General features: G+C 36.6%; 6 protein-coding genes and 1 pseudogene across 7 annotated transcripts; 3 read left to right on the top strand and 4 right to left on the bottom strand.

The window, feature by feature from the left end:
• The first annotated feature begins 18,658 nt into the window (after positions 1 to 18,658).
• On the top strand, positions 18,659 to 19,565 carry LOC149390826 (pentatricopeptide repeat-containing protein At3g26782, mitochondrial pseudogene; annotated as a pseudogene).
• Positions 19,566 to 21,462: 1,897 nt separating this feature from the next.
• On the top strand, positions 21,463 to 24,089 carry PEX4 (peroxin4). The gene is made up of 6 exons (XM_089621241.1): positions 21,463 to 21,555; positions 22,020 to 22,098; positions 22,207 to 22,326; positions 22,450 to 22,578; positions 23,117 to 23,246; positions 23,769 to 24,089. The coding sequence occupies exons 2-6, from the start codon at positions 22,093 to 22,095 to the stop codon at positions 23,855 to 23,857; spliced, it is 474 nt and encodes a 157-aa protein (XP_089477367.1). The 5' UTR covers positions 21,463 to 21,555; positions 22,020 to 22,092; the 3' UTR covers positions 23,858 to 24,089.
• Positions 24,090 to 24,541: 452 nt separating this feature from the next.
• On the bottom strand, positions 24,542 to 26,963 carry LOC149390824 (uncharacterized). The gene is made up of 13 exons (XM_089621362.1): positions 26,760 to 26,963; positions 26,563 to 26,639; positions 26,419 to 26,487; positions 26,214 to 26,342; positions 26,052 to 26,138; positions 25,908 to 25,961; positions 25,732 to 25,822; positions 25,584 to 25,654; positions 25,422 to 25,491; positions 25,275 to 25,327; positions 25,111 to 25,204; positions 24,941 to 25,038; positions 24,542 to 24,835 (listed from the first exon to the last, which is right to left on the bottom strand). Exons 1-13 carry the CDS (start codon positions 26,875 to 26,877, stop codon positions 24,746 to 24,748), a joined length of 1,101 nt encoding a protein of 366 aa, XP_089477488.1. The 5' UTR covers positions 26,878 to 26,963; the 3' UTR covers positions 24,542 to 24,745.
• Positions 26,964 to 31,154: 4,191 nt separating this feature from the next.
• On the bottom strand, positions 31,155 to 34,402 carry LOC149390823 (uncharacterized). Its single transcript, XM_089619862.1, has 8 exons — positions 33,865 to 34,402; positions 33,426 to 33,786; positions 32,794 to 33,353; positions 32,581 to 32,708; positions 32,399 to 32,474; positions 31,912 to 32,324; positions 31,811 to 31,868; positions 31,155 to 31,702 (listed from the first exon to the last, which is right to left on the bottom strand). The coding sequence occupies exons 1-8, from the start codon at positions 34,400 to 34,402 to the stop codon at positions 31,155 to 31,157; spliced, it is 2,682 nt and encodes an 893-aa protein (XP_089475988.1).
• A 5,749-nt stretch (positions 34,403 to 40,151) lies between these two features.
• LOC149390822 (alpha/beta-Hydrolases superfamily protein) lies at positions 40,152 to 43,152 on the bottom strand. Its single transcript, XM_089621079.1, has 13 exons — positions 42,829 to 43,152; positions 42,584 to 42,660; positions 42,395 to 42,475; positions 42,169 to 42,297; positions 42,008 to 42,094; positions 41,802 to 41,855; positions 41,588 to 41,678; positions 41,439 to 41,509; positions 41,237 to 41,306; positions 41,094 to 41,146; positions 40,909 to 41,002; positions 40,689 to 40,786; positions 40,152 to 40,513 (listed from the first exon to the last, which is right to left on the bottom strand). Exons 1-13 carry the CDS (start codon positions 42,905 to 42,907, stop codon positions 40,421 to 40,423), a joined length of 1,077 nt encoding a protein of 358 aa, XP_089477205.1. The 5' UTR covers positions 42,908 to 43,152; the 3' UTR covers positions 40,152 to 40,420.
• A 6,203-nt stretch (positions 43,153 to 49,355) lies between these two features.
• LOC149390821 (protein tesmin/TSO1-like CXC 5) lies at positions 49,356 to 53,177 on the bottom strand. 2 transcript variants are annotated; one of them, XM_089621383.1, is made up of 8 exons: positions 52,653 to 53,177; positions 52,379 to 52,483; positions 52,028 to 52,205; positions 51,479 to 51,814; positions 51,203 to 51,306; positions 51,025 to 51,119; positions 50,398 to 50,823; positions 49,356 to 49,731 (listed from the first exon to the last, which is right to left on the bottom strand). In XM_089621383.1, exons 1-8 carry the CDS (start codon positions 52,925 to 52,927, stop codon positions 49,472 to 49,474), a joined length of 1,779 nt encoding a protein of 592 aa, XP_089477509.1. In that variant the 5' UTR covers positions 52,928 to 53,177; the 3' UTR covers positions 49,356 to 49,471. The 2 variants fall into 2 exon arrangements, with proteins under 2 accessions (XP_089477509.1, XP_089477510.1); XM_089621384.1 differs by having other exon boundaries at positions 52,379 to 52,480.
• Positions 53,178 to 56,379: 3,202 nt separating this feature from the next.
• On the top strand, positions 56,380 to 58,128 carry LOC149390820 (uncharacterized). Its single transcript, XM_089619861.1, has 4 exons — positions 56,380 to 56,600; positions 56,931 to 56,956; positions 57,131 to 57,286; positions 57,959 to 58,128. Exons 1-4 carry the CDS (start codon positions 56,380 to 56,382, stop codon positions 58,126 to 58,128), a joined length of 573 nt encoding a protein of 190 aa, XP_089475987.1.
• The last annotated feature ends 12,941 nt before the right edge of the window (positions 58,129 to 71,069 follow it).

Genomic DNA, 71,069 nt, shown 5'->3' with positions numbered 1-71,069 from the left:
GAAAAGATGATAGGTCGTCTCAAGACCCACGAAGAGAGAATTCGTGGCTGATGAGCGCGTATTATACGTGCAAATCCACCCTCATTTGACTTGAATCGAGCTAGTCCTTAAGTGTTTTTAACGGTTATTGGGAGTTTCTGCAACATATTTCAGAAAAATGATGTTATTTGAGAGTCTCGGAGTATTTGATGACAAACGAAAGTGTTTATGACGAAAAACGAGTCAAAATGAAGTATAGAAGAATTAGAAGATGAATTCTAGAGCTCCTCGCGCCGCGACCCTCTTTCCTCGCGCCGCGACGTTCTTTCGGCTTTGGCGGAACTCCTCTAGCAGCATTCCTCGCGCCGTGACCCCCAATTCTCGCGCCGCGACGTCCTCCAAAAAAAACCTCGCGCCGCGACCTTTGTTTTGCGCGGCGCGAGAGTCTTCAGTTTTGGCGTGACTTGTTTCAATTTTTTAAAGATTTTGGGCCGAGTCAATTCAATTAAAAGCCCATTTGAGCTCCGAAAATTACCATAGTTCCTATATAAACCACTCTTGTAACCTAGAAACATACTTTGGCTTTTATTTTAATTTCCCTATTGCTTTTAGGTTGGTTTTTAGAGCATTGCTTAGAGAGAGATAGCGTTCTTCGTTAGAATTGACAACTCCGGCGACTCACTTGAACTCACAACCATTGTTTCTCTTTCTTCCTTTACTTTTATTTTATTGTTATCTTTTAAATATTGTTGTACATCGTTTAAATTTCAATATGAATTTGTTTTTGCTTTCCATGCTCATTCTATTGCTTTTAATTATTTTGCTTTGCTTTTTGATTATCATGGGTTCCTTTAGCGGCTAGATTCTTATGGGGTTACGATGTAGCTAGGGTTGACAATGGGAATTGGGTTTTGTTAGGTTAGATTATGCTTGTTTGCTCCATCTATTAAATTGCTTGTCATAAATCATGTTTAATGCTTTCTAGTGTTTGATCACCGTTAGAACTGTTATCTAGGATTGTTTATTACTCGAGAGAGAATTGATAATCGTGCGTCTATTCATGGCTTCATAGTTGATCCTATAGGTTATAAAATCTTGGCAATTTATGTAATCGTTTGAACTCTTGTTTCATTGCGTGTGATTGTTTTAATAGGATTAGAAACCGAGAGGACAATAATCCGTCAATTGCATAGGTTTGCTAGATCACTCGAGAGAGGCTAGTAAACATTTTCGACAGAGTGAGATTAGCGTTTATAGGAGTAGATTTGTTGTTCGAACCCGAAACCCCCGATCTATTTAGCTCCGGTGAAGTCGTGATCCTTACCTTCTCTCTTTGCAAATTCGTATTTAATTCTCTGCTTTAGTTTTATTACTACTCTTGCTACAAACATCTTCTTAATTTTATTTGGAGTTAATTAGCATCAAGTTTTAGGAAATCGTTGTTTCACTAGTCTCTATGGGTACGATACTCACATTTACATTCTATATTACTTGAGCGACACACGTATGCTTGCGTGCGCGAGTTATTTCGCAACAAGTTTTTGGCGCCGTTGTCGGGGACTAGTCTACAATAGCGATTGAATTTACTTGCTCTTGCTATTTAATTTCTTAATTTTGTTTTCTAACTTTTTGTGTCACTTTCTTGCTTTTGAAGGTGTATGCGAAAAAACGGGTCATCAGCTCTCGTTCCAATCAACTCCGAGATCAAAAAATTTTGCAGGAAAAATAAAAAAGAATCATTGGAACGAGCAATGGAAGAAAACAGGAACAACACCGAGGAGCCCAAGACCCTTTTCCAATACGGGCTACCTCCGACCGATGCCACACAATCGGCCATTGTTCTTCCGATTCTTGCGGGTAATCAGAATTTCGAAATCAAGATCGGTGTGATCCATATGGTGCAACAATCCCAATTTTCGGGATCACCGACCGAAGACTCGTAAGACCATTTCACCAACTTCATCGAGATCAGTAACCCGTTCAAGCTCCACAACATCCCTGACGAAGCAATCCGCCTTCGCCCTTTCCCGTTCTCTCAACGGGATTGAGCCAAAACTTGGCTCAACTCACTCCATCCTGGCTCCATCACTTCGTGGGAGGACTTGCGTGTGAAGTTCATCTTGAAGTTCTTCCCATTCGAGAAGATGCATAAGAGGCTAACAAAATCCATTCGTTCTCCCAATTCGATGGTGAGTCTTTATTTGAAGCTTGGGGACGCTTCAAAGAGCTGCAACGGAAGTGTCCTAACCATGGCATCCAAGGGTGGATGATGGTGAAAATCTTCTACGGCGGCCTCTCTCCTTCATCGCGCACCCTCGTCAACACCGCCGCTGGAGGATCCTTCTTCCAAAAGAGCGAGGAAGAAGCTCATGCCATCCTCGAGGAGCTCGCGTACAACAACGACCAATGCCCTTCCGAGCGAAGGATTCAGAAGTGCGAGCCAGTCACGTCCGAGAGGGAACTGATAAAAGCTCTCGCGGCATAGGTGGTCGACTTCACTAAAACGCTCCACGAGCAGAAAGCTATAGTTCAGGCTGTCCAATCCCCTACTACCGAGCCGTGCTTCTGGTGTGCCTGCCCTCATTCTAGCGACGAGTGCGCGCAAAAGGACAATGGCCAACAAGCAAATTTCGTCAAAAATCGGCCGCCCAACCAGAATTATAACAACTACAATCAAGGCCCAAGGAGTAACTATCAGAATGGGGATGACGTGGTCCCCAGAATAACATGCCGATGTAACCCGCACCATAGGCACAGCCTTGACCGCCTCAGCATCAGCCCTGACCACCGCCATATAAAGCCCCACCTTTGCGAGCTTAGAAGAACGAGACCAATCTGGAGTAGCTCATAGCTAATCTAGCCACGTCGACGACTGTCTTCGTGAATTCCACCACCGACTTCATGAACGACACGAAGACGGCACTCTCGAATCAATCGGCTCAGATCTGAAATCTCGAGACGCAAATGGGGCAACTATCGACTGTCGTGAACTCGCGACCTCAAGGAACTCTACCAAGCAATACAGATGTAAACCCGAGATCACAAGTTAATGCCATCACCCTCCGAAGCAGGAACGTGATCGACAACATGGACAAGAAGAAATGGAAGGTTGGCGAGGAAAAGTCTTCTACATCGACCGCACGACCTCTACGTCTACCACCGGTCATGCATCCGAAGCTGCCATGTCCTCAATGACTCAAGGACGAGAAGCTCGATAGGCAGTTCGACAAATTCCTCGATGTGTTCAAGCAACTCCTGATCAATATCTCGTTCGCCGACGCCCTTGAGCAAACGCCGGCTTATGCAAAATTTCTGAAGGATATCCTCTCCAAGCAAAAGATCGAGGATCCTAGCACAATCATCATCACCGAAGAGTGTAGTGCCATCATTCAATAGAAACTTCCACAAAAGTTGAAGGATCCGGGGAGCTTCACTGTGCCGTGTGTGATTGGCGACAATTTCTTTGATAGGGCGTTATGCGACTTAAGGGCAAGCATCAACTTGATGCCATACTCTATCTTCCGGAAACTTGGCATTGGAGAAGTGAAGCCGACGAGGATCACGCTTCAGATGGCAGACCGTTCCATCAAGTATCCATGAGGAGTGATAGAGGATCCTCTCGTCAAAGTCGACAAATTCATTTCCCTGCCGACTTCGTGGTGCTTGATATGAAGGAGGACCGAGACATCCCAATCATCCTTGGGCGGCCATTCCTTGCAACAAGAGGAGCTCTTATAGATGTCCTAAAGGGAGAGTTAAAGCTAAGAGTACAAGATGATGATGTCATCTTCAACGTATTCAACACCATGAAGTACTCGAGAGCTAGCAATGACGTGTTCCGGATCGACATGTGCAATTCCATCATCTCCGACTTTTCTAACCGATCCGAGAACCCACTCGAGGTATGTCTCTTGAACTCATTCGATTTTACTAATGAGTTTGTTGAATATGAAGCAATAGCTCACGCAAAATACATGAATGCATCCGAGCCATTCCGAAGAAAATTCTTTGAAAGTTTGGGGGAGAGCCAAGTTCGAATTCCACCATCCATCCAAAAGCCACCCACTCTCCCGGTGATCATCTCAAATCACTTCAACAATAGGGGAGAGGAGAAGGTTCTACAAGTTCTACGTGTGAAACTCCGAAGTCTAGCCACTACGGAATGATAAATTTTATGATGTGAGTTTTAAGACGAAATTGTTTGTTATGTGCTGTGAAGGGTTTATTCTTTCTTTTGGTGTTTTGAATATATTTTTTTTATTATTATTTCAAGACAAAGTTGTGAGAATTATCACCCAATATATTACAAACAAAAAAAAAAAATCTTAATATAGATTTATATCATATGAATATTAAGATGGTTTATGGTGTAGCATATAAATATATATATATATATATATATATATATATATATATATATATATGCGTATGATCATTTAACTTAATACCAGGGATAGGGATACGTTTAATATCTTATGAAAATTATATATATATATATATATATATAAGAGCTTGACATTGGCATCAAAAAGTTAATAATTCATAAAGTCCTATATATTGTTTAAAGCATATCTTTTTACGATACCAAAATAGGCAATAAATATTTATATATTATGTAGTTCTTTAAGGAAAACCAAATCTTCCTAATTCTTTTGGTGACTAAAATATTTTGATAAGATAAAAGTTGACGTTTGGTTTTATAGCACGGTAATATTTTTTATTAAGGAATAATAAAAAGTCTCGTGCATTCATGGAATTCTTTTGTTTGTATGCGTTTACTACAAACATGTATTAGAGAATAAATATATACATATATAGCTTTTACTTTAAAATAAAAAAAAAATTAAGATACGTTTAAGAATGGGGGGGGGGGGGGGGGGGGGGGGGGGTAGTTTTTAATAAAAGGAAAGTCAATAGATCAGAATAAGTTAGAGTGATTTAATTTTTATACGTGATTGATTAGGAGATATTTTCAAAGCTGTCTAAGAATGTTAATTTCAATACGGATGAATTCAGAAAAGAAAGAAAAAGAAAAAAAATTAGTAATAAAGAGAACTTTTTCACATAACTTTCATCATCCTTTTTCTCTCTATCTTTTCCCCCACACTCATATAACTACCAAAGCTTTCTACTCCCTAATTTTTCGGTGTTCTAAGTAGCATGCGAGTTTTCTTTTCCAACCATTTCAAATGTATTCTTTTCGTTAGTAATTCATGGTCTGCAATTGCAATATGTTCATGACCATAATGTTATTTATATATGTTTTTATGGAAACCAAAAATCTAATATTTTATTTTGATTTTCCTTAATGTATGAATGACGAGTAAAACAATATTATTTTGAGATCAACAACCTTCGTGTTTTAAGTTTTTCAAATTTTTGTTATTATTTTTTTTTTAGGTTGTCAATTGTTCATTTAGAATGATACAAGTTTCTGTTTATGAAAAAAAAAATTATTTTGTTTCTTCTTCTATTTGTAAAACCGTTTGTAACCTAATTATCGAGCATTTAAAATTAAATAGAGTTGATTTTAACCTTTTTGTAGGTTTTTGAAATGTATAAGTTTAAATGGACTGTTTTTTTAATATGAGTTTTAAGAAATAGTAAAACGCTGTTTTTGAGAGCGTCACTTTAGGAAAAAAAATGTTCAAAAGCTTATTTTATATTTTCTAGAATTTTTCTAGAATTTATCGCAATGGTTTTATTTCATCGAGATTTCATGTCTAAGAGCATTTTAGTAATTTCTCCTAGCTACGAATTCTGATTTTTTTTTTCACAAACTTTTCATGTCCAAAATAGTATTTTTAATGGGTATTAAGTGATATTCTAATTATTAATTATTCCTTCTAGGCTTTGAACCGAGTAGAGCGTTTAAGCTGTTCACGATCAAAGATCGTAATTTTCAACTTCAAGTGAGAACAGTCTAACTACAGCACATATTAGTTTTAAATAAAATTATGATGAGTTTTGTGATTTATGACATGGTTTGTTTGATATTATTATGTGGTTTTGTTTATAGTCATAAACCACGTGATGCATGATATGATATGTTTAAGTATGATAATATGATTTATGACTTGTTATATATTATGCCATGATTATATGTATACGTTTATGAATTTTAGCCCATGCTATCTTATGATATGATAAGTGATGATGATTGAGTATTAACGACATGTTTTTGAATTTATATGACGTGATGTATGCTGATGTTTACGCATGTCTTTATGCTAAGTAAATTTGTGTATGACGTATGAGATGCTAGTTAATGTTTTCTATTGACCTTTTCATATGCATTGGTAAGCTATGTCATGTTTTGTTTAGTTTATAATCATTTCATGTATGATGTTATGTATGATGTGTATCTATATTACATGTCATATTTGCATGTCACCTAAATAATAAAGTGAAAAGATAAGTAAGAGAGTCGTACCGCCTCGAGCTACAGAGGTCTTAAGGAAAATTTCTCGAGCCGACTTACGGGCCCAAATGGGGAAATATCTCATATGTTATAAGTTTATAAGATGGAGCAAAGTATGGGACCTTGCAACCCCATATCTTCGTCTCCAAACTGCGCACTAAAAATTGGTACGACTACTCTAGGGGAGCCCCGAATAAAATATGATATGATTTATATTAAGAAAGACCATGTCACCTTTAGAATAAAAAACACTAATAATCGGTTCATGCATTGCATTACTCATCTTGTTTTGTGAGTTTTATATTGTTCTCTGTGACGACCCGACTTTTCGGACCGTCTTACTTATCTTACTTTTTAAACTTTAGAAAATTCTTTAGAATACTTGGAGTAATTTTTTTTTTTTTTTTAAAACACATCGAATCAAGGTGAACTAAAATTTTGAAGATCTTAAAAAGATACAAAAGCATTTAAGAAAAATATGAAGATTGCATATTGAACACTTCATAAGAAATACTTAAGCAAAATTGAAAATACGAATTTAAAACAAAACATAACAGCAAATATACTAAAACATAATCCATAATCTAAATCTCAACCAAAATATAAAACTCTTTGAAACTTCGAAGTAAATGAAAATAAAAACCTTTAAAAATTATTTCTTAAAACTCGTAGCGGAAGACTTATCTCTTAATAACGAAGACAAAACTTTAAACTTTAATTTTTAATAACTTGTAGCGGAAGACTTATTTCGTGAATGGAAACCATGACCCAACCCTCTCGCTATCGACGCCGCTAGTCCACCCTACTCAGTTCTTCGCGAGTTGTTTACCTACAACACAGACGTATATTTTTTTTCCGAAAAGATGAGCTTACGCTCAGCGAGAATAATATAAAGCTCACAAAATAAAAACGTAATGCAATGCATGAACATGTTATTAGTATTTTAAACTAATTGATGACTTGATCTTTCTTTTCTTGCTTCTATCAACTTTTAGTTCGGGGTGCCCCTAGGGTAGTCATACATATTTCAGTGATCACTTTAGAGACGAAGATATGGGGTTGCAAAGCCCACACTTCGCTCAATCTAGCTAATAAACTTATTAGGGCCTCGGCCAGAGAAATTTCCCCATTTGAGCCTCGGCCCGAGAAATTCTCCATAATACCTCCGTAGCTCGATGCGGTATGACTCCCTTTCTTAACTTTATCTTTTCACTTTGAATCTTACGTTACATACTGATATGACATGAGCATAATTTTTTTTTCTATATCTATCCTCATACAAGAACGTGACTAGAATAAAACATGTATCTCAAATCTACTTTAACATAACACCACATGGCATACAACACATAAATCACATACTACTTCAACTAGTCACGCAATCAAATAACAAATCGCATACTCAAACATATAAATCTATAAACAATTCATATCATGAATAAACACTCATCAAATTTATTTTGAACTAATCTGTGTTGTAGTGAGATTATTCTCACCTGGATATCGAAGGTTACGATCGTAGATCGTCGAAGGAAAATGACGCTCAAAACGACTCAGAACCTAATTGGGATAAAAAGCTACCGGGGATCAGCTAAGGAAAAAAGTTCAAGACATACTGTAGGTTCTGGAAATTTTCAGAAACGACATTCAACGTGAAATTACGAAAATACCATTGGCTATTAGGGTTTCGGTGAAAAATTAAAACTCTGAGAAAACTTCTGTAAAAAATCCAGTACGTATAAAACATAATTTGGATTACTTTTTGTAAAGTCATCACGGCCAAAATAATGTTTTAACTATTTATTAAAAATAGAAGAATTGTTAAAAGTAACTTTAAATTTTTTGTCAAAAACTGTCTGCGTACTGTTTTGAAAATAATAAGAAAATATTCTGTATTTGATAAAAATATTTTTCGATTAAAGGGTTAGATAGAAGACATTTAAAACTAACTTTTAAAAAAAGAATCAACGCAAAACTAAATGTTTTGAATACACGGTAAGCGTTTAAAGTCTGAAAATCGGGAATAGATTTCAGGTCTGTGCACTGATTTGAAAATAATCATAAAATATTCTGTATTTCATAAAAATATTTTTCGATTAGAGATTTAGACAGAAGAGACATAAACCTAAATTTTCCAAAAAGAATCAACGCAAAAACAATTTTTTTGAAACCAGCACAAGCGTTTTAAGAAATCGTTTTCAAGAAATCCGAACCAGATAGAAAATGAAGCATACCGAAAAAGAGCTGCGAATTTCTAAACCAAGAGAGGGATAAGAGAGATAGAGCAGAGAGGAAGCGTTAAAAGAAAAGGTTGGGATGCTTATATATGATTTAATTAAACCTTAAAAGTCCAAACCCTAAAAGCCCAAACCCTAATCCTACTTATTTTCTTAATAATAATAATACTAATAATAATTATTATTATTATTATTATAAAGCATACAAATTGTTCACGTGTATACATATATTATATAAGACCACGTTATCTTATATTATTATACATATATTATTGACACGTTATCTTATAATATATAAGACCACGTGTATACATATTACTTACTATATACCATTATAATATATATATATATATATTACGTAAATATGTATATATATATATATATTATGTATTATGTTATGTAATATATATACATATATATATATATATATATTACTTACGTACATATATAACCTTTAATTTATAATTATGATATACATATATATATATATATAACAATATATGTAAAGTATGTATATTTATACAAACATGATTTATTTATTATATATATATTTTATATATATAATATCCATATTTTGTAATCTAAAGAGTATATTAAATAAAAATAAAAAAACCCTAAAATATACATAAAAAAAACTTCAAAAACTACCACATAAAAAAAATCATTCAATACTACTTTACTAAAAAAAAAAGAAACATCACTCGAACACAAATATTTTAGCCTTTTAATTAAGCTTGCAAATTTGGGATTTCACATTCTCGATGAGCGTTAGCTCATTTCCACGAAAATGTTACGTATGTGCTGTAGGTAAACAAGTGGCAAAAAAAGTTGAGCAAGGTGGACTAGCGGCGTCGATAGCGAGAGGGTTGAGTTATGGTTTTTATTCGCCAAATAAGTCTTCCGCCACGAGTCACTAAAAAAAATAAGCTTTAAAGTTTTTCTTTTATGATTATAAGTTATGAAGTTTTAAAAGCGTTATCTATATATGTTGAGTATAATATTTTTATTTATATCTTGATATTTCACAATCGCATTTTGATTTCAAATTTCTATTTCGTATTTTATAAAATATGATTAAATGATTTATTAATTTTTAAAATGGTCTTTTTATATATTCAACTTTGTATTCGAGATATTTGAAGATATTTCTTTATACTTAGATTTAATTTGCCATGAATTACGATGCTAAAAAAAAAATCTCCATTTTTTTCCTAAAGCTTAAAAGTAAGATAAGTAAGATGGTTCGAAAAATCGGGTTGTCACACTACGAGATCACAAGGCGGCGATTGGGTGGACACTCTCCGACATCAAGGGAATCAGCCCCTCTTTTTGCGTCCACCGCTCTTTTGGAGGACGATCACCGCCCCTCGGTCGAGCATCAATGACGACTCAATCTGGCCATGAAGGAGGTGGTGAGGAAGAAGATTCTCAAGTGGCTAGATGCCGGCGTGATTTACCCCATCTCTGATAGCAAGTGGGTGAGTCTGGTGCAATGTGTCCCAAAGAAGGGCGGAATGACGGTGGTCAAGAACGGCAACAACGAGCTTATCCCCACCCGCACGGTGACCGGGTTCCGAATTTGCATGGACTATCGGAAGCTCAACAACACCACCCAGAAAGACCATTTTCCTCTTCCCTTCATCGACCAAATGCTTGATCGTCTCACTGGACACAAGTATTATTGCTTCCTCGACGGCTATTCCGGGTACAATCAAATCACCATCGCGCCCGAGGATCAAGAGAAAACCACATTCACATACCTTTATGGTACATTCGCCTTCAAGCGAATGTCATTCGGGCTTTGCAACGCACCGGCTACATTTCAACGGTGCATGATGGCCATTTTCTCCGATATGGTAGAAAGAACAATTGAGATATTTATGGATGATTTTTCTGTTTTTGGCCCCTCATTTGATCTTTGTCTCGAGAATTTTTCCAGAATACTTGCCCGGTGTGAAGAGACGAACCTTGTGCTCAATTGGGAGAAGTGCCAGTTCCTGGTGAAAGAAGGAATCGTCCTTGGCCATCGAATTTCCGAAGAAGGGTTGGAGGTGGATCGTGCTAAAATTTCTACTATCGAGAAATTATCGCCTTCAATCTCTATTAAAGGGGTCTGAAGCTTCCTCAGTCATGCGGGCTTCTACCGACGCTTCATCAAGGACTTATCCAATTAAATCACGAACCCATTGTGCGGGCTGCTCGAGAAAGATGTCAAATTCGCCTTCACCGACGAGTGCCTAGAATCCTTCACCACCCTCAAGCACAAGTTGAGCACCGCTCCGATCATCACCGGGCCGGATTGGAGTCTTTCATTCGATATCACGAGTGACACAAGCGATCATGTGGTGGGTGCGGATCTTGGGAAACGTAAAGATAAGGCTTTCCGAGCAATCTATTATGCGAGCCGAACTCTTAACGATGCCCAACTGAACTACACCACAACGGAAAAGGAGTTATTGGCCGTGGTCTTCGCCTTCGACAAATTCCGACCATATGTCATCGGCAATAAAGTGATCGTCTACACCGACCACGTCGCGATTCGATATCTCATGGACAAGAAGGACGCCAAACCATGTCTCATCCGATGGGTCCTTCTTCTCTAAGAGTACGACATCAAAGTGAAAGACAAGAAAGGCACGGAGAATTTGGTGGCCGACTACCTTTCAAGACTCGAGACATTCGTTAATGTTCCGGACCGAACCAAAAGCATCAACGATGACTTTCCCAACGAGAAGCTCCTCGCAATCCAAGAGGCAACTTTACCTTGGTATGCTGACATTGTGAATTATCTTGTAGGAAAAGTCATTCCCAAGGACCTCAAGACATACCAAAAGAAGAAATTCCTTTCGGAGGTCCGGCGATACTATTGGGAGGAGCCGATTCTTTATCGGCAATGCACGGACTTGATCGTGCGGCGATGCGTGGCCAAAGTCGAGATGGACTCTGTCATCCGACATTGTCATAAAACCTAGAGAGAGGCGGACACTTTGACCCGAATTGCACGACGGCGAAAATCCTACAATGCGGCTTCTATTGGCTGACGATCTTCAAAGATTTCCGCACATTCGTCCTCTCATGCGAACGATGCCAACGTACCAGAAATATCTCCAAACACAACGAGATGCCTCTCACCAACATTCTCGAGATAGAGCCGCTTGATGTTTGGGGGATCAATTTCATGAGCCCATTTCCGTCTTCCTACAACAACAAATACATTCTCCTAGCAGTGGATTATGTCTCGAAGCGGGTCGAAGCTAAAGCCACACCAACAAGCGATGGAAATGTGGTTCTCAAGTTCCTAAAGAGTATCTTCACGAGGTACGGTACTCCCCGAGCCATCATTAGCTATGGAGGCTCTCCCTTCTGTAACAGGCAATTCGACGCCCTCCTCACCAAATATAGCGTCACTCACCGAAAAGCTTTGGCCTATCATCCTCAAGCTAATGGTCAAGCGGAAGTCTCTAACCGAGAAATCAAGCAAATCTTGGAGAAGACGGTGAGCTCCTCATTGAAAGATTGGGCAAGTAAGCTCAACGACGCACTTTGGGCTTATCGCACGGCGTTCAAAACGCTCATTGGCATGTCTCCCTACCACCTCGTCTATGGGAAAGCATGTCATTTGCCGGTCGAGCTCAAACAAAAGGCATTGTATGCTACGAAGAGGCTCAATTTTGACTACAAAGCTTCAGGGCAACAACGACTTCTTCAACTCAACGCCCTTGACGAGCTCAGAAGCGACGCCTACGAGAATGCCAAAATATAGAAGGAAAAAAATGAAAGCTTGGAACGACAAGCACATAATTCGGAAGGAGCTCATTCCGGGCCAACAAGTCCTCCTCTACAACTCACGACTGAAGCTCTTCCCCAGAAAGTAGAAGTCGAGGTGGTCCGGACCATTCGAGATCGACCAAGTCTATCCTCATGGTTGGTTGAAATGGAAAAACCAAAGAGGCGAGAAATTCAAGGTCACTGGGCAACGGGTTAAGCCCTATTTCGGAGGTGTATTCGAAAGCGAAAAGGCGGTCACTCTCATCACCGCAATTCCATGTAAAAAAAGGTAACCCGTCAAGCTATTGACGTTAACTAAAGCGCTGCGAGGAAGGCAACCCACGGGATTTCTTTCGTTGTATTTATTTTTCTCTGTTTTGGTTTTAAAATTAAATAAAAAAATTAAAATAAATAAAAATAAATAAATAAATAAAAATTCTAAACAGTGCGCGGTGCGCGACTCATCGCGCGCGCCGCGAGGTCAAATGTCCGTCTCGGCTTTTGAACCTCGCGCCACGAGGACTGCACCTAGCGGCACGCACTGTTACGAAAAAAAAGGGTTCTCGTGGTGCGAGAAACATGGGTCACGCCGTGAGGATCCGGATTTGACTCGAGTATTGGTCATTTAAAAGCATTTTGAGCGAATTTTTTTTATAAAAAAAAAACATCATTATTCCCGAATTCTCTCAAACCCCAACTCCTCTTCTCTCATTCTCCAAGAATTTTTCACCAAACTCACCATTTTTCTTCACCAAAATCGTCCCTAACTTGTTATACTCTTGAGTTTGTGTGAAAATCTCTCTCAATTTGATGTTTTTGTTCTACGTCATTCTTTCAAGATTCTCAAGGTAATGTTTCTTTGCTCCGATTTTTATGAATTTCTTGAGTTCTATGTGGATAATTTGTATGTTTAGGAGTTGAATAAACACATTAGGTTGAATTGGTGTAGTTTATTGTGCTTGATTTCATGGTTTTCTTTACAAATTTGCACGCTCACCACGTGTTCGATAAAATGCCCGAGAGAGATAATTGGTTTTAATTGAAATTTGAGAGATGAATTAGAGAATAGTTGCTGATTTTTGGTTGTTTGTGCTATTTTGTGTCCATTTGTGGGTTTTGTAGATGAATTCCCGAGCTCATCACCCGGCATTCATCGAAGCGTGCCCGAGAGGTCCCGCCGGCTCTCCCACGTCCGCCCGACCTTGTCGATGGCGCCGAGAGAGTATGAGACGCGATCACAAACAAGGGGTTCATCTCCAAGCGCAAAATCCAAGTCGATGAGCGATGCGGCAACATGCTCCGGCAAATCGGAAATGGGAAGCGTTGGTCGACATCAAAGAGCGAGTAGCTCCGCAAGTCGTTCGGGAGTTTTACGCCAATCTTTCGGTGACGTTGGGGCATGTCGTGAAGGTTTGAGGCGTCTCGGTGAACATCTCGCCGGCGGCTATAAATAAATTTCTCAAGGTGCAAGTGCCTCAAGAAGATGAGCTTTTCCCGATGCTCGTCAATCCCGTGTACGACGAATGGCTTCGCACTCTCGCTCACCCGGGTGTGACGTACGTAATGAAGCAGGGAAACCGAGCCTAGGAACCGGACTACCTCGGCATCAAGGGGCTAAACCGATTTGCCAAAGCATGGGAGTATTTCATTTGCACCAACATATCCCCGAATGTCCGACCACACCAAGTCAACCACGAGCGTCTAGTTTTGCTAGATTGCATCACTCATGGCCGGTCGTTCGACGTGGGAAGAATTATCCACGACCGAATGGTGTTTTTCCCGAGCCGTTCGACAAGTGTTCTCCTTGGTCATGGTGGGCTTATCACCGCCATATGCATCAAAGCGGGCCTCCGTATCTCCGCCGCCAAACCACGTTTGCCACTTGGCAACTCACTTACGGCCGACTACATCGTTGGCCTCGAGCAATGGCCGCACGGAGAAGCTTACCCTAACAAATGCGGCTTCATCAACGTACCCGACCGTTTCTTGAACCCGGAAGATCCAAACACAATGGAGTTTGAAGATGAAGAAGATGAAGAGGACTCGGACTACAATTCGGCCACGGCGGATAGAGGTAACGGGGGCGACGAGGCAACGCAATCACAAGATCGAAAGGGTCGAGGCGAGCCTTCACGCGCCTACGACCACTCGTATGACGACATGCTCAACATGATGACATGCCTCGAATCGAACTATACAGACCTCCGCCGCGACTACCAAAGCCTCGATCAAAATTATGAGAGCATCCGTCACGACTACCAAGGTCTCCGCAATGACATCCACTCCATCGGCGAAGGACAAAACGCGATCGGCAGTTTTCTCAATGTCTTTGGTCAACGCCAAGTCCAACACGCCGAATGTCACCATGATGTCTACAACAACTTGGACTACTCGCCAAGCATACACACCGCCGCCCGAAGTGTCCACCGGCCCATTCCCCGACATGCTGATGTATCCGGCGTATCCAGCGGAGCTCATGACACCTTATGATCAAATTCCACCGTGGTATCCATATAACCACCCACCTCCGCCACCGGAGGATGACGACAACGAGTAGGGGAGTTCGACCACCCCCGCAAGGTAAGTATTCTTCCATATTTTTCTTGTTCTACGTTGAGGGCAACGTAGATTCTAAGTTTGGGGGGGGTAATTACCTTTGCGGGGATTCACTTGTATATATTTTGTGTTTATTTTTTCCTTTTTACTTTTCTTAATTTTGATTAATGATCACATGTTAGTAGAATGTCTAGAGTGTTTTTGTTCGCGGTGTGCCAATGAGACCATAGGGTGCTAGTATTTTTCCGGATTTGAGTCAATTTTGAAACCGAAGCATGCGTTTTATTGTGATTTGACTGTGGTTTGCGTGACACAATCCTAGTACTTGTCTTCTTATATGCACACACGTTGTCCCGGGGTTTGAGTAGTCCTTAGAGGTTCGATCATGTTTTTAAAGAACATTAGCTCACGAACACTAAGAACTGCTCTAGCCCTCTTCGAGGCAAAATGACATGATATGAACTCAGGAAAAGTGATTTAGGCCTTCATTTTGTTAGCCACTCTAAGCCAAAAAGCCGTCCCGTAACATCCCTTTGAGCACCCTTTTCAGAAAAAGCCAAACGCTAACCCTTCTCGTTACTTAGTCAGAAAGAGCCAAGCCAATATTTGTTGAAATCCCACAAAGAACCCCATTAACTTAGCGACTCCTAAAAGACTTGGAGTGAATTTTTAGTTTGGGTTTTATACATTATATAACTAGCCTCGACGTGTTTTTGTGTTTACACCACACCGGTGATTGTTGTCTTTTGATTATTTATATGGTCTATCGAAAAAAAAAGAAAAAAAAATTTAAAAAAAAGAGAAAAAGAACGTGTTTATTTACTGCAATGATTTATTTTTACTTTTTGTTTGGCGTGGTAATAAGTATTTAGAGGTTAGTGTGTTAGAAACAAACCCGAGTTGAGATGAAATTTGGAGGGTTTTGGGTTCGAACACGACGAGAGATAGGAAGTGTTTCAAAAAAGCGATAATTCATGCCAAGAATGTGGGATGGGATGAGTGAATGAAAACATTGAGAGAATGAAAGTCTTTAGTGAAATTGGAGTCGCGAAAGTTAACATTTAAGCCTATTCTCTTCTTTATCCTACCATTGACTCTAGCCTAACGTTACAAGCCGACAAAGCCCTATTGATTTCTTCGGTAAGTATTCGGTATTAGTGGAGAGTGAGTGGCGAAAAGCATTATGGTGTTCGATTCATAATTTTCGTTTTAATTGAGCATTTGACATTAGAGAGCATGAACGAATTTTTTTGAGTTGACCGCGATCTCTTCGGCACAAAAACTTTCAAACGAGGGCATCAATTGGGAGAGTGTTGCATAAAGACTATCTAGTCACTCTATTTTTGTTTTGTTTCATTCATAAGTTGAATCGGTTTCGGAAATTGTTGATAGGTTGAAGCACATAACATACACTCGAGACTTTTGCTAAATGTTGTGATCATTAGTAGTTTTTAGTATAGCTTCTTTGGATGAGTTTATTTTTATTTTTAGGTTTTGTATTGCTTGAGGACAAGAAAAGTTCAAGCTAGTCCTTATTTGACTATAATCGAGCTAGTCCTTAAGTGTTTTTAACGGTTATTGTCAGTTTTTGCAACATATTTCAGGAAAATGGTGTTATTTGAGAGTCTCGGAGTATTTGATGCAAATGGAAGTGTTTATGACGAAAAACAAGTCAAAATGGAGCATAGAAGAATTAGAAGACGAATTCTTGAGCTCTTCGTGCTGTGACCCTCCTTCCTCTCGCCGCGGCGCTCTTTCGGCTTTGGCGGAACTCCTCCAGCAGCATTCCTCGCACCACGACCCCAAATTCTCGCGCCGCGACGTCCTCTTGAAAACATCCTCGCGCCACGACCTTTGTTTTGCGCGGTGCTATAGGCTTCAGTTTTGGCGTGACTTGTTTCAATTTTTTAAAGATTTTGGGCCGAGTCAATTCAATTAAAAGCCCATTTGAGCTCCGAAAATTACCATAGTTCCTATATAAACCACTCTTGTAACCTAGAAACATACTTTGGCTTTTATTTTAATTTCCCTATTGCTTTTAAGTTGTTTTTTAGAGCATTGCTTAGAGAGAGAGAGCGTTCTTCGTTGGAATTGACAACTCCGGCGACTCACTTGAACTCACAACCATTGTTTCTCCTTCTTCCTTTACTTTTATTTTATTGTTATCTTTTAAATATTGTTGTATATCGTTTAAATTTCAATATGAATTTGTTTTTGCTTTCCATGCTCATTTTATTGCTTTTAATTATTTTGCTTTGCGTTTTGATTATCATGGGTTCCTTTAGCGGCTAGATTCTTATGGGGTTACGATGTAGCTAGGGTTGACAATGGGAAGGGGGTTTTGTTAGGTCAGATTATGCTTGTTTGCTCCATCTATTAAATTTTTTGTCATAAACCATGTTTAATGCTTTTTAGTGCTTGATCACCATTAGAATTGTTATCTAGGATTGTTTATTACTCGAGAGAGAATCGATAATCGTGCATCTATTCATGGCTTCATAGTTGATCCTAGGTTAGAAAATCTAGGCAATTTATGTAATCGTTTGAACTCTTGTTTCATTGCGTGTGATTGTTTTAATAGGATTAGAAGCGGAGAGGATAATAATCCGTCAATTGCATAGGTTTGCTAGATCACTCGAGAGAGGCTAGTAAATATTTTTGACAGAGTGAGATTAACGTTTATAGGATTAGATTTGTTGTTCGAACCCGAAACTCTACGACCTAGTTAGCTCCGGTGAAGCCGTGACCCCTACCTTCTCTTCTTGCAAACTCGTATTTAATTCTCTGCTTTAGTTTTATTATTACTCTTGCTACAAACATCTTCTTAATTTTATTTGGAGTCAATTAGCATCAAGTTAGGAAATTGTTGTTTCACTAGTCTCCACGATACTCGAATTTACATTCTATATTACTTGAGTGACACATGTACGCTTACGTGCGCGAGTTATTTCGCAACAGTGACTACGGAGAGAAGGAAGAAACATTGTTTCTTCTCACATACTCTCAGTAGGTGTTACAGATGAAAAAGGAACGGTGAAAACAATGGTGATAACCGTGATCGAGATAAAAGTAAGATCAAGTGCTTATATTGCGACATGTACATACGCCACGTATTAGAGTGCCAAATATCTCACCACGATCGAGAAGAGGAGGTCAACCTCATTTGGGGTGCAGAAGAGGAGCCAATGTTCATGTTCACCAAGAAATTGAAGAACATGCACCTATGTAGTCTAAGTGTGAGATCTGCTCGGAATGAAGAATCTCATATTAAGTCAAGTCTAAGTGCAGGGAGAATGTAAGCTGTAATCTTGACTTGGTCAAGGTGCATTTTTATTGTTATTTTTATTTGCTTTTTTTTTTAATAAAAGCCACATAGAGTAATCGTATTTGATCGTGCAAATGAATACGTAGGAAGTGGTCTGTTGGAATAGTGGATCAGATGTTACTAGTTAGTATTGTAGTTTAAATCTGAGGAAATGGCGGCAAAAAGACCCAATGTTTTCGGGTTGTTACACTTAAGTACTCAATCTTTAAAATTGGTGGGCAAAGTACCCAAACTCGCCACGTTGTTACACCGTTGGTACATGACAGTAATACACTGTAACAGAGTTATAACGTATTTGAACGGAGTTAAAGTTAAGGGTTAAAGTGACAGTAATCCGGGCTCGTGAGAGAAGGTCGGCATTACTTCAACCTCATGACCGGTTTTTACGGGCTCAAACCCGAGATGGAACATTTCGGCTGTATGGTGGATCTGTTGGGCCGTGCCGGCTTAGTCGACGAAGCCGTTGAGTTGGTCCAAAGTACGGAACTTTCGCCGGACCCGGTTTTGTGGGCGACGCTGCTCGCGGCTTGTAGAATCCACGGGCGGGTCGAATTGGGCGAGAAGATCGGGAAAAAGCTGATCGAATTGGACCCGAGCCACGACGGGCATTACGTTCAGCTCTCGAGCCTATACGCCAAGGCTCGGGAATGGGAACAGGTCGCCGGAATCCGGCGACTGATGATCAAGAGAAACACAGTCAAGGCCGTCGGTTGGAGCGTGATCGAATCCCGCGGGAAAGTCCACAGATTCGTGGCCGGAAACAGGGCTCACGAACGATTCTCGGAGATTCGGAGAATGCTCAAAGAGATCGGGAAACGGGTGGCCGAGGCGGGATATTCGCCGAACGTCTCGCCCATTCTTCACGACATTGGGGAAGAAGAGAAAGAGGTCGTTATCGGAGAGCACAATGAGAGGCTCGCAATAGCGTTCGGGCTGTTGGTGACGAATCCCGGGGATTGCGTTCGGGTCGTGAAGAATTTGAGGGTTTGCGAGGATTGCCATGTGATGAGTAAGATCATCTCCAAGGTGTTTCACCGAGAGATTGTGGTGAGGGATGGGAGTAGATTTCATCATTTCAAAGATGGTCTTTGTTCATGTAATGAGTGAGAAGGGGGTGGGGACGCTGTTGTCGGTCACAGCCAGTCTCGAGCGCTTCATCGGACACTTCAGGGAGATGCGGTTCCTGGAAGGGGAACGCGACCCCGACCCGCTGCCGTGCACCGCCATGATGTACTCCGGCCAGGCCCACACCAACGCGCAGATGAACCGCATAAGTTAAATCGTAACCCTTCACTTTAACTCCGTTCAAATACGTTATAACTCTGTTACAGTTTATTACCGTCATGTACCAACGGTGTAACGACGTGGCGAGTTTGGGTACTTTGCCCACCAATTTTAAAGATTGGGTACTTAAGTGTAACAACCCGAAAATATTGGGTATTTTTGCCGCCATTTCCTCTTTAAATATTGCCGAAATCCTTCAATGAAATGAAATGTACTCAATCCATTTTGTTTGATAATATTCCAAAACTAAAACACTATTCCAAACTCTATTATTTTTTCTCTCTTCTCTATTCATTGTTTTAATGTTCTTGAATCACTAAATTTGTGTAGTTGTCTCAAAAACTGCGTCAACAGTTAATACAACAGTTACTAAATATCACGAGATATCAACAAGAACGGAATAATGCGGAATAATAAATGAGCACACGAATTAGTGACACAGTTCAGCAAGTCGTGCTTATGTCCACGATGCCTTTTGCCTGGTGGAAAGAAATTTTTTACGATAACGTAGTACAATAAGGTTTTACTCATAACGACTCTCTTGCTAGCTACCCAACCTACGCCTATCTTCTTCGACGGAAACTTAAGCTCTCCCTACGTCTATCTTCTTCAACAGCAATAAGATCAATGTGTTTTATATTCTCCCAAAGTAAAACAAATTCTCTACTTCTTTTACGCACAAAGTGCCCGTATAGGAAACTCAAGCCAAAATATGTACACAACAACAAGAAAGCTTGAACAACACATTCGAAGCTCTTAAACAAAAAATTAAGCACTCAAATAAAAAAAATCTCGTATGAAAATTTTGAATACGTAGAGGATTTTATGAAGTGAAGATTAATAAATATAGCAATAAATTATGTCTAAATTAGACTTCCAGCTTGTGTTCCCTAAAATCTCTTGAAAATTTGAACATAATCGGATTTAAAAAGTTAACAAAATACGTTTATCAAATATGTCGTATGATCTGTTGCAACAAAATATGCAACATTTTAGAAAACTTCCACAAAGGGTATGTTGTATACAAAAGTAAGATTCACCAACTCTATAATAGAGGACGATTATAATAATATTAAATAAACAAGTATTTGTTGTAACTAGTCGATCATTTATCTCTTTTTAATGGTCTAGTCCAAGTTTCATTTTATTAGAAAAATAACACACCGGGTCAAAGTTAATTAAATTAACTGTTTAGTTAATTTAATTAATTGAACGATTAATTTAATCAACTTCGGCCTGGTAGGCTATTATCTTAATAAAATGAAACTTGGATTATTTTTTTAAAAAGAATGTGGGTTATAGGGTTATGATTGCTCCATAAATAAATTTCATTAATATTATAGGAATCCCAAAACTATTATAATTTATGCACTTGATGTATAATTTAATTATTTTATAAAAAATAAATATCATACTCTAAAAAAAATTATATCATTCTTAAGAGTTAATATGATAGACAATAATAATAAGAGGCTGTCTTATAAGTTATTATAGAGTTATAACAACAAGACCGTACAATAGTAACAAATACATATAAATAAAAATATAGATATCCAGTAAAAGAAAACTTAAAAATATAGATCTACAAGATATAAATATGTTTTTTTATATGGAATTTGTTTGAATTAGTGTATAATATAGGGAGAAAAACTGTATAATAGAGTTTTGTGTGTGAGAATTGGCTTTATTAAAATATTTAAAAAAAAAAAAAATGAAGCGTTTTTCAGTGTATTTCTCTTTTCTTGATGCTTCCATTTTTTTTTTCTAGGCAATTAATATTTTTTTTTTTCATTTTTGTTCTTTTTACGATCCAGGTGGTGACATGGCGTAAGCCGATTAAAGCCTACTGTGTAGACCGTGAAACAGGCAATTAAAACCCGTCCTTCATTTACCGGTTTGGTTATGACTTTTGAGTCCTCTGTGTCCGAGTCTGATCAAGTCTCTCTCTCCCTCTCTCGCTCGCTCTCAGCTCCGCGAATTCCCAGGTAAAATTACTCCAATGATTTTTTATATTTCTTTTATATCCTTGAATCGGATCCTGATCCATTTACATCCCCGTAACCTGTTTCCCTTCCCTTAATGTCCCGCGATTTTTTTCTCTCTACCAATTATCAGGGGTTTCGGAATCAGTTCCATAAGATTTAGCATAATTTGTCTTTGTTTCATTCGTTCCCTTGATATCTCTTGTTGGAAATTTTCAATTTTTTTCGTTACGAGGTGGTTAGATTGTTCTGTATTTGTAAATATTTTTCTTAGCAGCTGGAAAATGGAAGGAAACCTGAGAGAAAGACGCGATAAATTTCTTTTTCTCAATTTTTTGAATTTAGTTGCTTGCTTTACGAGGCGAAGTGTGGCAAAATGTTGGAATTTTGATACTCAATCTTTGTATTTATTGATCACGCGGCTTATAATATCAAGTTATGTACGTGCTGAGAGTTGTTCTTTGCAGCCATTTGTTACATTGGATTGGAGTAAAGTTTTATTGGAGGCGTGTAAATTGATTCAATTGAGTAGCAATAAAGATGCAGGTTTGCCAAGATTTTATTCTTGTATTTAGGTTGTTTGGTCTAAATATATAACGAGAAAGTCCCGCGAGGCTTTGAAGGACTAATCGTCATTGTTGCTCGACTTGTTAGGCTTCGAGGGCAAGGCTGTTCAAGGAGTTCAAAGAGGTTCAGCGAGAGAAAGTTGCTGATCCGGATATTCAGCTTTCTTGTGACGATAACAACATATTTAAATGGACTGCCCTTATCAAGGTGAAACCTTAGGAGCAGAAAAAGAGAGACATGAATTGAATCATCATTATAGAACTTGCAAACTTGTCCCTTTAATATATTTTTTTGTCTTTGTTTGATTATTGATTCTTGTTTGGGATTTAGGGACCGTCCGAGACCCCATTTGAAGGCGGTGTGTTTCAGCTCGCTTTTACGGTCCCGGAGCAGTATCCTCTACAGCCTCCACAAGTGAGGTTCTTGACCAAGATTTTCCATCCGAATGTGCACTTCAAGGTATCAAAACGGCTCCCACAAATTGCTTTGACATTGTTTGGTGTTTCAGGAGAATATTTTACTGAAATCAAGATGTAGGGGGTAGGGTTCTCAAGAATCATTCTTTAACTTGTTAAATGTGGCCATTCTCTGTTTAATTGTGAAAATATACATGTGGAGAAGTAGGAATATCGAGGTTATGTTCAAACTCGATTTTACTGTTATTTATGGAAAACTAAGTTAGCATGAGTTTGCAAGTTTCTTGCTCCATGAAAAATTTCAAAAAAGGTGATGGAAGCCAATCACATTAACCGATTCCGATTTGATAAATGGAACCAAAGTGTTGATATGGTAGCTTCTGTGATTACAGTCAAAACTCAGTCTTCAGGAAAGTTATTGGAAGATTTGATTTGGATAAAAAAAAACGTACTCTATTTCAATTAAACCACATCTGAAATCTTGTTTTGATTAATCGCTAAAACGGAAGCAGAATCTACATGCAATCTTGATCGTTTTCTTTCTGTGTGAATATGTTTTTGTTTTTTGGGTCACTCGGTAGACGGGAGAGATTTGTCTTGACATCCTGAAGAACGCATGGAGTCCCGCTTGGACACTCCAATCTGTTTGTAGGGCCATTATTGCTCTCATGGCTCATCCAGAGCCCGATAGTCCTCTCAACTGCGATTCAGGCAAGTCATTGAATTTGTCAATCGTGATGATAGGATATAGCTTAACAAAACCATAGGTCTCTCAAAAAAGAATAATGGTGTTCGGTGACTGTACCAAAACTGTACTAAAAGTAGCTTAGAATAAACTCCAGACCACTCAACCTTCAATTGATTCCTCTTTCCATCTGTTTTGGGAATCTATAATTGAGTCATCTCTTCTAAACCACTTCTGAGCAACCACCGGAATACATAGCACAGTTAAGCTTTTCGATACAATCCGTCTGTCAGTTTCTTTTCATTCGATGCTATGCTAATCGCTAAAATTAGGTATCTAGACCCATAAATTTTATTCAGCGGGAACTTGTATGTATTAGGTAACATGCTTGTAAGTTTCTTAGGGGACTTGTGTGAGAAATAATTTAATTTGATCTAAATATTAAAATTTTACGTACAAAATTTAAATATTAAAATCATTCAGGGTGGTCATGATGTATGTATGTACATGTCACAAGATCGCTGATGGACCTTGTATATTCATTACAGGCAATCTTCTGCGATCTGGGGATGTTAGAGGGTACCAATCCATGGCAAGAATGTACGCCAGACTCGCTGCTATGCCCAAAAAAGGCTGAGTTATTTTATTCTCTTTTATTTATTTATTTACGCATTATCTGTGTTGGATCTTTTTGCTTCTCTAAATAGCAGTAGGGAAATGAAAATGTTGTATCAATTTTTACAAGCCAAGAACTGTTGTTAACATGACTTGGAAGAAACATTCTGGAAAGAACTCAATACAAAAGCTGTAATTCTGAACTTCTGTTCCTGAATTTGAAACAACTTATATACAGTGCTGTTTTTATTCAAGCTTCTGTGATCCTTCAGCGGATAATAAGTGGATGCAATAAAATGATCACAAGGTGTACAAATAAGACATCAACACCAAAGAATGAGCAAAGTACCTGTTAGAAGTTAAGGGGAGAGAGGGGATAGTAGTTAGTAAGTGGGGAATCTGTAATAATAGTAGTATGTCAAGTCTGTAAATATATATATATAGGATTAACGAGTTAGTTTACCCGTGCATTGCCACGGCGCCCACGGGTTAACTAAAAAGGATAAAATATTTCAAAATTTAGATAGATAAAATCGTATCGTTTATTTGAGAGAGAGAATATACTGGAACCATGAGGTTTTATTTCTTTGTGCTATTTATTTTGGCTTTCTTGCAAGTTATCAGGGTTAAATAATAAATAGTAAGATAATGTCAAGTTGATAGAGGTAGAGAAATAGTCTTTTTATTTGTTGCTCAGAGGACGAAATAGTCTTTACCGCTCTGTTTTAGTATATATAGAATGTGGATGAAAATAGCACTAAATTCTATTCTGTATTACACACATCTTCTTACATTTTACATTAACTGTAGCAAGGTCCATATCAGAACCCGCTTTCTAGAAATAAACCGAAAACAGATGCATATAAAGTGGCTAAATACTCCATTGTGAACTGAGGGTTGGGAAAGAGCATCATGGCATGAGAAACTTGTCAAACCAGTCGCTCGCTTCTTTGATCATCTCTCGGGTCAGTCGGTGTCGGATCCCGGGTTGTGCAACAAACTAGTAGATAAATCAAAGAAACAATGATATATTAACATTATTTGTCCGCTTCATTCATACCCATGATGACCTTGAAACTATGGGCAGTGGTTTAGAGTAAGAAACCTTGAAATGATGCGCACAGTTTGCGTCTTCATAAGCCTTACGTACTATTGAAACTGGAACCTCTAAACCAGTAACCGGGGTCCGCGGATCTTTTTCTCCTGTGATATTTTCTTGGTTGAGAAATTTGATAAAGGAAGAGGTAATCTTCACAAGAGCAATGTTGGTTTTACCGTTCAAGATCAAGAGCGGGCGAGGTGCAATGGCCCGGAGTGAGTGAGGAGCATCGAACTCGGATGCTAAACCCGGGGCAATCCTATCCCATACCTGCTCATTGTCGAATAAGCAATTAGGATTATCATAGCGCCCATGAAACCTTTCTACACGGATGACCAACCTTCTTCACCACCTCCTTATCGATTTCGCTCTTCCCTAAATCAGTCCGTGCTTCTGAAAAACAAAGAATATTATAGTTTAGAAACAGAAGGTATGAATCCCGTTACCGGAAATCCTGAACTCAGGCTTCCATATTATATCTACGTACCCTCAAAAACAGGTTTTATGCTATTAACTCGAGCGCGCCACTTGTCATGTTCTACTGCCCATTGAAATCCCTTGCAATCGTTTGAACAAATACTCAGTTATCTATTAGACTGTTTCGTATATATATCATGAGACTCACAAAGTGGTAGCAAATAGGCAGTACCTGAACTCCAATTATGGGTATGACCACAGAATAGCGGGTATCAGCAAAGGCACCAAACCATGCGTGCATGCCTGCCATTGGAGATGTGAGACGACATAAAAAGCGGGCATGGAATGTCGAAACCATTAGACGTTAAAAGCAACTAAACCTCCGAGCGATTCCCCGGTGATTCCTATTCTATCGGGGTCTATATCATCCCTCTGAGTCAGATAATCTGCCAGTTTGACCAAGTCCCAAACCTGCATTCAATGACTAATAATATGGTTGTTTCTCAACTCTTGAACAAAACGGTATATAACCGATTTTGAGACATGAATGAGGTACCGTGTCAAATATGAACGGCATGGTATCGCCTCTCTTCCACGACGATACAAGAGCCTGCAATCAATTCAATCAGCTCAAAGCCAGAGATGATCTCACATCATATCACAGGCACTGTAAAGAAGAATAAGAAGTCATAGTCCGAACCTCTCTGTAGCTGGTTTTGGTGGTGGCTCGCTCGCCGTGGTACCGGGAATCGATAGCCACAGCGATGTATCCCCTCGAAGCATAAGCCTAAACCATCAACGATTTACGAATCGCAGAATGTATATATTATATAGTGTGAAGCAAAACCCAAAGCCAAAGTACCTGAAGCAAAGGTCTTAACCACTCTTTGCACATGTCCGTACAGTGAATAAAAACAATGGCGGGCCGTCTCCGATCACTCTCTCCCTCCATGCTCGTTATCATCACCGGTAATCTCCCTTGATTTCCTGCCTTAACCACACTCCGGTTCAGACGACTAACAGAAAACTAGATCCAATCAATTCTTTGCCAAAAAAAAAAAGATTACCTCGGTGATCAGGTAAATATTTTCCTCCTTCAGATTCTCCACGTTTTCCTTCGGGCAAGACGCCATAGCCTGGTTTCAAATTGTAATTAAGTATCCCTTTGATCACCGCTTGTTATTTACTTTGTCACATCAATGAACTCTTGCCTGGCAAAATGGGGGCGGTGGAGACTCCTGGATCAAAGGCTCTGTGACTGGTTTTGCAGATTCCACAGTCATTGGAACTGAAATAAGTGGAATGGAAAATCAATAATCTTGAGATATTATCTACTCAAGATCATGCTTTGTTTTCACAGCGAACCGATATTATTCAAAAGTAAGGGGTCGTTTTCTGTCGGAATCACCTTCGCCAGATCGTCTGCTCCGAAGAACTCTGAGGAAGTCGGCGCGAAGCTTCGCTGAGGCGTCAATGGCTTCTTCCATCTCGCTTGACTCAGACTCGGACTCAATCAACTCGGTCATGGACTATTTTTGGCGGAGAAGCTGATGGTGGTTGTCGGCACGCACGTGTGCGAACTCTTGATTTGATTTCCACGTGGTTCGATGATTACAAATGTGTTTGTTTATAAATTTATTTTTTGGGAAAATGATAACTATACACCCTGTGCCTATGATTTAGTGAAATGTCAACTAACTTTTGGTAAATATATGAGTTTGTATCCTCTATTTAACTAAAATGATGAAAGTATACTTTAAAATAGATAAAGATATCACTAATCTTCTTTTCATTAACTTTTTATTGACGTTGATTATAATTTATATATGTAAACACCAATTATCTTTATTAATTCGCGTAATGTATGTAATTTATTTAAAAACGAAAAAAAAAAAACAATTTTTTAATCATTGTGAACACAGAAAAATGCAAGGGTTAAAAATCAACCGTTAATATTATCAAAATTACGCGAACAAGGAATCCAGGATTCAGAGTTGTAATTCGAACACAGAATGAAGTCATCTCTTGGAATATATAAATTTTATTATTTAATTTTGATTTAAGGTTATTTTTTATTTCAAAATTAAAAAATTGGAAGCTAGGGTACTGATTTGGATTTGATTCGATTTTTCTTATATAAGAGTTAGCATCAATAAAATGGAGATTTGTAACATTGTTATTTATTTTAGGGAATAATTTCGTCATTTTAGTTAAGGATAAATTACATAAATGCCCCCTGAACTTTTGATCATTTAACAACGTGGCCTCTATTTTTATTTTTCTTACAGCGTCGCCCTTGAACTTTGACAATCTTACAAACTTAGTCATTCCGTCAAATTTTGGGAGTATATTCCGTCTATTTTAACTTGTGTAATAACTTGAATATTTAAAATTACCTATATATCCTTTATTTAATTATTTTATATTTAAAATTAATAAATTAAAATTAAAAAATTTCATTTTTCATTTTGTTCGTTGTCTTTTTTTAATACTTTTTTTTATACATTTCCATTATAATTTTTTATCACGATAATAGAAAATTAATAATAAATAATAATTCATTTTTACAATTCATTTTTATTAAAAATTCATATTTTACATAATTATTTTATTTTATTTATTTTTTTATATAATAAATAATAATTTTTAATAATATTAAATCATTATAAAATCAATATTTTTTGTTATTTTACAATTTTGTCCCTGTTTAAATAGTCACATGCCAATCACATGAGAAAAAATGGATGGATTGTTGAGAAAAATAGACGGAAGGACTAAGTTTGTAAGATTGTCAAAGTTCAAGGGCGACGCTGTAAGAAAAATAAAATTAGAGACCACGTTGTTAAATGGTCAAAAGTCCAGGGGGCATTTATGTAATTTATCCTTTAGTTAAACAAATAATATGAGCTCAACATTTTTTAAAATAAAAAATTAAACTCGACAATTCACTAAAACACAGTGTATATTTGTGTTATTTTCCCTTTACTTATTTCAACAGCTCACACTTCTCCTCATGCAAGTCGCCCCGCGACTTCCTCGTTATAATACATTTACATCTCTTATAAATGAAATACATTTAAGGAAATTGCATAAAATTTAATGCGCTAAATGACAATTTTTTTGGGGGTTATTTTTACATAAATATTCTTAATTGTCTTATGAACGAAATTAAATTAATCTTATAAAAGCAACAACTCTAAAAGTGACCCCCTTATCTTTTTCTTTTTTATTAATATAGACCCTAGTGATCTGTTATGGACTGTGACGAACTGATGAGATATAATGTATACATAAAAATGCAGTTTTTCCGTATTTTCAACAAATAAGCATGCATATTTGTTGAATTTTGTGTAATTTAACACCAAAAACAAAATAATTTATTCTCTTATAGACTAATTTATTTATTGAAATTATTAAGTTATGGCTTTTAAATACAAATAATATATTGATGAATATTTTTATCAATATATATGGTAAATATTAACATTCTATAGTATATTAGTTAATGAACAGAAATTAAACATGTTATACATATTGTAGGGATCTAAAGATAACCAAGTATTAGCAACAAAGATATTGTTTAGTTAAAATTGGAATAGAGACAAGTCCTACAAAGCAAGAATCCCCCGAAGCCTAAGGCTCCGTTTGGAACCCGGAAAATAGGTGGGAAAGGAAAATGGAAATCCCTCCTATTTTACTAAGGTTGTTTGGATTGAGAAAAATATGGTAGAAAAAAATTATGATGGAAAATGCGAGTGAAAGTGTATAACTAAAATGAGGATTCCATTTTCCTTCGAAAATCAAATGGAAAATGAGAATCTCTCCACATTTGTCTATGAGGGGATCACATTTGTCTAAGGTAAAAATGTAAAACTTTTAAAAAATGGGCAAAAATGTAAATAAAAAATTTTAAGGGGTGCTAATTAAAAAAAATCATGGTAAAAATGAAAAATTAAAAAAAAATGGGTCAAAAGTGTAAATTTTTTAGGGTAAAAATGTAAAACTTTTTAAAAATGGGCAAAAAATGTAAATAAAAAAATTTAGGGGGACGAATTAAAAAAAATCATGGTAAAAATGATTTTTTTTAAAAAAATGGGTCAAAAGTGTAAATTTTTTAGGGTAAAAATGTAAAAATTTTTAAAAATGGGCAAAAAATGTAAATAAAAAATTTTAGGGGGCTATAATTAAAAAAATTCATGGTAAAAATGAATTTTTTTTTTTAAAATGGGTCAAAAGTGTAAATATTTTAGGGTAAAAAATGTAAAATTTTTTAAAAATGGGCAAAAAATGTAAATAAAATTTTTTTGAGGGGGAGGGGGCTAGAGCCCACCCTTGACTTGAGTTAGCTCCGTCCCTAGTCTCGTCGTTACTTTCCCGTCAATTTTCTCTCATATTTTCTATGATTTTCAAACACAATTAAAATTTTGACTTTTTCTATTATTTTCTCTTACATTTTATTTTCTCTATTATTTTCACTTTCTCTCTTATTTTCCGGGTTCCAAACGGAGCCTAAGAGTCGAGCAAGGAAATTCCCCGACCAAAAGAGTATGACATTGCTATATACTTGATAAGACAATAACAAGACAGAGCTAGAGATAGCTTGAGCGAGAAGGATCTATGGAAGTGACCAACAACCATGAGATTGCCTATTTGTAAATAATAGAGTACTGGATCATGTTCCCACCCTAATCGGAAGTCTGTAAATAGAAGGCTAGCCCTACGAAAACGAACTTCTATTTTTAACCCATGCGAAACAAAATAATACAAATCCTCAATTCATAATTTGATGTAGATTGTTTTCTTTGAACTAAATAGTACGAGAATGAGAGTCGAAACTATTTACAAAGTTCAGTTTTATTATGCACAAACATATTGGCGCCGTGTGTAGAAAACGACTTTAGTTTCACACAGTGTTAAATCTTAAAACTAAGTACATACAATTCTGTAATCTATTCCAATTTTCTTGATAAAACTAACTTTATTATACAGTGAGATGGAAAACAATTCGCCCATCGGTACCACTGTGGTTGTGTGCTGTAGTATGTGAGTTATATAAATTAAAAACAACAAAGGTATATGTAGAGTTTCGTGTGACAGTTAAAAAATGAAGCTTATCTAATCAATTAATGACTAATAATCTTCTCAATATAATTGGCATATTACCTTGCATGCAAGTAGAAGCATAAATAATCCAAGTCTTCGTAAATAACAAATGAACTAAAAAAAAAACACTAGAAGAACACGATTAGCACAATGATATCAATTCCATCATCAGCTCGCAGTGTTTGATCTTGATCTGTAAGACAATTCAAATCAGCATCCTGATCACTACATCCATATTTACTATACGTGCAGAGATATAAATATATATATATATATATATTATATATGTATATAGACCAAGGATTAAAATCTCGCATCTCGCGGTCATACTGCATTTTTATTTTTAGGGGTATCTCGTCTCGTACCGTGATATCTCGTGGTATTTGATGAACGTTCGGGGTATCTCGTACCGTGTGATATACCGCATCTCGTGGAATATACCGCCAAAAAAGGGTATTCCGCGGGGTATTTGAACAACTTTTTTAGTTATGATTTTGTATAAGTTTAGGATACACAATCTATATAAATTTTTAAAATAAAGTTTTCAAAATTCCAGACATGAAATTCTATGTAGAGTACAAATCAATACACATGTAATATAGCGTTCTCAAGCAAAGTCACACTAAATAAAGAAAACAAATAATTATACACATAATAGAGATTTCTCACACAAAAAAAGTAGAGTTCACAGTCATTGTCACTATTCGTAGGTAGAGTGTCGGGGGCCCTGAAATGTATGAGGTTGTTGGTCTTGCATCAGGCAATACTTGTACCAAGTCATCATGTGAGCATATGTAGTCATAGAAGTCTCCACGTGACGATCGTAATTATACTGATCTAATGCAACAGAAATGGAGTATTTTGGGAAACCTGGTCGGTAATGAATACGAGGTTGGGGCTCATGTGGTTGGTAAAAATCCCTTAAAATGGGGGGAGAGACAGGGATGACGGGGACAGGCACGGGCACGGGGACTATCATCGGATACTCAGGATAACTGTAAGACCCGTCATGCGGCTCAATTGGATGCGAGGATTCTAAGTCCTCCGGTGTAATCGAGAACCCACCGAAAAACTGTGACAATTGATCAACATCTTTGCTAGTAGAAGAGAATGACATTGCATCAGACAAACCTCCGTACGTATTGCCTCCATATCCTGACTCAAAAAAGGCTAGATTCATGCGGTCGTATTCATCGTCCGTTTGTGGTACGCTATATCCACCACCGCTGTTGTATTGCCCGCCACGTTCTTCACCACCACCACCACCACCACCACCTCCTCCTCCTCCTATGATTATAATAAAAACGGAATTAGAAAATAAAAACTTGTTTGATTAAATTATGAGAGCAATCTTACCTGCGTTATCATCCGAGGCATGACCAGTATCATCCGAAGAACTTGAAACGTCTTGAGTCTGTTGATGGGAGGGAGGGGGGGCGGACGTTTTCGTTCAAAACTTGGTTGACATCAACTCCAAGATTTGCAGCCTCTTCAGCAATGTGCATATCTGGGTTCTGATTTTCGTCATCTAGGTGAACAGGATCAATCCAGTGAAGCATCTCATCATCTCCTTCATTTTGGGCTCCCGACCTTTCAAAAGCCCGTTCGATGATGTCCAAAGGATCTAAAGGCACCACTGAATTATCGAACTTGTACTTCATGTCTCTCATGTTCAGCTTCATGTTGTAACTGCAAAATACAAGTTTCTCCAACCTCTTGTATGCTAGGCGGTTCCGTTGCTTCGTGTGCACTAATGCAAATGTGCTCCAATTCCTTTCGCATGCTGATGAAGACGCGGTTTGGGAAAGGATTCGCATAGCTAATTTTTGCAATGTCGGAGTAGCATTTCCATAAAGCTCCCACCAATTTGCTAAAATACATACACATTATCAACCTTAAAAGTCAAACTATAAACCATCTTAAATCATTACGTGAAATTATTACCTGCTGCTAGAGTACCCCTCGCTGATATCGCACTTTTTTGACAAAAGTCTCCTTTAGCGTCTCGAAATGCTAACAACTGTATATTTGAAAATATAAATCATTAGAAATTAATATCAAAGACGTGTGCATAAATACCAAGAATATAAATACCTCGTGTGCATAAATACCAAGAATATAAATACCTCGTGTCCTAGCCTAGATGAATCATCGTGTGGGTGCAAAACGTCAAAGACCTTTGTCACCGATGCCATGTGTGTACTATCCATATGAACCTCTCTGTTGTACTGTAACTTTGGATTAAGGTAGTAAGCTACATTAAAAAGAACAGATAATTGTTAATAACTATAACGTCTAAAATAGTTAACCTCATTAAAAATGTTAAACGTAACGGTTACCTGCTTCATGTAATGGATGACAAAGTTGGCTGGTCCACCTGTTCTCGACAATGTCAACAACCCATTTTTTCCCGTGAAGTCCCTCCAATCTTTTTTTCATGTCATGGAATACGTAGTATAATAATCCCATGGTTGGATGAACTTCGGTGTCGACCAATCGTAGACAACTGTACATCGGCTCAAAGATACCACATACGTCGTCAACTCCGTTCCAAAATCGTTGGGACAAAACGTTCTCCGAAACAGATTTACCTGTCTGCGTACGAGCTAGCTTGTGATCGTCCAACCATTGACTCGTAAACATTTGTTTCAACACAGCTCTTTTTTCGCGAAGACTTCTAAGAGCCAAATAGTTCGTAGCGAACCTCGTTGTCCCAGGACGCACAATTTCACCTGGGGAAATGTCTCTTAGATTGGATAATAGTTGACCATGATTGTAGATGAACTTTGATATCATTCTAGCTGCCTTAACGACGGCTTCAACGTTCCCTCTCTTCCCGATATCTTCAAACATCAAGTCCATGCAATGAGCGGCGTATGGAGTCCAATACACATTGAACCTATAAATTTTAGTACTTAATCAATATGATAAATTTGAAATTAAAATAACAAATTTCAAATACAAGTTGTACCTCTTCATCAACTTTTGCCCAACCTTTTTGTAGTTAGATCCGTTATCCGTCACGATTTGTATAACATTGTGCTTCCCAACTTCATTCATGGCATCTTTGAGGATGCCATAAATGTAGTCTCCGCTCTTGATGTTGTTGGACGCGTCAATCGACTTTAAGAACACCGTCGTTCCAGCACAATACACCATTATATTTATGATGCTTAGCCTTGTGGGGCCCGTCCAACCATCAGACAAGATCGTACATCCAAACTTCTCCCAGTTTGGCCTTTGGTCATCGACATATTTTTGCATATCAGTAACATCGGCATCAAGATACTTGTTGTGGATATCATACGGAGACGGCAACGGAACGTTAGGACCTGCAAAACAAAATACTTAATAAATAAACTGAATATGATAAATACGAAATTAAATATAACAACTTTTAATTCACTTACCAAACTCCTGAGCGGACTGGATCATGTTTCGAAAATGATGTGAGTCCGCCTTAGATGCCGGAATGTGCTCGTGAACAAAGAACTTGCATATGTTCCGTCCGAGTTTCATCGCGTATCCTGGTATGGACATCACATCAACCCTTTGTTGCCGATAACTGGGGGATTTGTATAAGGATGGAGCTAGAGATGATGATCGTTGCAAACGAGGTTCCGCTGAAGATCCACCGGGTCCCTCTCGTTCTGCCCTCCATTGATCAGCTGCTTCTTGCTGTCTCACCCTCTTCATAGTTGATCGGACTAAGACCTCCTCGCCATCGTTCTCTTCATCTGACTCGTATCTACGAAGTCCTTTGGTGGTTTTAGACCGAAGATATGCTCCAAAACTACTTTTGGACTTCTTCTTATCGGATACGGCGAAAAGACACTCTCTCATCTCCTCCCTTACTTCTGGAGGACACTTATCACACACAGTCGTACTTCTTCGATTATCTGTAGCGGCAAGGTGATTCTTCACCCTAGTAACACCTCCGCCTTTCATCTCATGGCCACAAAAGTTGCATACGAAACCGTTCGCCTTTCCCTCAATGGGCGTACAATATTTCCGGGCCGGATCCGAACTCATTCTTCAACTATTAAATCTGAATTAACAAAATATATCAACATTAACAATAATGAACAACGTGACAATAACAACTAACTAAGAATTAGATCAAACAAGCAATAAATAATAAAAAAAATTAATTACATTTAGATCAAATTAATTATTAATTACATCTAAATAATCAACAAAATAAAGATTTAAATTCGAATTAAAAAAAAAAACATTTTAAAGATTGCATATTTAATGGGTTATTATTATTATTATTATTATTTGTTGAAAAGTCATGTTATTGATTTGGTTCCGTGCATGAATCTTGCCTAATTAATGTATGTGATAATGACATATTCAATATTAAAGACCAAGACCCACGTTTCCAACTTTCCATTCCTTTCCACTTCCCAAAAATTGTTAAAAAAAAAAGTAATTAAAAAATGATACCACTTGCTTCAAAAAAAAAAATCATTACAAAATGAAACCAAACTTGCTTTTATCGGATTCACGTTGCCATCTTCCTCTTATTGTTTCTATCTTCCTCTTTTTTTTTTTTTTAAAAAAAAACAACAAAAACAAAAACTCCATCTTCTTCCTCATTTCATTTTTTTACAGATCAGCAAACTTCTTCTCTTCCCCTAAGCTACCAAAAAGAAAGTTTACAGCTTTGATTTTTGAGCAAGTCACACACGGAAGTTCACCAGATTGCATAAAAAAAAATTCAAAACCCAGATCTATACACTTACCGTGCGAGATTTGGGCGAAGTTGGACAGCTACGGGAAGGAAAACGAAAGTCCGGCGCGAGAAGACGAGAGATTTCAGCAGATCTCGCGATGGAAAATGAGAGAATTGCAGATCTTTTTCTTAACTATGGTTTTGCATAATGTAGATCTTGCGATTTGGGTGGTTTTTTTCATTTTTTAACTTCGTTTGAACGAGAAAATGAAGTAACTTCGTTTTTTTCAAAACGCGAGATATATGGCGAGATATTACGAGAAACGGACAATTTTGCGAGTTATTAACATCTCACTCTCGCACCTAGGCGAGAAACGAGAACTCGCGCGAGATACCCCCATCTCGCGCGAGATTTCAATCCGTGATATAGACTTACATCGAGAAAGCACTATGGATATTGACATCCAACATTTTAGTAGCAAAAATGATAAACATCAGCGATATGATGTGAGAAAACATGTGGGCTCCACACATATGTCAGTGTAGCCACAAAGATTCCCACATGTTTCAACACGCACGCCCTCAATGTCTCATTCTCATTCTCATCATATCCTTTCGCATCCTCACGATTTCACAGAGTCTCTAGAGTAGAAAATTTTCATCCCCATTCTCATTTTCAGAAGCTTAAGATGTCGTCGGTTCGGCTCCCCCTTTCTCTTTCCAAAGTCGACGACTTTCAAACGAGACCAGAAACAACAAGTCGCCGTCCTTGACACAGCCATAGCAGTCTTCTATTCCATCCTCTTCGAAAAATCACACTCGACCAACTTGAGCTGTAGAACTATCAAAATCAATCAAGTACGAGCCCTGATTCTTTGACTCATTTGTTAAAGGCTACTAAAATGTTGGGATACTTATGTTTTTGGGAGTTTGGGATATGATCTGAGCGGAAAGTGATTCCCAGCTACGGAATCCAGCCTTCCTGAAAGAAGGTCAATGTTCACTCACCTAAGGGTTGATTCAAGAACCGATTGATTGTGCACACTTTCGTAGTAAGTGCGTACAAAAGAATCTTTCGTTGGGAAGCAACGGTGATTAGGGCTAATATGTATCAAGAAATGTATAATGAAATAATAGATATTTCTCGATAGTTGAACCTGGAGGATTGAGATCATGTACTGACTATATCAGGGGATGCTCTTGCGATGAGTAAAATATAGTTCTGGTAATAAGAAGAGTGCAGTCTTGGATTATTTTGTGGAGTATCCCCAAGATTGACGAATCGATTAAATTAGATAAAGGATTGCTTCGTCTATTCAATCAGATTTGTAAGAGCTTTTATTACTATGTCCATAGTCCTCGATTCGGCTCTAATAAAGATGGATAAGAACTCTCTAGTAAATAATGAAGATTATTTATTTTTACAATCTCACATTTGTAAAAGGTATTAGCAACATTCATTCAGAAATCAGTCTATTTGCTGAATTAACGATTTATTGTGGAAATTATTTATCGTTGGATCAAGTAAATGTTTAATTGAATTTTAAGTTTGGCATTATGAACACTGTAAAATTCATAAATTCATTGGCCCATGACTTTATGGAAGGCGCCTACTTTTGGGTTTAAACACCTAATATTCTCTCTTTAATAAGTTGATAGATTTATGGAAAAAAAAAAATCGGGTAACAAAATAAATAAGAGAGAGAATAATAATGGTTGAGATATTTTCTCTCCATTAAATAAGAAAATGAGATATTGTCATTTATTCTCTCTCATGAATATATTCCTAAAATTTAGGAGAATAATAATGGTAGAGATATTCTCTACATTAAATAAGGAAATAAGATATTATTCTCATTATTCTCATATATCTTGATTTCTTAAATATAGGAGAAAAATAAGGAAATATAATATCATAGATTCTTATCTGATGGATGAGAGAAAAAAAATATGATTTGTAGTCAAGATCCAGTGGTTCATGCTTAACTACAAAATAGGAAAGAATATAGGAGAATAAGGAAACCATAATGGCTTCCTAAAATATCTTCATTCTACCACTATAAATAGGGGCCAGGGAGAACACAATAGTCCATCACAGCATCAGTGCGGCCGGGTGCTTTTGCTCTCCCTCTCCCCCAGAATTCGTGATTTCATTTTCATAAACACGACACGACCTGAATCTTTAACTTATAGTCGTCGTGAGATAACGAGTGAGCCCACACTTGCTTCTTATTCCATCCGGAGATTACGTTTCAGAAGATTACGGTAGATCCAAACGACGAGAGTCCTGTCGTCGTTCCCAAAGATCAAAAACTTGAAGATCGAGTTATTGGAGCTCATAACGGGACCTTGAAGAACTCGATTGAATGAGTCAATAGCAGATTGCCAAATATGTAAGTAATCCGAAAACTCATCTTTTAATCGGTTTCTTGAATCACTCTCTAGTTTATTCTATTTAAATCTGCAAATCTAGATCTTGTTTTTATAATCGTATAAATAATTAGCATGTTAGCGTAGTTATTTCTTTTCCGCACGGTTATAGGGATGTGAAATTCCCAACATTGTCGACTGTTCCCCTTTTTGGGGTTATTCCTTCCGTTTCCCGGCCGAGTCCAAGTGTTGGTCTGGTTGATCAAGGTCTTTTTGTTCACAGTATGCTTCTTGGCTAGCGAGCTAATTTCTTCTTCGGCTTTGGCAACATTCGAAGCTCAATGGATTGCATCTTCTATGGTAAAAGGACGATTCACCATCATTTCCAGAAGGAATCTAGAATCGTGTCAGATTCCATTCTTTAGGTCCGTTAGGGAGAATTTGTTGTCGATACTTGAAATTTTAGCCATGGCGCCTTTGAATCGGCTCATGTAATCTTTCAATGACTCAGATTCCAATTGTTGGATATTCTGGAGGTTTGTCATGATGGATTCATCTTCCACGAACATGGAATAGTATTTGAGGAAAGCCGCCGGCAACTCCTTGAAGTTGTCGATAGAACGTTCTTCCAGTTTTGAGAAACCCCTCGGGCGCAGCTCCGAAAAGGTTCTCTGCTTCATTTTTGTTCTTTCTCAATTAACCTCGGGCCATCACGATCCTGAAGGATGTTGTATGAGTTTTAGAGTTGGATGTGCCACCATAACGCGGGAGGCGGACTTTCCCAATGTCCCCGATGAACACATTGGTTATATTTTCAGTGAAAAGAGTTCGTTTTGTTTCAGAAACAAGTCAATCGATCTCGCGGACCGAACTCGTAGCGCTATGGAACTTTGCGTTTACAGCTCTGAGTTCGGCTGCAACAGACTTCTTAGAATTTTTGAACTCATTCATGCTGAGATCCCCCGCATGGGAGAATTGATATCTCAAGCACGTTAGAGTCACGGTTGTCTGTTCAACTGGGTCCGACACCGTCGGATTCAGTCCTCCAGCCAGCTGTGTAGAAGGTTTCTTGGGGAGGTCAAACCGGGGTCGCCCGAAATGGATCTAGAAGGAGGCCGCTTGGAGGAGGCGGAGGTAGTCCATTCAGATCCATGCGGGCTGCCGAAGTACACGCTCCAACCGCTTGGGGGGAGGTTCCCGGCTGGAAGATTGGGTATGAATCGATCTCACCTGTCGAGGTGACCTTAATCTCGGTAAAATCCATGCAAGTATCTGAAGCGAGAACTCATTTCGTCTGCACAGCCGTAGCTGCGCTCCAAACCGAATTCGATGCGGTGACCTCACTTGCCTCGACATGCTGGCCGGAAGCGGATGGGGTCAGAGTGGTTATGATGTCTAATCGGGCTCTAATGAGTAGGTTGGTCTCATCTTGAACATCAAATATTTTCATCAACATATCCAGAATCAATCTAATCCCCGGAAGGATCTCGGCACCCGATTCGAAACGATCTGGCGAAGTTGACATTTTCTTTTGTCGAGCTTAACTCATTTTTTTATGATAATCTTTTTTATCTTATCTTCCCTCAGACAGCACCAAATTGTTGATGTTATTTTCAGGCCTCAACAATCGCGAAGAAAAAAAAAAGTAAAGATGTTTGATTCGGTTTATTTATACTTGTGAATCTCATAAATGCGTTGTATAGAAATGAGAGTTAAATATTTGTAATAGTTAATACGAAAATTAAATAAGAACACGAACGATTATATTAATCGTACGATTTCGATTACAAATGCTTAGCTCAATAATTCGTATGTGATTACGAGCTCAAAGATACAATTGAGAGAGAGATAGAGAGAGATGCAATGATAGGGAAAAAAACGTGCATTTCTTCTCAAGAGGAAGAATTTATACTAACTCGAGGTACGACATCTCCGGAGACACCTATTGCGACTTCGTCCTTCATTGTCTCTTCTTCTGCCACGTCACTTCCTTATCTGAATCAACTCGGTAGAAGTCGTCATCTCTCCGAGTTTTAAGGCGAGATTGCATCCTATACGCTGACTTCGACTTCATAATGATCCCTGGTGAAGACAGATCGAGTTTGTAACATGATTTGGGTCAAGCCCAAATGATTTCTTCAGTACTTACGACAAGAATTCTATGTCGTTTAGTTATCTCATAAGTCGTTCTGTAGAATGGACTTTGTAAATTATTGGACTCGACAGCCCAATGCTATTTATTAGAAGAGGTCGAACTCTACTCCCATAGTAACCAGTAACATTTTTATGATGTTGTAGAATCTAGCTCATGTCCAAGTGCAACTCAAAACCGGTGGAATAAAATTGGTTAAAGTGCCACTGAAGATTAGGATTTTGCCTCGCGGGCTTGCAATTTGGAGACCTGTGTACCTTACTGCATCTTTTGTTGGTATCCCGTGCTAGGCCTCGTCCCGTGCTCACGTGTTTTTCAGACTCAAAACATGGAGTTGCAAGACATTATGTTTATATTATATAAAGATCTAATTCACTGTTAAAACGAACTTGGAATACGGTTCCTCATTTCATAGCTCGGTTAGATTTTCACGTCTCTACTTTATGCTACTCGGATTGAATCCTCCAAATTGTATCAAGAGCCTCCTTTTGGCCGACTGACTACGTTGCTGCTCCTTGACAGCTAATAAAACTTCTCTCTCAAAAAAATATTTACAAAAAATAAAAATAAAAATAAACAAGACACACTTTCGGAATCCTTCACCAGACAACAAGTTTAAGCAATAAAAATTATCCCAAATTTATAATATTTGAAGAACACCACCAAATGTGGAAGATCAACCGAAATACAGATGCAAAAAATGGCAAAGTGGAAGTACTATCAAGTCCATGGTCAACGACGCAGCAGAACTGGGGTATCAGAGAGATCATTGCTGCATAAGAAACTTATCAAACCAGTCGCTTGCTTGATTGACCATCTCCGGGGTCATTTTGTGTTTGATTCCGGGTTGCGCAATAAACTGGATATTAAAGAAATAAATATAACAATAATCAAATAGCTGTTTTTTTTTCTGGTTAAAAACGCTTTGTTAATACCCAGAGTGTGCAAGGGATTTTGTTGAACGATAATTTTATCCCATCTTTCCTCGTATCTATTACATAGTATTCCCAGGATATTAACAGTGGTAAACCAACCTTGAAATGATCTGCGCAGTTTGCATCTTCGTAAACCTTCCGTGCTCTAGAAATGGGAACCTCTAAACCAGGAACCGGATTCCGGGGATCTTCTGCGCCTGTAATATTTTATCAAAGACGTTATAGGGCAGTGATATGTTTCTTGAAGATATAATTTCCGTGACCATGTTGCTTGACTAAAAAAAATTCTGTAAATCGACAAAGGCTACATGGTTTTTACCGTTTAAGATCAAGAGCGGGCGAGGTGCAATGCCTGGAACCGAGTACGGAGCGTCAAATTCAGAGACTAACCCTGGATTAATCCTATCCCAAACCTGGTCGAATAACCCAAAAACTAGGATACTTATGGCGGCGGAAAAAAAAAACACATTAAACTTTTCTGCATGTTTAAGATGGGTGACCAACCTTTTGTACGACCTCTTTATCGATTTCGGTCTTTCCCAAATCAACCCGTGCTTCTGAAAAACAAAAGAGAACCAAATTGTTGCATAGGAGAGTAAGATTCAATATTAACACCCTTAAAAAAATTCTGAACTCAGGTTCTTTACCCTCGAAAACGGCTTTTATGCTATCAACTCGAGCCTGCCACTTGTCATTCTCAATTGCCCATTGAAAACCCTAGAATTGTTTGAGCAACGATCTAGTCAGTCTTCTGACTGTTATCACACTATTCAGTTTTTTTTTTTTTAATTACTCACACTAGTTTTTATTTGCTAGAAAAAATGAGATTTAGGAAGCTGCAAGTAGTACCTGAACGCCAATTATCGGGGCAACAACAGAATAACGGGTATCAACAAAGGCACCAAAACACGCATGCATGCCTGCCATATTAAAGAAAAATCTGGGATAAAATTGGCTTTCTCAAAGAAAAATTTGGCATCTCATTTCAAACAACTAACCTCCAAGTGATTCACCAGTGATTCCTATTCGATTGGGGTCTATATCGTCTCTCTGTGTTAGATAGTCTGCCAGTTTTACCAAGTCCCAAATCTGCAATTCTCGAATATTGTTCTTTAGGGTACAATACATAACACGAAAAACAAAAATACTAATAATAATTTGAACAAGATCAAAGGGCCAACAAGAAACATAGAATATCTATTCAAGTTTTACCGTGTCAAATATGAATGGCATGGTATCACCTTTCTTCCACGACGATACAAGAGCCTGCAATTTAATAAATCCCAGCAATGATATTCCACAGGCATAGCAAAATGAGAGAAGTGTTTTTTTTTTCCCTAAACCCATTCTTGCGCAGAAGAAATGTGCATGAGACTAAGCTAAATGAGAGAATCTTAAAGCGTAATCAGAGTCGAAACCTCTCTGTAGGTGGTTTTGGTGCTGGCACGTTCACCATGGTATCGAGAATCGACAGCGACAGCGATGTATCCCCTTGAAGCATAAGCCTATAAAACAAGCCCAATAACACAATGATTTATGCTTATAATTACAATGTCGCGAGAAAGAAATCAAAACCCACCTCAAGCAAGGGTCTCAGCCATTCTTTGCACTTATGAGTGCTATGCAAGAAAACAACGGCTGGCCGTTTCAGGCCACGCTCTCCCTTCATGCTCACGATCAGCACCGGCAATTTCCCTTGCTCACCCGCCTGATAACAAATCACTTTCCAAATTGGTTTCTCTAAAATTTTCACAAATGACTGAAAGAAGTACGTAGAGCAGAAATTGAGGGGCGAGTCAAATTACCTCGGTGATCAGGTAAATATTTTCCTCTTGCAGCAACTCCTTCAAATTCTCGATGTTTGCCTTTCGACAAGACGCCATTGCCTGGTTTGAAGATAAGCAAGCATGAACAGCGTTACAGAATTGTCACACAGAATTAAGAAGTAGCTGAACTATAATTTACTTTTTGTCACATAAATAATAAATTCTTACCTCGCTGAATGCTGGTGGTGAATCCTCTTGATACAAAGGGTCTGTGACTGGTTTTGCAGGTTCCACGGTCAACGGAACTGAAAAAGGCCAAAAAAAAAAAAAAATTTGAAATGTACTCACTCATCAACTGATGAATATGAAATAGTCTATATTTTTACTCAAAATCCTACTTCTTGTTCCACTAACCAAACATGAAAATGGAAAGGAAAAAAAAAAGTCAAAAGGAATTTCGGGATCAGAATCACCTTCGCCAGATCGTCTGGTCCGAAGAACTCGAAGGAAATCAGCGCGAAGCTTCGCTGCGGCATCAACGGTTTCTTCCATCTGGCTGGGCTGAATCTCGGAGTCGATGAAATCGGTCCTGGACTCGGACCGCCATTTATAGGCAACCAGTTCTGGCGGGTTGGCTATGGAGGAGAAGCTGGAGGCTGTCCCCACGTGCGGGAAGCAGGTGGTCGCACGTGCGAGAGCCGATTTGTTTTCATTACTATATTTATATTTGTTGCAGTGAGGTGTTCTGTAGTTGACTATTTTCGGTGTGAAGGAGAAGAGACTGTGAAACTGAGCCATACTGTGGAAACACATATGAGATTTATTTATTTTTATTTAATCTGATAATTTAAAAAAAAAAAATTAGCAATTTTAATGGAATTTAATCTAATTTAGGCCAATACTTCAATGCAATCTATAATTTTTTACTTATTTATTATTAGTATTGTTATTGGATAAATGCACACTTTTCTAATTTGTTTGAAATTCAATCGGGGTTGATTTAAAATCATATTAATAAGGCTAAAAATCATATAGGAATTTTTAAAAAAATAATCCATGAACAAGTCTTTTAAACTCAAATTTGTATGATTTTCTGTTTTTTTCTCTTTGGCTCCATTTCGCTTTGTGAGAGACAAATGAGAGAGTCTTCTCTCACACATTATTAGCAAAGATTGACTTTTCGGGGGAACTGGACGGGAACCGGCGAATCGGAGAAGACCGGTAGGATAAGGGCATTCACCGTTTTCGTTTCTTGAACCCGGTTGAACCGGACCGGATTCCTTTGAACCGGTTCTCAATTTTAATATAAAGGATTTGGGCTAAAATTCAGGGATACCTAGCTTCCCGAGGACGTTTTTGGCGAAACCATTTTCTCCCGGATTTCGTTTGCTCAAGCGTACATTTGCTCATTTTCCAACTTGGTTTTGCGATTTCCGGCGGATCCCGTTTTTCACAGGCTTGATTTGTCAATTTTCCGACATTTCCGAGAGGTGTGTGACGAGGATTTCTGGGGTTTTGGGATTTTTTTTCCATTTTTTCAAAATTTCATGTTTTAATCCTAGAATATGATGATGAATTGATGATTATGTTGAATTAAAATTAATTTGATGATGAATTGATGATTGTGATGGTGAATATGTTGATTTGAGATTAGTGTGATGATGAATTGATGATTATGATGATGAATATGTTGATGAATTGATGATTATAATTATGAATATGTTGATGAATTGATTATTATGATTATGAATATGTTGATGAATTGATGATTATGATGATATATGTTGATTTCAAATTAATATGATGATGAATTGATAATTATGATGATTGAAGTATGGCGTCCGACCCGGCACAAAAGTTCTGCGAGCCCGTCGAAGGACAAGCGAATGCAAGCGAATACAAATTTTGCGGGTACATCATCGACGGTGGTGGAATCACTCGTGTGAAAAATCACTTGGTGAACATAAACAAGACAAATAGTGTAAAGATGTGCGACAAAGTTCCTCATGAATTACAGGAGGAAATACGAGAGTTACTCTACGATGCGAACTGACCTCCAAAAAAGTCTAAGGGACTCTGAGGAAGAAATAGACGAAGGTCCCGGATTCTAACTTTGAAGCATGACATTTCTTCTTTTTAATCATAGGCATATCCTTGCGGTTATATATATATATATATATATATATATATATATATATATATATATATATATAATTATCATTCTTATTTGACTAGAATAAGGATGTCAAAAAGGGTCAGGCCGGACCTAGTCACATCCGTTACTTTACACCTATATATAATTATCATTCTCATTTGATTATAGTAAAGGTGTCAAAAAGGGTCAGGCCGGACAGGCCAGACTCTTTTTTCCTAGCCCAAGGAGATGCGGGCTGGATTTTAGGCCCATCCCAAACTCTTTTACTGAAAGGCCGGATCGGACCTAAAGACTAGAACTTTAGGCCCAACTCAAGACCAAGCACTCGACCATTGGGGCCGAAGGTCAGGCCCGTGCACGGGCTTGAAACATATCTCTCAAAAAGCCCAAACTATAATCATAAATAGACGCAATAAATTGCACATATCCCCGAAATGATTTTGTAGCCTGTGAAAGGTAATTAGACGTCACCACATCACATCATAGTATAAAAATGATTTCTGATTAAAAAATTGATTATAGGTAATTAATATATCTTGATTATGAATATCAATCTTTAAATCATAAATAATTAGCGAGATACTAAAATTAATATCTTGATTATGAATATAAATCTTTAAAACATAAATAATTAAGAAACCAGAGATAAAAAAAGTAATCTTTTTAAGTAAAGAAAAGAAGGTATGTATGTGATTCCTATATTAGTTTTTTTTCAACCTCAGTCAATAGGGTGGAGAATAAATAATGCCCGGAGAACAGGAAAATAGAGAAGAGTTGGCGGCGCAAAGTGTGGCGTTCCACAAGCTATTTGCGTCGCCGATTTGGTCAACGTGGCTCTGATGGTAGTTGGGACGATCGCCACCATTGCAAACAACATCTCCGATTCGCTTTCAACTCTTGTCTTCGGGCAGCTCGTCAGTACTTTGGGCTCCTCTGATCCATTTGATATCCGTCACCAAGTTTCCAAGGTATATTTTCTCATTTCTTATGTATACAATACTTATTCACATGTAAATGCATGCATCGATAAAGCAATGTAGAAAAAGTTGGATTATCTTTGCAAATCGAAGTGGCATGCCGGTCTTGGCCTTCGGAAGACCAAGACTTCAACACGACTCTTTCAGCTCAGGAAATTTCACCTGAAACTATGGAGTGTGTTATTTTTGTTTCAGTTGGCTGGGCAATAGATTTTATTTCCAAGCAATAAAAAAATCACATATAAATATAATGGAAACAAAAGAGGACTAATAGTGAATGCTCTCTCTAATAACCAGGTAGCGCTGTTGTATTTGTATGTTGCCCTGGCCACTAGCGTCGCTTCATTTCTACGCGAGTATCTCAAACTAAAACTATATATATGCATAGATATGTAGATGTTTCATTTCTACGTGAGTATCTCAAATTCTATAAATAATGTATATATAAAGATATATAAAGAACTAAAAGGACTAAAAAAAGTTATAAGACAAGCATTTGTGCTCCGTCGACAAAGAAAAGAGCACGGCGTTCCCACCTGTCAACGACGTTCATGGAGACCATGGTGGCAATGATGTTAACGATTCTGGTGATGGCGGTAGACATAATAGAGGCTTCATTTATCGCCGAAGCCGATGCTGCTTTTTTTAATGTGTCAATTGGGCCGAGTCGGACCGGGCTAGTCTTTTTTTCAAGCCCAAAAGAGACTTGGGCCCGATCCAATGAGGGTCGGGTCTAAAGAATAAGACTTAAGGCTCAACCCAAGACCAAACCCTCTACCCTCGGAGTCGAGGGTCGGGCCCACGCCTGAAAATGTCCTTAATCGGGCCTCAAAAATCCCAAACTAAATCACTAAAAAAATGAATAAATAAATCATTTTAATTCAAAAGGTACACTTTTAATCAAAAATACAAAAAATTTAGTAACAAAAATTATATCATGAGCAAAAAATTTTAATATATGCGTCGAAAACAATTCTTATACATAAACATAAGTTTTTACATTAAAAAATACCTTTTTTACTATTAAAAGCTTTGGACCCGAACCGGACTTATTTAGGGCTCAGGCCGAGCCAAGCTTGAGGGCCTATGCCCTGGGCCCAGCCTAGACCCTCCAGCGGGTCGGTTTAGCCTGGTCATTTTCCAAAAAAGGTCGGGACGATCCAAAACTTCTAAAAAAGAGGGTCGGACCGGTTAGCCCCTAGCGGCCCGACCCAATTGACTTAACTACAGTATAGCATCGTAAAATCTATATTATGTTGTATTTAAGAAGTAATGTTTTAAAAAAAGCACAGGGTAGGGATATTATGTGCGGTGTCCTCCGGAATGCTTCAAAAACATGCATATATTGCAAATTTACCAAAAAAAATGCTAAATTACAAATTTACCATAAATTCCGCAATTAATTATTGTATCTAATATTCATCGTAATTCTAATGTTTTATTAGTAATAAATTAAATATCATTAATCGATTGTATTGTAAATATAATATATTAGTATTTTTCGTATTGAATTATTGGTTGTTTAACTATCTTGTGGGGACCGTAGAAATGTTTATTGGGGGGACGGGTGTTAATTGAAACAAATATCTTTGGGGGGCTAATATGTAAAATATACATACAAAATAAAATTTAATGTAAAATTTAAAAAATAAAAACAGTAAAAAAAATTAAAAATTATTTTTAGTTCACTTAGTCCATAGCGTTACGTCCTTGCCTATGAGATACATGTTTTTTTTTGTACGATTATAGTATACCATGCAAAACGAGATTACAAATACGTCAATCAAATATCGTTATATACTATCGGCTGTAGTCCTCTGATCCAAGAAGATCGCACTCTGGGGTCAAGAGGTTAGGAAAAGCCATCGACTTATTCTTCATTCACGAGTGACGAGACACTCAAGACACTCCATGTATAATTAATTACTAATTAGTGTGTTTTATTTTTTTTTCGTAATTGTTGTAATCAAGGTTTGACTTTCCGCGGAAACCGACCGGAAACTTTGAACTTCATTGTACTTTATGTTGAATTTTATCTTGGTTTGAACTTTGTGTTTTATATTTTTTTCGTACATGTTGTAATCAAAGTAATTTAGTTTTGAAAAATATGAAAAGTGTGTTTATTTTTGCAAAATATTTATTTGAATACTTTTCGGTTTTCTACATTTGTTTACCGGTTTCCTCTATGGTAAGCGGTTTCCTACTGGTACCGAATTCCTTTTTTTGTCTGAATACCCCTCGATTTCTCCTCCGATAAGTGGTTTACCCTCAAAATTTAAGTCTCGATATGGTAACGGTAAGACGAACCTTGATTCTCAGAGGAGTTTGGTCATTTTTTTTTCTCTTTTTATTTATCAACTAGTACTTTACTGGGAAATGGAACCGAGTCTTGTCTGAATCAATGGAGACAAGGAATCCAAAGAAAGAAAGAAATGTGAGAAACTACCGAATTGCAAAACTATAAAAATTCACCAATAAAGCCAAAAAATAGGTTAGATGGGAAGGTGCAAGGAAACTCATTTAAAGTTCAGGGCATGTGTGTAATGTGATAATATACATAGGCATCACATTTTATATATGGTTAGAGTACGAAATTTTAGATTTTAACCTATAGAGGATGGGAATTGGCCACTAGAAAATACACTATAATTCTATTATATTTTTTCAAAGAACATTGAATAATCTTTGGTTGGTTGGTTTGGAAGTGAAGACTGATATTTTAAAGCACTTTGATTATTCTACCATTAATTAAAAAATAAATACGTTCAACATTGTAGTTCAACATTAATTGGCGGCATAAATCATCAAACTCTTTCGCTGGATTCAGTTTGGTACTCAAACTTTTTTTTTTACGGGAATAATCACTAAACTGCATTTCTAGTACCGACGTTACTCATTTTAACGATTTTTTTGACGGAACCTCTGCTGACTCTTCTTCTTCATCTTGTCTGTTTTCCCCTTCATCATCTCTCTCCGCCGCCGATTCCGATCCCCTCCTCGCGCCGCCACCGCCGCAGACGACCGACGGATCGTACCTCGACCCTCCGTCGTACGCCGACGTAGTCTTCTCCCCCTTCGATTCCTCCTCCGCCGCAGATCTCAACGGCTCCGAAAGCCCCAATCTCCCCCTTGATTAAGAAGAAGAAGAATAAGAAATGGATTCGGAAGTGAGATCTGAAAGTCGAGCTCCGGGATTCAGCGCTCGGTGAGCTACGAGTCGTTGGCCTGCGCCAACTCAGCCCAGGGCTCGTTCTACTACGCCGGCGACGACTGGTTTGTGTACTCCAGCAATCTCCGCCGGAAGACGACGGAGACGCTCTGCGTCGGGACCCACTTGCTGGTCTCCTGCAAGGAAGACGACGAAGTTCCGATCGTGTGGCGGTACAGCCTCGTCCAAGACCGGTGGCTCCGAGGGCCGTCGATGATCAACCCCCGCTCCATGTTCGCCGCCGCGGCTTCCGGCGACTTTGGTTACCTCATCGGTCGACTTTGGTACTCGAATTTATGTTAGATTGAGACACGTGGATTTCCGTCAAAAAAATCGTTAAAATGAATAACGTCGGTACTAGAAATGCAGTTTAGTGATTATTCCCGTAAAAAAACAAAGTTTGAGTACCAAACTGAGTCCAGCGAAAGAGTTTGATGATTTATGCCGTCAATTCCTCTAGTTCAAATAAAATCCAACATTCAACGACATAAGATAATTAGCAGATTATTTACCAATATAAAATTTACAAACTTTTCAATTCCCCTCTACAATCCATTATCAAACAAATAATTAGATCTTTTGTCAAAAATTAAACTCCAGAGATTTTTTTTCTGTTTTGGTAACAGATAAAATTTGAAGTTCTCCTTATATGCAAGACGATGAAACAAAACCTCTTAAGTGTGAGAGGAAATAGATAGCATTTAATTTAAATAAATAAAAACTAGTAAGTTGTGAACTACATTTCACAACAAGTTACACTTATAAGGCTCAGGGTCTTAGCCTTTATCGCTGGGCGTTCCATTGTCTTTAGGAACCCCAAGCTTCAATGACCGGTCTCCACCGAAAAGAGAGACGGGACTTCTTGAAATTGGCTGCGTTTTTTGAAGAGCCGATAAAACAGGAGACAGTTTTGCAGAGACGTTCCCGTTAGCATTACCGCGATGGACCGCCTCAGCGATGGCTTTTGGAACAGGGTTTCGTACGGGTCTTTTGGGACTCGGCGCTTTACTTTTTGCCAACGGCGAACACATCGTTACTGCAAAGTGGAAGATAACATGTCTGTTTAAGCACAAAATCGCAGATACCAAAACTAGGCTACTCTGGAACAATTTCACCAGAGAAAAGGAAATTATAAGACGAAGAGTTGGGTCAAAATAAAAATATTATTTATGGTATTTATAATCATGAAAATTTGGAGGAGAAAGAATAGATTCATGACTGTTATTTTGTTCTAGTTTGGTGTGTTTTGAAAATTTGAAGGAAGATATAATAAGGATTACACATTTCCCAAACAGGGAAAAATTTGGATTTTGATTTTCTTCACTATTTTCATAACAAAAAAAAAAAATCCACACTTTAGCCAAGAGAAATGCTATATAACACAACAATAGGTGAAGTTTCAACACATATACGGCTTATAACTGAATGAATGGGTGTACTGAGCCCACTGAAGCATACGTAATTATAAGGTGCCACGCGTGTGTTGAAGCTTCGCCTCAGGTGCTATATGGCCTTTCTCATTTTTACATATTTCTGCCGTATTTATTCAAAAAAAAAAAAAAAAAAAAAGTTTTCTCTGGCATTTTCCAAATTCCAAATTGAGCCTAACTAGTGTAACTCTTTCAAAATTCATAAGCTTTTCAATTCAGAGAATGGGTTTCTAGGGAAGGAATGTAAGCTAAGAGATAAGAATGCCAAAAACCTTTCATGGCCCCACGAGTGACAATCCGGCTGAGATAATTACGAAATTCTGTCAGGACTAGGCTTTCTTGTTCGGCGTAGACCTCTGCACAGCTACTCTTACTACTACTACTAGATGCTTTCTGAGTTGTGTCTGCATCGCATGTCGCCGTGGCACTACTTGGCAACCCAGCGGCCATGAACGCCGTGTCCTCTTCGTCGCACAACAACGCAAGTGTTCCTGGAGACATCGGTGGCTTGGCGTTTAAGACATCACTCGCGTCAGACCCGGTATCGCTCGTTCCATCTTTCTCTGGTTGCTTTGCCTCCGAAGAATCATCTCTGTCGGCTCTCTCTGGAAGGTTCTCTTCCCGACACAGACTGTCGTCTGTCCCCTCAAAGGATGAAGAACTTGAAGCTTTGTTTCTGCTTTCAGTATGCCTAGTTTCTTCATGTGTTAAACAACAGAAAGGCAATTCTCAACAATCTGATGGAAATTGTCTCAAAACAAGATATCTTATGCTTATTTTTTATTCAACTTTATGTCAAGTATTGTGCTAGGCTGTAGTGATGGTGTTATACACAATGGTGACAGGACTTTAGGAAATATATAAGAGCTAGAAACAAAACACTTTACTAAAAGCACTACCTGCAAAGTTTTTAGCAGCTTCTCCAGATATCGTGACCAAAAGAGAGCAGAGCTCCTTGACATCATGTAGTTGCAGAGCATCCGCCAATGGAGATCTTCGATTAACAATGACAGTTAGTTGGTTCATAATACGAAAAATTTAAGGATTCATTAACCAAGATGATAGAACCGGAAATACCTATATGTTTGTTTCGAAGATCCCGGAGTAGCTGCGTTGCGAGAAGAAACAACAGGTACATTGACATTGGATGAAACCGACATAGGGCCCATCGGCTGATTTCCCTGATTCATTTAAAGATTATGGTTATTGAACATTGGAATGAAGGGAATAAAGAAAAGAAAACAGTCAGATTAGACACATACTCGGGAAAGAAAAGCTACTTCAGGTTTGGGAGTTTGATAAATGGAAGTTAAATGATAAGGTACAGCTACAAGTAGTCTAAGAAACGATTACCTGTTGACCTCTTGCACTCACAGGTATAGACTGATCTTGCGCTCCAACACCAAAAAAAACTTCGACAATTTTTCTTTTCCTAGATCCCAAAGGGGTTCCATATCCAGATGATCCAATCGCTCCGCTAATCGCTGCATTGGCCGCCTGTTGCAAGAATTGTGTGTGGCGGTCTTCGTGAAACAAAGCCCTTCTCTCTTCACTTCCGTCGAAATTCTTGCAATCTTGGCATTTGCAGTTTTCGGAGCACAGAATGTTAGCTTGGAAGCACTCACAATACTTCTTGAGACACCCTGATTTCCTGCAGTTGCATCCTTTGTTGTGCTTTCCTGTATCTTCCTGAATTTTTTTAAAGAGGCACAAGAAAATTTATTTAATACACCCAACGTAATTAATGACGGATGTGATCAAAATGGAAAACTATACTAATTAGAGATACAAAAAGGGCTAGTAGTTTCTTTCTTCTTGGGGAAAACTTCACATATTAAGATATCAATTCAGACTTAATAAAAAAAACATATTTTTTGAAACAAAAAAAAAAAAAATGCGTACTGAGCCAATGCGATACTGAAGTGGGCTGCTCGTAACCTTTGGCCTGAACGCACTCGGGTTTCGCTCTAAGGTTGTTTCAATCGCTCCTTGCCTTGCAGCTTCGTTGTCCACATTATTGTAGCAATTCATACAGTTACAACCATCACAGTAAATTCCAGCAGCAAAACACTCGCAGTACCTAGTAAATAAGACAGACAAATATCAAAATGACTAAGTCTCCAACAAATTCCTAAAACAACGCACTACAATGTATTCGTTTTCGAAAAATTCAGCTGGGAACATCAAAGGCAACGAGACAATGTTTTCAAAGTACATTAGAGGCAAAGCAAACCTCAAATTCAAAGTACTCACAACTTTAAGCAACGAGAGTTTCTACATTTGCATTGCTTCTGTTTCTTAGGAGTTCCGTCTTTACCATCGACAACAGTGGGCCGTGACTTTGGGGACTCTTGCCTGCTGGAAAAGGAAAAAAAAATCTTAATACAGTTCCACAAATACACAAGAAAATGATAACCTTTTTAAAAGGATATTCACAGTTGTTTATTACTCAAGGAAACAATACCATAGGAGATCCTAGCTTTGCCAAACCTTTCTCAAAGTAAAGCAATGACATCAAAAGACTCACAGTGACGGAGATGTTGGTAGTCCGAGTTTGTGAACCGGATGAGCGATTCTCTGATGTGGCGAGGCGATCGCAACCGAGACAGCCAGAGGCTGAAATGGCGGCGCATGGGAATGCGCGTGCGCCGGTGACAGCGACAGTTGATTTGGCCGCGACGGAGATGCTTTCAGAAGCGACTGAGGCTCCGGTGAAGCCGACACATGGCACGGCGGCGCGAAGTCCAATTGCCTCGCCAGCTTCTTCACCGGTAAATCCGAAACCCTCTCGCCTTGCTCCATCGGGGAACCGAAACAGAGAATCGAACACGAGCGATTCGAGTCGTAACCAAAGCCGTGTCTAAATTTTTTGGAAACGCGAGACGCTTCAGAGCGCCGTCAATGGCGATCCGAGTCCAGCGGGCTCGAAGTACGGACGAAATCGCAGCTGAATTTTGATAGTGCGAAGCTGAGCAGAGACGAGAAATTGAAAGAAAAAAATAAATAAATAAATATCCTCTTTTTTTTTCCCAGTCTTTGAAGTCTCTTTTCTTTGAATGTTTTTGGCTATGGAGGTTTATTTTCAAATTGAAATTCGTGATATTTTGAGGGTTAGATGGTTGTAGTCGACGATCGGACGGTGGATATTTGGAAAACAGATTTGACGGTAGCGATTTTTCTAGAGACTGCTCCATTATTGAACGCCGTTGGATCGAAAAGATTTTTTTAGGGCATTTCTGGACTAGTCAAGGGTGGAGAAATTTGGCGCTAAATGGAATCCAAAATGCTGTCGGGCGTTAATGACTTGTGTCCACGTGTACGGTCGATATGGACTTTGACTTTTCCTGATTGATTATGGATGGCTCAAATTTACAACTTTTGAATACTTTCCAAATTGTAGGTGGATTAAATTAAAGTGAAAAGACGACACTGCTCGAAAAAAAATGTAAAAGATAACTTGGTTACTATTTTTTTCACAAAATTGAGGTAATTATCCAATTAAAATATTTTAGATTTTTATTGAGATTTATAAACAACTAGCCTATTTATAGAGGGGATTTTTAAATTATAGTTCAACTATCTATTTATTTAGGGAAATAGCTCATATTTCTCATAATTCTAAAATTGTCTTTGGTTTCATAAAACTTCGTTCTTATTTGTTTGTTAATTCTAGAGTTTTTCCAGTTATTCATCATCGGATTTGAATCATGGAATCTTTCGCCAAATCGGAGACATGTATTTTGTTTTTTCGAATGGTAAATAATATTTACGATCGGATGGCCCGACTGTAAATATTATTTACCATTAAAATTATCCTGCAATTTGCAACCAGGATATTTGACAACTCATTTGGAATAGTAGGATCATCGATTTCGTAGATGTTCCTCTATTGTTCTTATATTATCTGTTCGTTTAGGTTAGTCATTTAATCCTTCTTAGCTTATGTTTGTCTAGTGTAGGTGTTTAGGTTCTTTAGTTTCTTACAACTTCGTTCTTATTTGGTTGTTAATTCCAAAAAATTTCCAGTTATTCATCATCAGATTTGAATCATGGAATCGTTCGTCAAATCGGAGACAAGTATTTTGTTTTTTCGAATGGTAAATAATATTTACTATCGGATGGTCCGATAGTAAATATTATTTACAATCGGATGGTCCGATAGTAAATATTATTTACTATCGGATGGTCCGATAGTAAATATTATTTACCATTCGAAAAAGCATATTTTATAGTTAATCTAACAGAGAATTGATCGGAGATGCGGGGGAGGGTTTCGATTATGGTGTTCTATGGGTTAATCGAATTGGAAATAATATATACTTACCATTTTTTCCAAGTCTGAGAACGGAGACGCTTCGTCGGGTTCGGAAGTGGCAAAATCAGAAAATTGGTGGCGGAAAAGGAGGTCGGACGCAATATCGGAGGATTGAGGGATTCGAAATCGACGGAGAGTTCAGAGGTAATATCGGAGGATTGAAGGATTTGGAGTCGGATCCGAAAATTTTGGTGTGTATTTGATGAGGGGTAAGATAGGAATATAATATTGTTTGGTAGTGGATTGGGCTAGTTACCTAATTTAAGTAATAATTGGGTTAGAATTTTAAAAGAGGTGGTCAATTTGGGCTAGATACATAACCGGCCCATTTTTATATAACCAATATTTCGTATATATTAAGTAAATAATCATAAAAATAACATGATTTTATCAGTAATTTTTATGCAATATTAGTTTACCCTTTTTTTAAATTCAAAAATTTCATTTAAATTTTGAATTTTTTTCGTTTAATTTTAAAATCTAAACAACATATTCGGTTATTAATTTTTCAAATAAATCTCTACTATTTTGCAACAATTTTGGAGAATAAATCCCTAGTGTTCATTCTCTATATCTTTCTCTCATTCTTTTGATCGTCTCAACTCTTCTCTCCCTCCGCTTCCTTCGTCGTCTCTCCGCCGTTGCAATGGTGATCGCATTCCCATCCCGGTTGCTCCTCCCATGCACTCAAAGGCCATGCCGAGCTCTTCTACGCAGAAAATCAGCGAGTCTTACATCTCCAAGCTCTCTCTCTCTCTCTCTCTCTCTCTCTCTCTCTCTCTGTTGCGGTCTTCTCAGCATAGGCACGTTGAGGAGAGGCACACCTCCATCGAGTGAACGACAAAGATCGGTTACAGTCTTCTCGGCATAGGCTCATTGAGTCTCTCTAGAGAGTTTTGCATCGTCCAGGGGCGGAGCTACGTGGGGATCAGCGGGGGCACGGGTCCCCACTGGCTCGAGACAAAAAAAATTAATAGGCTTAATTATAATTATTAAAAAATTAAATAATGCATATTAATAAATATAATAGCTACACTAATAATGTCACAAAGCTGTCCCAGCTCAAATGGTCAAGGCTTAAGGGAAATGTCAGCAAGGTCTTAAGTTTGAATCACAGATTGGACGAAAATTTGCATTTTTTTTTAATACAAACAGCCGCGTTTTTAAGAAAAAAGTCCAAAAAAATATTCATTAACAAGTATTCTTTCATCTTCAATGTTAAAAAAAAACTCCAAATGGCAATCATACACTTCTTTCATTTCAACTCTTCTATTTTCTTGTTTATCATTAACAAGGTAAATGTTTAATATATCATTCATATGTGCATTGCTCATTTTGTATTTTTATTATTAGAGTTCTCTAATATTTTAATGCATACTATGTGTTTGATGAAAGTCCCAAATGAATTTTTTTTTCTCTAATCATTTGGTGTTGATTTTTTTGATGAGTATAAATATGAAGAGATATTTCAAAAAAAAGTAGACTCAACAACGACATTAATAGAAGAACACGCTAAAAGTGCAAAGAAGAGAAGTGGAGATTTGAAGGTCAACATAGAAGAGCTCACTACCGATCCGGGGTTAAGGATTTCGATTTTGAATTATCATCCTAATGTCCAAGATGACGTGCATAGAAGGTATATACTAAAAGGCCCTTGCCAACCACACAATCATGATTTTCCAAAAACTCTTTTTGGAACGAAACTTAGAAAATTCAACCCATCAAGATGTCAAGACTATCCTACTTGGTTGGAGTATAACATAGCAAAAGATGCACTCTGTTGTTTATGTTGTTATCTTTACAAAGAAAATAATGGAGATCAAGGAGGTGGTGATTCTTTTGTTGGAAAATGATATTCAAATTGGCAAAAGCATAAAAGAGGTTGAAAGTTCATGCCGGGGGTCCGGATAGTGCTCACAACTATGCTTGGAATAAGTGCATGGCTTTGATGAACACGAAGCAACATATTGAAACACTTTTCAACAAGCAATCCAATAAAGACAAAGGCGACTATCATGCTCGCTTAGGGGCATCTATCGATTCCGCTCGATTTCTTATGCGACAAGGACTTCCTTTCCGTGGTCATGATGAATCTTCTAGTTCAAGTAACCAAGGTAATTTTTTAGAACTCTTAAAATTTATGGGTAACTTGAAGAAAGAAGTCAAAGATGTGACACTAGAAAATTCTCCGAAGAACGCAAAATACACATCACCCGACACTCAAAAAGATATTGTTTATCTTGCCACAAATGAAGTTGTCAATGTGATTATTAAGGATATTGGAGATGCTTTGTTTTCTATTCTTGCTGACGAGTCTCGTGACATCTCAATGAAAGAACAAATATCTATTGTGTTGCGTTATGTGGATAAAAATAGGTGTGTAATTGAAAGATTTGTGGGTCTTGAACACGTCTCAAGCACCGCGGCTACATCACTTAAGGCGGCAATTAATAGATTGTTCTCTAGCTATGGTTTGAGCATAACTAGTCTACGGGGACAAGGTTATGATGGAGCTAGTAACATGCAGGGAGAGTTCAACGGTTTAAAAGCACTTATTTTGAAGGAGAATCCAAGCGCATATTACATCCATTGTTTTGCTCATCAACTTCAATTGGCACTTGTTGGCGTGGCAAAAAAACATGTTCAAGTTCTAGAGTTTTTTTGTGTGGTTGCTAGTGTGGTGAACGTTGTTGGAGCATCATCCAAACGCTCCGACATCCTCCAAGAGAAGCAAATTGCTCGCATTTCTCAAGCATTAAAAAATGGAGAGATTGAAAGTGGTCGAGGCCAAAATCAAAGTACAACTATCAAACGACACGGAGACATGTGTTGGGGCTCACACTATGGTACATTACTTAGCTTGCTCACTTTATTTTCATCTACTATTGAAGTCCTTGAAGTTATCGTTGATGATGCATCTAGTTGTGAGCAAAGATACGAAGCAACTAACTTGTTGGAAAATATGCAATCGTATGACTTTGTTTTTTGTCTACATTTGATGAGGATGATATTGGGAGTTTCAAATGAATTGTCAAAAGCACTACAACGAAGAGACCAAGATATTGTAAATGCCATTGCCTTGGTCAAAGAAGACTACAAGAAATGAGAGAAAGTGGTTGGGATTCTTTTATTATCCAAGTGTCATCTTTTTGTGAAAGCCACAATATACAAGCACCCGACATGAGTGATATCTACATACCTCGAGGAAGATCGCGGCGCAAGACTTATGTGACTACAAATTTACTCCGCGCGGGGTTATATTACTCCATCATTGATATGCAACTTCAAGAATTGAACAGTCGTTTCAACGAGGTAAATACTGCATTGCTTATTTGTGTAGCGTGTTTGTGTCCCGATAATTTGTTTGTTGCTTTCGAGAAACAAAAGCTTATTCAAATTATCGGTTATTATCCAAAAGATTTTCCTGAAATTGAGCTCATGGAACTTGATGATCAACTTGAAAACTATATTGTTGATATGCGCTCAAGTGTAGAGTTTTCATATTTGAACGGGATTAGTCATCTTGCAAAAAAAAATGGTTGAAATGGGAAGAGATAAGGTGTATCATTTAGTCTACCGACTATTGACATTGGCATTGATTTTGCCGGTTGCGACTACTAGCGTTGAAAGAGTGTTTTCTGGAATGCATCTCATGAAGACCAAGTTACGCAATCGTATTAGAGATTAGTGGTTGAACGACAGTTTAATTATTTATGTTGAGAAAGAAATTTTTTATTGTATTGATATGAAGTCATTATAGATCATTTTGATAAATTTAAAACCCGTCGTGGAAATATGTAATATTTTTTTATCGAATTTGATATTTTTATTATATATTATGTATCTTTAATTTTGTTTAATTTTTTTTTGTCCCCCCTGAATTTAATTCCTGGCTCCGCCACTGGCGTCGTCTGCAAATAGTTGTAATCAGTTGCAAATAGTTGTACATAACAGCGTAAATATTTATTTATTTTGCAATGAAAACATCAATAAATTGTAAGTAGTCAACAAATTCAAATAATTAACACTCATTTACAGTTATTTACTTTAAAATTAGAACTTTTGGAAAAACGTAATCCCAACTTTTGAAAAGCTGTGTGAATCTATAACATTTAAGACTATTCAATCAAATATTCTATACCGAATAATCAATATGGATTTATTCTTTAAATTGATCGAATAGTTCAATTTTAAAACTAAATTGCTTAAAGTAAAAAGATTTGAATGGCTTAACTGCCTACACGTAATATACCAATATATTCAATCAAATATTCCCATTAAAGAATATTCAATCAAATATTCTTTAGATTGACGTATAAGTCAAATTTAAAACTAAACTGCCTAAAATAGTATTATCATTTATTGCAGGAAAAAATAAATTGAAAATCATACAAAGTTGCCGAAATTAAAATTCAATTTTAAAAAAATTCCCGATTATAATCTTTATTATGGTTACAACTACTTACAACTTATTACACTTTTATTTACAACTATTTATTGCTGAATACACTATTATTTACAATTGATTACAAGGAAAATCTGGGAGACAAAAACTTAGCAATATTTACACTACTATTTACAACTATTTATAACTGGTTATGACTATATATTAATTTTACACATATTTACAACTGATTTGAACGCAGCGAAGACTCTCTAGAGAGACTCAAATCCTCAAATCCACAGTCTTATCAGCTTAAACCCTATAACCACACATACACACAGAGATACAAAAATCAGGCAGATTGAACTTCTCGTATATTGACCAAAAAATTGGACCTATAAAAGAAGCTTATGAAAAATCTCGACTTCCCAAATGCCAGAGTGATTAGATTGACGCAACTTCGTTTGAACCGGAGATCCAACGTTTGAGTTTCCTTTTATACGATTTACACATTCACCTTCAAAAAATAAAAAATAAAACCCTAATATCTTAAACTTCTGAGATTAAACAAATAATTTTTTTTTGCAGAAAACGGAGAAGAATATGAGTACTATCGATTACTTGTGCTGAAATCTTCTTGGCATTAAACTTTAAAAGAAGTAAAAATAAGAAAGGGAACGCTATAATTGCATGCAATTTACGTTTATAGTGTAGTTCATGCTACGTTAGAATTTGAGAGGAAACAACCTTAATTTGTCTTAGTTATATACAGTTATTTTTTTGTTATTATTATTATATACTTAGATATGGTTGAAAATCTAAATACGTACAATGTGATGTAATATTTATATCACATTTCCATTTAACTTCGTAATAGAACTTCCGACTGCTTACTCATAATATATTAACATTAAATATAAACAATTGTAGAGGGACACAATATTTAAGGTCCTATCTTATATGTAACTCCAATATCACTCTCATTTCAAATTAAACATGATGTTGATACAACGCTTTCCCTAAAGTTAGGAATATGAGATAAGAGCATTTGTATATCTCTCATATCAGAAGAGTTTTCAGTAAATTGAAATAAAAACAAAACGGTTGGTCGTTGCTATATTAATAACGTCTTTACCATATGGTTCTCTAACATACGACGGGTGAGAAAGATGTTAATTAAAAACGATAAACCAATATACATAGGCTAAATTTATATTTGATTCCCTAATAAAAAATAATAATAAAAAAACCCCGTTTACGAAAAATGCTATAAGCATATTAAAAAATGGCTATTAGTGCAATCACTAAAACAATTTAAGGTCATAAAACATTCAATGTGTTTTTTATTATTATTTTAACATTCAATATTGATCAGAGGTATGTCTTATAAAATAATTGCAATAATATATTCATAGTCCAGCATTCTGGAAGTGGATATGGCACTAGTTATTCGTAGGGCTTTAATTAAATAAAAAAATTGAGCAAAATCAAATATAAACAAAAAAACCAACAAAACTACTGAAATATTTACCTCAGTTTGTCTAGACGGAAGTGCGTATAAGTTTAATTTATTGACATTCCAAATTTATGTTGAATCCAACCGTATTGTATATTTTCACACGAGGAAAGAAAATACTTTATCGTCTCTACGTAAGAAATTAAAGGCCTGGTAATACCTTGCAAAAAAGACTAGAAAGTAGATGTCTTTATTCTTTAACATTATTCTGTCTTTTGTATCTTGGATGGTTGTTTTACTTTTACTATAATATATTTTGGCAAAGGCGAAGCTGCCTTGGACTTAGGGAGGAGGTCCAATGCCCCATTTAATTTAATATCTTAATTTTTTTTTTATATATAAATTTTTATAATTTTACCTCAAATTTTTATAATTTTACCTCAAATTTATATAATTTCTAAAATTCGTCCCCCTTGATTTTTTTTTTCAAATTTACCCCCCATTGAAATTCTTAGCTCCGCTACTGCATTTTCGGGGTTTAAACTTTTAGTTTATAAAAGAATAAACCTTATGGATAAACCGAAAATTAAATTATAAAAAAATGGGTACAGTGAAGGGAGAATCGTTTAATAGTCTAGGTTAATTTTTTAATCACTAAATTATCTCTACCATGACCCTGACCTGAACATTACAAGCCAAGGACCTATGGACCGATTAGAGATGGTATGTGTACATTAGTGGAGACTAAGGTAGACGAGTGGGCTTATTGGTGTGTGTTGGGACTAAGGGAGAAGAGTGGGCTTATTGGTGTGTGTTGAGTGCGGTTGAGAAAGTTGCAAAGCTTGGTACCCAAGAGTTCGCGAGATACGAGAAACGTTGTAGATGATCAAGGTAACACTAGTTAGTATTTCATTTTTCGTCACTTGGTAGTTAAATTCAAATCAAATCAAATCATGAATATAATTTGCATTGTAAGTCTATAAATCTGTAGTCGAGGCGAGTATATATATGACAAGGAAAATCGACCACCGAAATTTACCATTCTTTTTAGTTTCTTGTGTGTATTTTCATTTTTATTTTTATCACTTGAGGACAAGTGACGATTCAAGTTTTGAGAATTTTATACGCGTTAAACTCCTATTTTCGGGCTTGAATCTCGCAAGTTCTCGAGTGATTTTGGTGTGTTTAATATGTTTTTGAGTGATTTACAGGATCGAAAGATAATGTTGGTGTTAAAGATGTAATCGGGGCAATTTAACACGATTCATATGTTTTTGGGCAACGTAGAACGAAACAAGAAACACGGCGTCATTTTCTGATTGAATTTGAGAGTCTCTATTGACGATTTTGGATGAAGTCTTTCCACAATTGCATATATTTTCTCTCAACTTTCCAACGCATATTGATTAACAAAAATCGTACATTATGGAGCAGGAAGTTATGATCATTTTAAGTACGATGCGCACAGGGAATATGTAGTATAATAATCCCAAGGTCAGATGAACTTCGACATTGATAAACCATAGACAACTATACAACGGCTTAAACATAGAGCATGTATCATCTACCTCGTGCCAATAGAGTTGGGACATTGAGTTCTCAGTATGAAATTTACGAGCTACTAAGAAGAAAAAAAAGTTTGGTACACCGCTCCATATTGGTAGAGGTCTTGGTGCGTTGGCGACACGTCCGTTGTGCGCCCCACAGTGCGGCCAGGAGGAGCTGTGGGCTGCACAATAGTGTGGTGCGCCACACCAAGATAATTTTTAGTTTTTAATGTTATATTGGTCATCAGATCCCATCCAAAGGCCAATGAGACTCCAAAAATATCTAGGAAAGCTATATACACGAATACAACATCTAGAAACACAAGTTTTAATTATTTTTAGTTTTTAGTTTTCTTGTTTGGCTAGTTTAGAGAGTTTGCAAGAGAAGAAGAACTCTCGAAGAAGACCCATTCCACCAATGTCATCGCCACTACAAAAATCAACGTTTCGTCTTCTAATATTTTCTTTGGAACTCCTAGTGCTTTGTTATTTTTCTTTGGTTTGTATGGATTTTAGTTTATTGCTTCATTCTTCCTCGTCGCCATGAACTAATCCTCTCATGGGTGATGTCTAGCTTTCTTTGATCATGTTATCGATTCATTATTTGTTTATCGTGGTACTTTTCAGACCATTATTGTTTTGTTGGATTATATTCCATGTTTAATGCGTGTGTGAGATTAGCTACCTCGTGCTTGATATTATGACCGGTTAGATGCCTGAGAAATATTAAATTGGTTGTGCAAATATCAAAGTAGGACCAAAGAATCGTGCGTAATTCAAGAAATCCTAGCCATAGGAAAATATAGTGAAGCTAAAGCTCTTGCCTTCCTCATACACGTTCACCTCTCTTTCATTTGCTTTAGTTTATTTTGTTAATTCATAGTTAGTAATCACTCTCTCTTTAGTCTTGAGTTCAATTCGCAACTAGAATATTTAATTCTATGTTTATCTTAGTCCTCGAGCTGAGTTGACTCGTTCTTACGATGTACTACTTAAGCGAATAAGTACACCTACGTACGAAAATATCACAACAGTAATCAACATAACAAATTAAAAAAATATACTTTAAATTTGGATTAACGAACAAATCTATTCCAAGTCAACCTACTCAACCAAAATTAACAATAATATAATTAACAAAAATATTAATTAAATTTAGATTAAAAGAATATTAACTCCAAAGCTCCAAATCAACCAACATTGGCAAAATCAAGAGTAGGATAAATGAATTCCATTCGGACTAGATCAATTACTTCTTCTTCTTTTTATTTTTTTATTTTTTTTTATTCGAAAAACCTTAAATTGGATTTAAAAACTTAATTACCTTACCGGATTTGCGGGATTCGCCGGTATTGGGCAAGGTTGAACAATGAAGAGACGGGAAACAGACAACTTGTGCGGGATGTCATGGAATCGCAAGAATGGAACGCAGAGTGGCTAGGATTTGATTAAAAAAGATCATGGGCTGTGGCGGGATTTGACCTGCGAGATTAGAACCCAAAACTCGTGCAAAATCCGCGGGAGATTTGGCCCATCTCGCGCAAGAATGATATCCTGCTCTCGCACCCATGCAAAGAACGGAATACCGTGCGAGATACCCCTAACTTTGTTGTATTTCAAATTTAAACTTTAGGTTTTTGCGAAAAAAAAAAAAAAAAAACTAAACTTCAGACTCGTGCCTCAATCGTAAACTTAAATTTAGGATACAGCAAATCTTTAAAATAGACGTTGCAAATTCGATTGATATTTAATTGGGATTTGATGTTATTAGAACTTATATGATTTCATTAAAGCTTAAAGAATTTCAATTGATTTTTTTTTTTTTTTTTTCATATTCCATAACGCTATAAAAGAGAACAAGACGCATAGAGTACCGTGGGTACTTTAGAAATCCTGAACGTACTAAGCTTCCTGCCTGGTTTTGGATACATAAATAAAGCATTATTAGTTTTGACTAAATCTAAAAGTCTTCAATTTTAAGTTTCAAATTAATTAGATTTTTGTAAGATTTTACTTCTTAGCAACGAGAAGTTTAAAATTTTGGTTTTGATAATTAACTAGAGACTAGAAAGTTGACCTTTTTTCTTGAAGAGAAAATGGGCAACTAATTAAGTTTGATTTCAGTACAATTTACAATGACATATATGATTTGCCAAAACTAGAATCTTAATAGTTAACTTTTAGTATATAAATTGCGGATAAATTATTATTTCAATAGATGTGATATTTTTTATTTAAAATTTCCACGGCCATGGTAGCATATGAATTCCCAACATATATGTAACGCATCAATAAATATATAACTGTATGTGTAACCTAAATATACCTCAATATTATCGATAATATCTTCTGCCATCATGACAATGTATAGTTGTACGCTCTCATTTCCACCACACATATATTTATTAGTCGACCCACTGAATAATAATAAATAATAAAAAAATCCGAAACACACATACCAGCTGTTTGTTATATATACATATTTGCCAAACTATGGATAAACACAGGTGTCAATGCGCGATATTCTGAGCCGGTTTTGTCCCCCTTAAATTTTAATATTTATCTACTTTTATGTTCCTAAGTTTTTTATTATACTTTTTTACGTAAACATTAAAATATCTTAATGATTTTTGTACTGCGTCATGATATGATTTATAACATCTAGGGATAATTTGATTACTGAGAAGAAAAAAAAAATGAATCTGGAGATAAGAGATCAAATAACTTTCTGGGCTGTTTGGGAAGAGCTGGTCAGAGAACGACTGTGATTCAGACTGACTGATTAATTGTACCTATATACATAAATTTGCGAAAAAAAGAAAAATAAAAAAGAATGAATACCCTGGCCTGATTTGAGTTTTTTTTTTATTTGTTTTTTTTTTTAAATATATATAAGGACCTGATTTGGGTTATACTATCTACTTACTATTTAGAGAGAGGGCTTTAACCTAATTCAAGTTAAAATCTTGTGCCACGATCATATTGTATACATAATTCCGGGTTGGTAGCTTTGTAACGTGGAATCAAACCGGCGAGCTATTAAGAGTTTATAGAGTTTCATCTGGTTTTGTTCAAAAAATAAATATAGAGTTTCAAGTGTTTCGTGTTAAAAAATAATAATATAAGTAAGTACAAATCAATATTTTCTATTTCTTTTATTTTAGCTTTATTGTTATATTATTATTATGTATATATATGGTTTCTAATCTTGATATATATATATATATATATATATATATATATATATATAGCTTCTTGATTATACTCACACATAAGTGTATTTGTTTTATAGCTTATACATACACAGTCATATTATTGATGCTAGCTTTTTTGTGATCCAGAAATCTTTCGGCTTTGGTGATCAATCAAAAAAGAATATTATGTTTCGTCTCCACTATCATTAAAAGGAGTCCATCGCTTCTATGAAGTACAGTACTTATGTTCCTTCAGTCTATAAACATGAGAATTATTAGAATCAGGATGTGAGAGAGAGAGAGAGAGAGAGAGAGAGAGAGAGAGAGTTTCAGCAAAATAAGAAAAAAGGAGCTAGAGAGAGAGGACATTTATTTAAAATAAAAGTGGCAGAGTCTAGGTTCTAGATTGATTTTGACCTGAGTAGAAATTTAGAAGGGTATTGCTGTCGTGGAGCTTAATTATTTATCTTGGCATGGAAAAATACAGCCCATTATCGAACAAGAAAAAGTAGCAAAAGGAAACGTACAAGGGGAAAAAGAGTACTCGATCCCCGTAGGACGCGCTGTATTATTATTTCAGACTAAAAAAATAAATTAGACAAATAATTTTATAAATAGTCCGTCAACTATGATTTTATTTTTCCCCTTCAATTTAGTTTTTAATATTTAGAACATTGTCATTTATAAAAGTCTTATTATAAAAAGTCAAAATCTTAAATTATAAAAAAAATCTCATAGATGAAGCCTTCGTTCTCATAAGTCTTCCCCAACAGAGATCCATGTCATCAAAAGGATTATTACTCATAGATGATATTCAAATCTAAATAGAAGAGAACTAAATCTTGGATTATTAAAATATATAAAATAGAGAAAACATAATTAAAAAAGTCTTCCATGGGGGATTTATGATACAAGGACTTGTAGAGGAGAGAATCTCCACTGAAACTCTTCTTAGAGTCGATCTGCTGTACCCCTTGTTCGTGACTCGAGAGAGCCAAGATGCGGAAAGAAAAAAAATAACCGAAATTCTAGAAAAGGTTTTTATTTAGTGTGTGTGTGTGTGTGTGTGAGAGAGAGAGAGAGAGAGAGAGAGAGAGAGAGAGAGAGAGAGAGAGAGAGCCAAAACCACATGCAAACTCTTTTTAATTTATTACTTCATTTTTTGGGTACTAATTTTTCATGAATTATGATGAGTATTAAATCTTAGAATGTCAATAAATAATATATATATATATATATATATATATATATATATTGGAGATTTATAATATATATATATATATATGTATATCAAATTTTGTTATATATTTTGTTGAAAAACATAGTATTTTTTTTGTTTGCTCAAATTGAAGAACATATAGTGATTAAACGCACGCGCTTTTAAACGTGTAAAGATTGTATTTATATAGAGATATACATTACAAATATTGTAACATATTTGAGCAAACTGAAAATTATGCATACAATATATATATAATTAAAGTCTCAATCGAACACATTAAATATGATAAAAAGGTGTTACCCTGAGAAAATAGTCTAAAGACTATTTGTCAAAATGCAAAAAGTGAAAACAGTTGGAGCAATAATTATGGTTTTGATATCCGGTCTAATTGATAATATAGAAATATTAAAATAAAGGAGAGAGAATGATTATCACATCACGAAGCACATATATATATATAGTACGCTCCTATTGTTTAAGCAATATATAGGACCTCTTTATACTTTATAATTTATTAAGCAAATAGATAAAATTAAGACACATGTTTTATTTCAGGTATAAAAATTTCATAAATTAAAGAAACGAGATCGAACGTACTATATATCCTTATATGTCCGAATAAATACTAGATAGTATGTTGCATAGTTTTAAAGAGAGTAAAAATGCATTCACATCTTAACACATTTGAAAATTAGAATTATGTTACAACATTAATCTCATCCGGCAAATTAGTATTCATTACTCTGTACGTTCTTATCGGTCGCGGTCCAACGGCCACAAATTTTGTGAAATTCATCTGAAAAAATCAACCTCCTCAACTATGATTGATGACAACCTTAATGTCTTAATGAAAAGAGTGAGAAGGGATTTTCGCGCTGCACCTTAATCATATTGGTGTGAAATGGTTCGTTAGATTTCTCTAGTACTATCCGCATCATCGGGAAAAGATGCACAAGGGTTTCTGAAATGATGGTGAAGACAATCGCCATTCGAAATGATCGTGTCAAGCTAATAGGTAGAAGTATTAAGAATATTTAAACAATGATTTCGATTAGTTCAATATATTCTCAAATTTAGCGCACCATATATTCGAACAAGAAATATTGTACGCTTTGTAATTAGAATTTTTAAGTCAATAGCATAAATATAAACATTAAGGTTTCATTAATTATTTCAATTTTTTTATTTTTGAAAAAATAAGATTACCCTTCTCATTGATGAGGCGGAAAGTCCGCCGAGATTACATGGCTAATACAAGAGGGGCATTCTAAAATTAATCTAACTACAGTTGGAGGAATGTAAAGAGGCTACCCAAGTTAAGAGGTGAGCCGCTCTATTTCCCTCGCGAGGGATTTTTTGAATTCTAAGTACAAATTATTCAGTTAATTTCAATACAAAAACATCAACACATATAAACGGTTTAAAAAAAATACTCAAAATAAAAAAATTCCACTAAACCTCTTCGTTTTACTTGCTCTATTCATATAAATAAATAATAGTAATCTCGGCCGACAAACGGATTTCACATCCGCAGAATAATATTCATCCTTCTCCGACGAAATAAACGGCCAATCTTCCGTAAAACACTTTTTATAGTAGACTAAACGGAGAGTACCTATATTCCCCGGCATGCAAATCTAGTCCTAGGATGGTACTAAAATATGACCCATAAAATTTTAATTTTCCATTATGTCCTTACACACTAGCTCTCTCTCTCTCTCGTGATGTATACATTCTCTCTCTCTCTCTCTCTCTCTATATATATATATATGTATATGAATATTTAAATTAGGGTTTTAGTTGATATATCTATTCGTTAATTATTATATTTTAAATGTGATTGTTGATCTAAAGGCTTTTACAGGGAATAGGAAAAAAAAAACTATGTGCAGCAGGATAAAAATAAGTTTAAGGAAGTTTATTGTGATCAAGAAACACAATAAAGTTCCTCATTAATAAATAAAAAAGAAAACAAAAAAGAAAAGTAAAGACGTATGATTTAAAATCACTTGACGTTCTAACTTCTAAGTGGCACCTTGTTTCTATACGGTTCATAGTGTTTTATATGCTACGTAGACAACAGGTAGTCAAGTATTCGCTTTTTTTATTACGTTTTCAAAATAGGAATGTGCTAGTATTAAAAAAAAAAAAGTAATGTACTTGGGATCAACTTTTTTGGAAGCTTTAGGCCGGCCAAAGCATTTCCACCAGTAGTTAGCTTATTCCTTTCGTTGTTAATATTATTAATTAATGATAAACTAAGCTAAAGTTTTTTATTTCTTACGAAAATAAGCAACACAGTATTAAGCACGGCCCAGCTTAATAAAATAAATTACAAATAACTAACCGCTTGCGTTTACTTCTCTCTCTCTCTCTCTCTCTCTCTCTCTCTCTCTCTCTCTCTCTCTCTCTCTCTCACGCACACACACACACACATAGCAGTTCCGTTCTTGAGAAAACTTTAACAAATTATAGAAATTTACGCAAACAGCAATAATATTATTAGGAAACTGTACTGATCTATTTCAAATGAGAAGAAATCTTCGATGAGGGTTACGGTTTTGTACAAACACGTAATCCTGGTATACATCGAATTTAGAAAATTATATTATAATAATACAGCACGCATGTAAGAAATAATATCTTGTGAGAAATAATCAAATGCTCAGCAATTGAGATACGTATATGTAATAAATATGCGACCATCTTAGAATATGTTAATCTTGTTGTTATACTGTACTACGCACTTAGACACGTGATATCCATACACACACACATACATATTGCGAAGTATCTTCTGGTAGGTGAATCGATAGAGCTGATTATATCGATAAATTATAAGGGTACGTTACGAACCGTTATATATATATATATATATATATATATATATATATATATATATATATATATATATATTGCCTACTAATAATTACTATAGCCGACCGGATGAAAGTCATGTGTCTAAGTTAAACATTGACTTCAGAAAATTGTAACTAATTAAGCCTAGTAAAATATCAAAATTTTATTGTGGCCAACGTTCCATTTTTATTAGAAACAAGCCATTATAGTGACATAGCCACAATTAAAGTTTAACCTGAAATCTCTTTTTTCTATCCTTTCTTTTGATTCACGTTTTCTTATTTCAAATAATAACCAGTTTCAATTTTCATTAAATGTGTCGCATAAATAAAATTAGTTGATTTGTTTTCTTAATTGTAGGAGATACTTCTTGTGATTATTTTTCACACTTTATTATTTGAGTCTCAATGATTTTGTACGTTTTCAATGTATGCAAATTTATATCTCTAAGAGTGATCACGACAACATAAATAACAATTCCGGATTTGTATTCTAAATCGCGAGTTAATAGTTGGTTAGAACTGTTAATATATTTCTAATTTTTATGGATTTTTAGTTTTTTTTTTCAAAATCATACAGGTAACAGTTTAATTGGTAATATCCGTTAATCGATTATGAGTTTATGATTTTTGGTTTGTATTCAAAAGTGCGCAGTTAATAGTCATTAGTAAGCATATGGCTGATTTCTTGTTCCAAAATTGTTCTCGGTGACGTGTTTGCTGATTTGTTGCCTTGTTTAACGCGATAGTTATTATAAACATTTAGTTTGATTCCAACAAATATATTTAGTGTAAATGAGCGAGAATCAATTTAAGGATAATACAATTTATTTTTCGTATGGTTATAATATTCGGTGGCTATAGTTAGCAAAATTACTCAAAACGATGACTACTTTACAATTAGAAGTATCAAAATAGCAATTAGCTACACTGCCCATGATTTTATTTCCCAAATATATATCTAATTCGTGTAAACAATTCCCTAACCCAAAATTAAACATATAGTTTTCACAACATCTATGTATCTATCAAAATAAAATAAGCTATTAATCCTTTTTAAAGTATATATAAGGTTGGATCAGTACCTGTATAAAAATAAAGTATAAGTATATGTATTGTTTCAATAAATAGACCACACAAAAATGCATGTGCAAGTATGTTGGAAGTTTAGGCTACAGAGGGACCTTGAGTTTGGAAACACTTCCTTCTCTTAAAAATTCTTTTCAACACTCTTTTGGATGACCCTCCTCCATTAAAGGGCCCTCGTGTCAATCATATATATATATATATATATATATATATATATATAATATAGTTCTATGATTAAGAAATATAACAAATTAATTTCTACGAGATAATTGAATATAGGGAAAATAACACATTTATACCCTGTGTTTTAGTAAAATGTCGAGTTTAACCCTCAGTTTTCAAAAATGTCGAGTTCATACCATCTGTTTTACTAAAATGACGAAATTATACCTTCTGTTTAACTAAAATGACGAAATTATACCTTGAAATAGACAACAGTGTCACGAATATTCTTTTTATTGACTTTTTATTGACGTTGACTATAATATTTATATATAAACACCAATTATCTTTAGTCATTCGCGCCATATATGTAATTTATTTAAAAACTAAAAAAATAAACAACAGTCTCTTAATCGTGAAGAACACAGTAAGAGACAAATGGGTAAACATCGATAGTTGATAGTCATCAAAATCGCATATTCGAACAGAGAAACAAGGATTTAGAGTTACAATTCGAACACGGAATGAAGTCATCTCTTAGAAGGTATGAGTTTTATTATTTAATTTCAATTTAAGGCTATTTTTATTTCAAAATTGAGAATTTGGAAGTTAAGGTACTGATTTAGATTTTATTCGGTTTTTCTTATATAAGAGTTAATATCAATGAAAGGGAGATTTGTGACGCTGTTATTCATTTCAGGGTATAATTTCGTCATT

Source organism: Urtica dioica, chromosome 7 (genome assembly GCF_054948205.1).
Source record: "Urtica dioica subsp. dioica isolate 48M chromosome 7, U.dioica_male_clone48M_v1_H2, whole genome shotgun sequence".
Taxonomy (NCBI): Eukaryota; Viridiplantae; Streptophyta; class Magnoliopsida; order Rosales; family Urticaceae; genus Urtica; species Urtica dioica.
This window is presented reverse-complemented; position numbering and strand designations above follow the sequence as displayed.

Bases quoted from the DNA above. Each gene is read 5' to 3' on its own strand.
- PEX4 (XM_089621241.1), top strand. The intron at 22,579-23,116 runs GTATCAAAACGG...GTCACTCGGTAG, and splicing joins ATCCGAATGTGCACTTCAAG to ACGGGAGAGATTTGTCTTGA. The intron at 23,247-23,768 runs GCAAGTCATTGA...TATTCATTACAG, and splicing joins TCCTCTCAACTGCGATTCAG to GCAATCTTCTGCGATCTGGG.
- LOC149390824 (XM_089621362.1), bottom strand. From the start codon at position 26,877: ATGACCGAGTTGATTGAGTCCGAGTCTGAGTCAAGCGAGATGGAAGAA. The intron at 26,343-26,418 runs GTAATCTTTTTT...AGTGTGGTTAAG, and splicing joins ATATTTACCTGATCACCGAG to GCAGGAAATCAAGGGAGATT. The intron at 25,823-25,907 runs GTACCTCATTCA...CATTGAATGCAG, and splicing joins TGCCGTTCATATTTGACACG to GTTTGGGACTTGGTCAAACT.
- LOC149390823 (XM_089619862.1), bottom strand. From the start codon at position 34,402: ATGAAAGGCGGAGGTGTTACTAGGGTGAAGAATCACCTTGCCGCTACA. The intron at 33,354-33,425 runs GTACAACTTGTA...TAAAATTTATAG, and splicing joins GGGCAAAAGTTGATGAAGAG to GTTCAATGTGTATTGGACTC. The intron at 31,869-31,911 runs GTTTTGAACGAA...TCCCATCAACAG, and splicing joins TTGGAGTTGATGTCAACCAA to ACTCAAGACGTTTCAAGTTC.
- LOC149390822 (XM_089621079.1), bottom strand. From the start codon at position 42,907: ATGGAAGAAACCGTTGATGCCGCAGCGAAGCTTCGCGCTGATTTCCTT. The intron at 42,298-42,394 runs GTAATTTGACTC...ATTTGTTATCAG, and splicing joins ATATTTACCTGATCACCGAG to GCGGGTGAGCAAGGGAAATT. The intron at 40,787-40,908 runs GTAAAAACCATG...AAAATATTACAG, and splicing joins CCCGCTCTTGATCTTAAACG to GCGCAGAAGATCCCCGGAAT.
- LOC149390821 (XM_089621383.1), bottom strand. From the start codon at position 52,927: ATGGAGCAAGGCGAGAGGGTTTCGGATTTACCGGTGAAGAAGCTGGCG. The intron at 51,815-52,027 runs GTACGCATTTTT...AAAAAAATTCAG, and splicing joins TTCAGTATCGCATTGGCTCA to GAAGATACAGGAAAGCACAA. The intron at 51,120-51,202 runs GTATTTCCGGTT...TGTTAATCGAAG, and splicing joins TCTTCGAAACAAACATATAG to ATCTCCATTGGCGGATGCTC.
- LOC149390820 (XM_089619861.1), top strand. From the start codon at position 56,380: ATGGCTTTGATGAACACGAAGCAACATATTGAAACACTTTTCAACAAG. The intron at 56,601-56,930 runs AGTCAAAGATGT...CATAACTAGTCT, and splicing joins ATGGGTAACTTGAAGAAAGA to ACGGGGACAAGGTTATGATG. The intron at 57,287-57,958 runs GTACATTACTTA...GAACGGGATTAG, and splicing joins GTGTTGGGGCTCACACTATG to TCATCTTGCAAAAAAAAATG.